Raw genomic sequence first — 72,089 nt, forward strand, 5'->3', positions numbered from 1 at the left:
TCCAGGATACTTTGGTGGGAATGTGCCCCTCCCCCTGCTTCATAACCCAGTGTCTGGAATAGTAAAATTGAGCTTTGATCAGAACCTGGTATGTCTTAGCTCCGTTCTTTCTCTCGTCCGTCTAGTTCCTTTTCTTTCAGCTCGAGTCTGCCATTTCAGCCTTACCCGTTTCTCTTGAGCCGCTGGACAGCACACAACAATTTTCTACACGCAATTTTCAAAGGACTTTATCACTATATATTCCTTCCCATATTCTCTTCTTTGACTTAATTTCTCATTCCTTCATATCATTTAAATCCTTCATACTACCTGTTTTTTTCTCGCCTCCATTGGGAGCTTACCATTTCATCCACTACTTAGGTTAATTTCTTTTTAATTCTATGGGAACTAAAATATAAACATACCTGTCTGAAGATTCAAAACTAGCATCAACATAGGAGAGGGAACATGAAGCCTTTGTCTTGATACAGAGTTGTAGAAATCAAAAGAGCATGGTACCACCACAAAACAGACATATTGATCAGTGCTATACAGCTGAAAACATAAATATAAGCCCACACACTTTCTGAACAAAGCCAACTGATTCTTAACAAAGAGGCCAAAAGAAATATTGGAATAAAGACAGCATCTTCAACAAATGGTCCTGGTCATTTGCATGATTCCAGGTAGAAGAATGAAACTAGAACATAATCTCACCCTGGCAAAAAACTCAGTCATACATGGATCAAGAACCTCAGCATAAAAGCTGTGTCCTAGTTTGGTTCTCTGTTGCTGTGATAAAACACTGATTGAAACCAACTTGAAGAGTAACCAGTTCATTTGGCTTATGATTTCTCAATACAGACCATTACTGAGCAAATTAAGAAGGACGTTAGAGGGAAGAACTGAAGCAAAGCCGTGGAGAAGTGTTGCTTATTATCTTGTTCCTCATGGCTTCCTGAGTTGGTTTCTTGTATAGTCTAGGATCACTAGTCCTGGAATGACAATAATAATAGTGGGTGGGCCCTCCTATATCCATCATTATTTAAGAAAATGCCCCATAGACAGACACCCCCAGGCAAATATGAAACAGACAATTCTCAAATTGAAATTCTTTCCTGAGTTTCCCATATGACCCTAGTTTGTGTTAAGTGAAAATATTTAATCAGCACAACCTGATAATCTGATTTCAACAGAGGAGAAAGTAGAAAATGACCTTCAACTTACATGCATAAGAAGCACATTCCGAACAATGACTGTGGTATCACAGACATTAATATCAAATCTGACAATGAGGACCTCTTGAGACTTAACAGCTTCTGGATAGAAAAGAACACCATGATGATGGAAACAAGAAAGAAGATGAAAGTTTTCATCAATTTTGCATCTGACAAAGGGTTACTGTCTAGGATATATAAAGCACTAAACCATTGCAAAATGGAGTATGGAGCTAAACACAGTTCTTAGAAGAAGAAATACAAATGACCAAAATATAGTTTAAGAAATATTCAGTATCAGAGATCAGTCTGTTCAGGAAAGCACGCAGGCTGCAGAAGCAAAATAGCCTCTTAGACAGGGTCCCTGTGGGCCTTCATATTCATCCAGGAGACAGAGCTGAGACCCAGACCTCTGTGCACTTTCCCCACCAGAAGAGAGCTTGCCTGAAGAGGGTACTCTGACCACTGAGACTCAGGAGAGAGTTGGACTCCCAGGAGTGCTGACAGAGACTAACAGAATCACAGCAGGAACAAGCTACAGCCAGACAGCTTTAACAACTAACACCAGAGATTACCAGATGGTGAAAGGCAAACATAAGAATCTTACTAACAGAAACCAACACCACTCAGCACCATCAGAACACAGCACTCCCAGCACAGCGAGTCCTGGATACCCCAACACACCAGAAAAGCAAGATTTGGATTTAAAATCATATCATATGATGCTGGTAGATGATTTTAAGAAGGGCATTAATAACTCACTTAAAGAAATACAGGAGAACCTGCTAAACAGGTAAAAGTTCTTGAAGAAGAAACACAAAAATCCCTTAAAGAATTTCAGGAAAACACAACCAAACGGGTGATGGAATTGAACAAAACCACCCAAGATCTAAAAATGAAACTAGAAACAATAAAGAAAACCCAAAGGGAGACAACTCTCCTGATAGAAACCCTAGGAAAGAAATCAGGAACCATACATGTGAGCATCAGCAACAGAATACAAGAGATGTAAACAACTATCAAAGAAAATGCAAAATGCAAAAAGATCCTAACTCAAAACATCCAGGAAATCCAAGATACAATAGGAAGACCAAACCTAAGGATAATAGGTATAGATGAGAATGAAGATTTTCAACTTAAAGGGCCAGCATATATCTTCAACAAAATTATAGAAGAAAACTTTCCTAACCTAAAGAAAGAGATGCCCATGAACATACAAGAAGACTACAGAACTCTAAATAGACTGGACCAGAAAAGAAATTCCTCCTGACACATAATAATCAGAACAAAAAATGCACTAAATAAAGACAGAATATTAAAAGCAGTAAGGGAAAAAGGTAAAGTAACATATATAGGCAAACCTATCAGAATTACACCAGACTTCTCACCAGAGATTATGTAATCCAGAACATCCTGGACAGATGTTATATAGACTCTAAGAGAACACAAATGACAGCCCAGGCTACTATACCCAGCAAAACTCTCAATTACCATAGATGGAGAAACCAACGTATTCCATGACAAAACAAAATTCACACAATATCTTTTCATGAATCCAGCCCTTCTAAGGATAATAAAGGGAAAATTCCAACACAAGGACAAAAATTATGTTCTAGAAAGATCAAGAAATTAATTCTTCAACAAATCTAAAAGAAGATAACAGAAAGAACATAATCCCTACTCTAACAACTAAAATAACAGGAAGCAACAATTACTTTTCCTTAATATCTCTTAATACCAATGGACTCAATTCCCCAATAAAAAGACATAGACAAACAGTCTGGCTACACAAACAGGACCCGACATTGTGCTGCTTACAGGAAATCCACCTCAGGGAAAAAGACAGACACTACCTCAGAGTAAAAGGTTGGAAATCAATTTTCCAAACAAATGGTCCAAAGAATCAAGCTGGAGTAGCCATTCTAATATTGAATAAAATCGACTTCCAACCCAAATTTATCAAAAAAGACAAGGAGGGGCACGTCATACTCATCAAAGGTAAAGTCTTTCAAGATGAACTCTCAATTCTGAATATCTATGCTCCAAATGCAAGGGAATTCACATTCATTAAAGAAACTTTAGTAAACCTCAAAGCACACATTGCATCTCACACAATAATAGGGAAAGACTTGAACACCCCATTGTCATCAATGGACAGATTCTGGAAACAGAAACTAAACAGAGCAAAAAGGAAGAAGTCAAAATATTAATATTTGCAGATGATATGGTAGTATATACTAATGACCCTAAAAATTCCACCAGAGAACTCCTAAACCTGATAAACAACTTCAGTGAAGTAGCAGGATATAAAATTAACTTAAACACATCAGTGGCCTTTCTCTACAGAAAGGATAAACAGGATGAGAAAGAAATTAGGGAAACAACACCCTTCACAATAGTCACAAATAATATAAAATACCTTGGTGTGCCTCTAACTATGAAAGTGAAAGATCTGTATGACAAGAACTTCAAGTCTCTGAAGAAAGAAATCACATATCTCACAAGATGGAAAGGTCTCCCATGCTCATGGACTGGCAGGATTAATATAGTAAAAATGGCTATCTGGCCAAAATCAATGTACAGATTCAATGTAATCCCCATCAAAATTCCAACTCAATTCTTCACAGTTTTAGAAATGGCAATTTGCAAATTCATCTGGAATAACAAAAAAACTAGGATAGCAAAAACTATTCTCAACAATAACTTCTGGTGGAATCACTAACCCTGACATCAAACTGTACTACAGAGCAATTGTGATAAAAACTGCATGGTGTTTGTACAGGGACACACAGGTGGATCAATGGGATAGATTTGAAGACCCAGAAATGAACCCACAATCCTATGGTCACTTGATCTTTGACAAAGGTGCTAAGGCCATCCAGTGGTCAAAAGACATCATTTTTAACTAATGGTACTGGCTCAACTGTCAGCTATCATGTAGAAGAATGAGAATTGATCCATGCTTATGTCCTTGTATAAAGCTCAAGTCTAAGTGGATCAAGGACCTCCGCATAAAACTAGAGATACTGAAACTTATAGGGGAGAAAGTGGGGAAAAGCCTCAAATATATGGGCACATTGGGAAAATTCCTGAACAGAACAGCAATGGCTTGTGCTTAAGATCAAGAATCAAAAAGTGGTACCTCATAAAATTGCAAAAATTCTGTAAGGCAAAAAGGCACTGTCAATAAGACAAAAAGGCCACCAACAGATTGGGAAAGGATCTTTATCAATCCTAAATCAGATAGGAGACTAATATCCAAGATATAAAGAACTCAAGAAGTTGGATTCCAGAAAAACAAATAACTCTATTTAAAAGTGGGGTACAGAGCTAAACAAAGAATTGTCAACTGAGGACTACCCCAGGGCTGTGAAGCACCTGAAAAAATGATCAACATCCTTAATCATCAGGGAAATGCAAATGAAAATCCTGAGATTCCATCTCACACCCTTCAGAATGGCTAAGATCAAAAATTCAGGTTACAGCAGATTCTGGCGAGGATGTGGAGAGACATATACCCAGAAGATGTTCCAAATTGTAATAATGACTCATGGTCCACTATGTTCATATCAGCCTTATTTATAATAGCCATAAGCTGGAAAGAACCCAGATGTCTTTCAACAGAAAAATGGATACAGAAAATGTGGTACATTTATTTACACAATAGAGTACTAGTCGGCAGTTAAAAACAATGAATTTATGAAATTCTTAGGCAAATGGATAGATATTATCCTGAGTGATGTAACCAAATCACAAAAGAACATATATAATATGCACTCACTAATAAGCAGATATTAGCCCAGAAACTTTTAATACCCAAGATACAATTTACAAAATATATGAAACTCAAGAAGAAGGAAGACCAAAGTGTGGATACTTTGTTCCTTCTTAGAATGGAGAACTAAATATCCATGGAAGGAGTTACAGAGACAAAGTTCAGAGTAGAGCCTGAAGGATGGGCCATCCAGAGACTGCCCCACCCGGGGATCCATCCCATATACAATCACCAAACCCAGACAATATTCCATATGCCAGAAAGATTTTGCTAACAGTACCCTGATATAGGTATCTCTTGTGAGGCTATGCCAGTCCCTGGCAAATACAGAAGTGGATGCTTACAGACATCTATTGGATGAAACACAGGGCCCCCAAGGAAGGAGCTAGAGAAAGTACCAAAGGAGTTAAAAGGGTCTGCAACCCTATAGGAGGAACAATAATATGAACTAACCAGTACCACCCAGAGCTGTGTCTCTAGTTGCATATGTAGTAGAGGATGCCTAGTCGGCCATCAATGGGTGGAGAGTCCCTTGGTCTTGGGAAGATCATATGCCCCAGTACAGGGAAACACCATGGCCAGGAAGCAGGAGTGGGTGGGTTGGGGAGCAGGAATGGGGAGGGCATAGGGGACTCTTGGGATAGCATTTGAAATGTAAGTGAAGAAAATATCTAAGAAAAAAAGAAATATTCAGTATCCTTAACTGTCAGGGAAATGTAAAATAAATCTACTTTGGTTTTCATTGTACGACATTCAGAATGGCCAAAGTCAAAAATACAAATCACATGTCATGCTGGTGTGTATTCTGGGAAAGGGAAGCGCTTCTATTTTTGGTGGGAGTGCAAACTGTTTGATTCCCTTTAAGAATCTATGTGACTCTTTCTTGAAACTGTATACTACATGTTACCAATTAGTTGAAGGTATCTGGGGCATGACCCAGATATCTGTGAAGGGGAGCCACATACAGAGTATGAAAACAGAATAAGTGAGAACTGTACATTGCAAGCAGCAGAGATGGAGGGCTGGATACAGTGAACAATACTTCGAGACTAAATATGGCCAGCGCAATCCTTATGAGAACAACATTTAATTGTGGCTGGCTTAGAGGTTCAGAGGTTCAGTCTAGTATCATCAAAGCAGGAACATAGCATTATCCAGGCAGGCATGGAGCAGCAGGAGCTGAGAGGTCTACATCTTCATCTGCTGGCCTCTAGGAGAAGACTGATTTGCTAGCTGGAAGTGGGTCTGATAGCCCACACCCACAGAGATACACCTACTCCAACAAGGCCACAGCTACTCCAATAGGGCCAAACCTTGTAACAGTGCCAATCCCTGAGCCGAGCTTATGCAAACCATCACAAACATCATAGCCCTCCCCCCACATATTTGACCCAATCACCATAACAGAAATTCAGGGATGATTCCTTTTCAGACCTATATATAACATAGGGCTTTAATTTTTATGTTCATTTTATTTTATTTGAAAACCTTTTTCTTTTTTACTCTTTCATTTGTTAAAATTTTTATTATTTTATTCATTCATATTCCAAATGTTGTCCCCATTTTTTTGCACCACATCACCAAGAACTTCATCCCACTCCCCCTCACCTTTTCCTCTGAGGGGATGGTCCCCCACTCACCCATTCACCTTCACCTCACTCCCTACCAGCATCCCCCACCTTCATATGTCATGTCTCTTCAGGATTAGGAGCATCCTCTCACACTGAGGCCAGACAACTCAGTCCTCTGCTACATGTGTGCCATTGGGCCACAGAGCAGCCCATGTAGTGGTAGCCCAGTCTCAGCAAGATCTGAGGGGTTCATATGCTATATTTTGATTACGTTTTCCCTCTCTCCCCATTCATTTCAGTTCCTCTCCATTTCCCTACCACTACAATTTTATAATTATTTTTTTATTTCAAATAAACACACAAACATACAATTAAAAAAACAAAAAATAAAAAACACATAATCTCCCAGAAGAACAAAAACAGAAAACAACCAAAATCAAAGTAAAAAAGCAAAAAAATAAGCCAAAACAATAAAACATTAACATATTTAGTACCTATGGATAAAGCAGGAGATATCAAATCAGAGAGAAATAAAATCATATTCATAGAAATCTTCAAGTCTTGCAATAGTAACTAATTTATTTTTACTTACTTAATTTATAATGCAACTAAATTGATATTACGATGTTGAAGACTAGCTATGTCAATGATCCAAGGAGGGCATGTGTGATTAGAGACAATGTAAAGTTGGCACATGCTCACACACTTGGTGGATGAAATAAACTCCAACAAGTGAGCTCTAACAATGTTATTTTTAACACCATCTAAGACAAAGTTCTCTATTTATGACAAAAATTACCTCATAGCCACAAGTTGCAAATTTTTTAAAAATGATCACCAAAATGCATTTTCTTCAAAGACAATAAAATCATCACACAAAAGGAAATTACAAGAGGAGTATCAATTATGTATTCCTCTTTTGAAACTCATAGCTAACTAAACATGTCTCATCGAACTTTCTCTCATTTTTTCTCCATAGTAACCCTAAAGCCATAATTCTTTTGTTCTTGATTAACTAAGTTTAAGCAAGCCAAGTCTACAGTAACAAGTTTTCCGTAAGCTTAGATAATGAACAATCTGTATTTACAAAGAAAAAAGCCTGTCTTACATCTTATTTTTGAAGTCTTGTTCAGCTAGACTGGCTAAACATCTATTCTCTATTCTATACTAATAATAGAATTATTAACTCCTTGTTCATTACCTTGCCTTTTTATGGTGCACACCAAAACCTGTGACTACGTCTCTAGATCACAAAATCCAGGAACTCAGACCCAACCTAGAATGAGTGTTTTGAGCATTAACTTGTCCCAAGCCTACTTTCTTCTTCTAAGCACTATTACATACTTGAAATGCATGAAAGCTCACTGTACTCCTTTTCAAACCTATGTAGCCCTCACTATACTACAAGGAAAGGGGCACATTCTGTTCTTAATTCTAACTTTATCATATCTATTTAGCAGAACAATTTAAGCCATCTCCTTAAACTTTCTATCATTTACCCCAACTCCCTAAAATGATTTAAATCAAATGAGATATTCTATAAAATCATTAATTCATCTAAACAATCTTATTTTATGAAAGTTTACCTTCATATCAATGAAGGAAAATTGCCCAATAGAGTGGGGCATCTCGAGGAAGCTCAAATGCCTACTGCAGATCCTCCTGCATGGTGTTCTCCATTAGGCTGCCTTGGCTAAAGTAAAACTTCTGTGGCCTGTCTACTGTTCTGTCTGTGGCAATTATTATTTTTTTAAGTCATTCAAGACATCTTGCTTTGTGATTTTAGTCCATGAAGCTGGAATTCTACCTTTCCCTATAAATCTTTTGCCATATGCCCCTTCTAGCTTTGATCTGAAATGACAGACAAACCATTTCCAATATGGCTGGTTGGATGAGTCTGGGGTGATGCTCCATGTGGCATAATCACCTCCTGCTTCTCGATATTTCTTGTATCTGAATTCCCGGAGGTCATCTAAAACGAAGGTAGAATCACTTGCTACATCACTAGTACAAACATCAGTGACGAAGTGGTCTGTTTTATGATAAGAAAAACCACTGACAGCCTGAGGCCGGTGGAATGGCACACTGTGGTCTTCTTCATGTTGGGGAATTGTGTTTGTACAAATTGCATTACAAAAGGGACACTGTTTCCAGCAGCCACAGAGATGTTCAGAGAGAATTTCCTCAATGTCAGGAACAATTTCACCCATGTGCATACATGAAAAATACGCTTCTACTTCCCTCATTGCAGGATCCAAAGCTTTGCTCATGGCTTCTTTGAGGAACTCAGTATCCATTAGCTCCTGGTGCTCCATGCTTACCAGGTCTCTCCTTGGGAAGATGAGATTGCTCCCTAGGTGATCACAGAACAAATCCAGCCAGCCAGATGCAGTGCTGCCTTTAGCTTTAGCTACCTTTGTGGACTTATGTATGGCAGAAAGGATGGTATTCTTGATGTCACCTAAACTTATGTTTAAAAATTTTTTTATATTTTCATTTCCTTTTTCTGAACAGTATCTTGTAATGTGCTCTCTAATGTAATCCCTGAAAAATTCTTTTGGCTTTTGAATGTATTTCCAGTATTTATCAAAATTTTCTTCTTCTGCTAGAGAGTAGAGAATATGTTTCTCCAGGTTAGCTCTGTTTCCATTGAATTCAGGGCAGGTGGCTCGCATGTCTCCAGCTATTCTTTGAACCATTATTTTCCATATGGTGTCATAGATAGCAGGCATGAGCTTGCGCCATAGGAAGTCAACAAAGGATGTGATTGAGGTTGTACCTTGGCAGGAGATCTTAAAATTTATAAAGAAATCATCTTTCTTTCTCTCCAGATAGTTCACAGGGTCATTTGCACTCTTGAATGCCTCATGCATTTTCTTGAAATACTTGGATGCTGTTTGAAATAAGTACAAGGATAAGTCAAAGACGTAGTCTCTGGTAAATGTGTAGTCTCCCTCACAGGGTTCAGATTTCAGCTCATTTTCTATGATCTTCAAGATTTCATGAAAGTAATTGTCACTGTAATCATGCTTTTGCTTCAAAATGTTTTTAAGTGTTTCTGTAAATTTTAACTGAATGTTGTTGGTTGTCTTTTTGATGGATTCAACATGACAGGTTTCTGAACTCATTCTATGAAAATGGCATTTTTTTGTCATTTGAATATGTTTGTCATACATGATTTCAAACTTTTCTCCAGACGTTATTTTTAGTCTTTCCACAATATTTTTGTCCTTCTTGAAATATTCCAGAAGGATATTTTCGGAGTCCAAATCAATGTTAGGCTCTGTGACATGAGGAACATTGGAAGATACATCATAAATCCAACTTGTCCAAAGTTGACTGAATTTCTCATGCAACTCTTCATCACTTAATTCCTTACCCTTCAAATTTAAAGCTAACTTTCTGCTCCTCTCTAACAACTGATTTTCATATTGTGACTTTCGGTTATCAAGTATTTCTTGGCTTTTTTTAAGACTGATATGTTCATTGCATTTCCTTCTGGTATCTGAAATGAGTGTGTCTTTAAGGATTTGTAGCTTGTGTTCAAAATTTGCTTTCCACTGAACCAATATTTCACTATCTGGGTCTTCTTCAAAATATTTGTTAAATTCTTGTTTGATAGTTTCATATTTCTTACCAAGTGGATCCTCCAGCAAATTAGAGGTGAGTGTCAGGATTTTACCATTTTGAATCTGATTGCCCAGCTGATTCTGTAAGTCCAGTACATGACTCCTTAGCTCCCAGGTCCAGTGGCTATACATGGTTTCCAGTTTGCTCATGGCTATGACCTCTTGTGTGTTCCTGAAACTGAAAATGAAGTTTTCACTGACAATAGCTTTCCACAAATCATGAACTCGGAATTTGAAATCTGAGATTTTTAAGATCCTTCCCCTAGATTCCTTCTGGGTAGTTGAAAGAATTGCATTTCTTAGTTCCTGGACATTGTAGCAATAGCGAGGATTGGGAGGGGCCATTGGGGGATTACCATCCCAGAGGTGAGCAAAGTAGTAGACATGCCAATTGGCATCAAACTCAATTACATCACTGAAGCTGGTTATGTTTGAGCACTCTTCCAACTCAGCAGCCAATGCAGTCATTTCATCCAGTTTCTGCTCCAGTCTCCTCCGTCCTTCCATAGTTTGGTCTTTTGCTGTGACTTCTCCCACATTTTGATGGACAAAGAGGCAACTGGGGGAGATATTTACTTGTTTCATTCTCAGAAATGCTTGAACAGATATTTGTAGAATGTCCTGAATCTCTGAGGGATTCTCCCCAAAAATATTGATCAGAGTCAAGTTTCCAAGACCAATGACTAATGTTGCCAACTCATGGTCCCAATTCTGAGATTTGTTGTTGAGTTCTGGAGCCCGAAGTCCTTCTGTGTCTATAACAAGCACATATGTAAAGCCGAGTTCTTTTGTGAATGTCTCTTCCACCTTCAGGAGCTGCATATAGGCCCCATTGGTACACCTGCCTGCACTGACTGTGAACTGCAGCCCAAACAGGGCATTCAGCAGGGTAGACTTCCCTGAGCTCTGCAGGCCAAGGGCAGAGAGAACAAACATCCTTTTGTCTTTAACTTTCTCTGAGACCTTGTCAAAAATAGCTGCTACCCACCTTAGAGGCACATATGAAGCATCCCCATCCATCAGCTCAATGGGAACACCAGCTATCATCAGGTCTGCAGCAATTTGAGGTAGGTAAAGAAAAAGGCTATCTCTAGAGGGAGAAGTTTCTTCCAGAGCTTCATAGATCTGGCCAACTTCTCGGAGAAGGTGCTCAATTCCTAAAGTACAGTCATGAATCTCTACGGAGATGGCATCCATGTGCTTCTGACAGTGTGTCAGGTAGGCACTCTTCTGTTCTCTTTGCTTTTCTGTTTGTATCCTTAACCACAAAGATCTCTGCTTTTCATGTAATTTTTCCCGGTGTTCTATTGTCAGGTTGTCAAAAAACAGAGTGAGCCACTGCAAAAAGTAGAGTTTGTTATGGGTTTCTGAGTAGTATTGGAGGAGTCCAAGAACAGAGCACATTAAATCACTGAGAGGAAAGGCTTTTTCCAACTGTTGACGTCGAATTATTCTTTTCTCTGTTTCAATCTCACTCTTGTGTAGTTCTATGCTCCGATTCCCCTTTTCTCTCAGATGATAGAATTCTTTGTCTTTTTTACACCAAAGGTGCCAAAGTTGTCCTTGAAGGGGTAGTAAATTTTCTTTTATCTGAGATAACTTGTATTCCTCCAGGAGGACCATTATACTCTGAGCCTTTTCTTTAGCTTCCTTGCAGTCTCTCTGGTCTTCATCAATAAGGAATCCTTGTTCTCGAGCTGTCTGTGAACAGTCCTCTAAACTGAGAGCAGTGTTAGAGAGCACTAGAAAATGTTTGATGGCTTTGGTGAGCTCCTCTGTTAATTCTGCCTCATTTCTATTCTTGATGCCAATTTTCATTCTTTTACCAGAAATATTTGCTATGGCCTTTTCTTTGTCATCAATCAAGCAGATCAAAGGTGTTGATGACTGACAGAGGTGTCTGACAAGCTCTTGGTTTTCTTTATTGTTATCAGAAGTTGACATGAGGATCACAATGATAGAAGAGACATCTTGGAGGAAACTGAGTTGTTGGCTATGTTCCTTGGCATCTCCATGAAGATTGGTGAACATCAGACACTTGTCAAACATGTCCTCACCTTGGCCAGCTGGACAGAACCAGCAGATTTCCACCACTCCCTGCATCAGGAGACAGTGTTTGTTGCTTCCTCTGCAGTGTCTGTGAAAAAACACATCATGTTTACGTTTACTGAGAAGAGAGTTCATGATCTGAGATTTGGAAGCAGAGAGGCCGTTTCCAACTCTAATGAAGGACACAATGGGGGTAGAGACACGACACATCTGCTGATTTCTGTGACTGTAGCTCTTGTCCTGTGGAGATTTACTTGCATCTTGCCAATTTTTCCTAATTTGTCTGAGAGACCAGAGACAAAATTCAACCTGAGAAGTGTTGGGATTTGGTACCACAAGAGGGAGTGCATATTGACAAATGGAAAGCTTGGACAAAATATATTGCCTGGTATGATCATCTGCACAGTGTAAAATGGCCATCTGGATATCCATTGGGTGAATGTGGGGCCAGGACTCAGTGTCTGAAAGATAGCCAGGACTGTCATTGTCTTTAATGACATCCTCATATGGATCAAAGTCTTCATTTTCATGATTGGAGGACCCTATGGAGATCTGTTTTTTTATGCTTTCATCATCATTTAAAGCAAGATGTCTCAACCCATAATCCAACATCAGTAGCTTTTGTAGGAAATAGAATGGAAGCTCCTTTTCAGACTTTGGCTGTGAATTGTACACAGAGGTTTTATAGATCAGATGGAAGTCAGCTCTGTGCATGCTTTTTGGATAGTAATTGTCTAGGCCTAGACGTTGGAGTAAGTCCAGGAAATGTCCATTTTCTATCATTTCTTTTGTTCTGTTTTCATTACCTTGTTGTTTATAAGTCTGTTTCTTTTCATGGCAGAGACTTTGCAATTGTTTTTTTACTTCATCCATTTGTAAGGAATGGGTGGTGGCTTTATAGTCCCCCTCAATGAGTAATCTCAAATCATTCTCCAGCCTTTCCCAGTCATGATGTTCTCCATGTTTTGTGAGGACATGTGCAACTTCTTCAGACAACAGTGACCCCATATGTTGTTGTATTAATGTCAAACGTTGTCCTTTCTCTTCTGTAGAAACATCTGTGATTTCAACTGTGGCTCTTAGGGCTGTGAGCACCAAGAATGCCTGGGCTCTGTAATTGCAAATATTTTTCAGTTCTTGGTATTTATGTTCGTTATTTTCCATTTGATCCAAGAGGAAGTTTAACTCATCACACCCCAGAAGATGCTGAAAAATACTGTTTACCAACTGATAGCCTACACCAGTAGCAATGGAGAGTAGCAACAGCTGCATGTCTGGCTGCTGTGTTTCTCTGAGGTACTTCAAGAAGGAGCTGAGAGCTGTGGTGACTTCATATGTAGCCATTCTCTTTGCTTCTTCCACTCTTTCTGGGGGCTCAGTTTTGAAACTCTCTTCCATTAGGTATTTGTGGGTTTTCTTTAAGGTGTTAATGAATTCAGAAAATGAGGTAATTTTGACTAGTTCTTCCTCTGACTCTGACTGATTGATCCACTGTATGATGGATTGTGCCTGAGGAAAGTTTGTCACTTTGTAGACATGAGGTTCTAGAAGGCTGCACAACTGAGATTTAATAAAGTGAGTTTTATAAGTGGGTGAATTTTTGCAGAAGTTGACAATGTTTATTAGAAAATTTTGCAGATCCCAATCTATGAGGCATGTGTTAATCCAAATGTCATAACTTTTTATTTTTTGACTCAATGTTTGCATAAAATCTACTAACTTCCTAAGCTGTTCTTCAGGATCAGAAACCTCCCAGCCTTTCACATTCTCTAGGAAAAGCTTAGCTTCTTTTCTAGCAGTCAGAAATTCTTCCCCTTCTTGAATCTGGGCAGCTAGTTCAGTCAGAGCAGTGTAGTGGTCTTTGAGGCAGTTAGCCAGTTGAAGAGCATTCTTAAATTCAGTTCTGTGACTGGACAGGATAATGTCCCAAATAGGTACCAACTGCAGTTCCCTATCAATAACAGACCAGGTTTGATTGCTAGCTACAAGGCCAGCTGTCCACTGGGCAATTCCATCTGCTTCTGCTGGTCCACCTATCTTGGCTACAGATAGTTGCACCTTGGTTTGCGAGTTTAGATGAGTTTTACTGTAAAATGCTGTTTTTGATTTTGAATTTGTTATATTTACACTCGCACCAACTTTAACTCCAAAGCCACTATAACTGCCCATAATGTAAATATTCAAAGACTCTTCTGCTTGCTGCTTTACATCAGCCAAGTGCTCACTTTTGAAACCTTCTGAAATGGCTTTCCAGCAGTAGATTCCCCCCAGGTGCACAGGGCCTTGGTTAGCATGAGAGCCAAACCTGTGGAAAAAGTTTTTAGCCCTGTGCCTCAGTAAGGGTAGTCCATCTCGGTGGTGTGTAGTCTGCTCCAGGATTTCTTCAATACTTTTTAGTTCCTGGAGAGCAGCCTGGGAGAGTTCAAGATCATTGATGTGAAAATGGCAGGTGGCCAATGGGATGTAGCTGAACCTGGCTGAGCAAAAATAAGTTTGCTTTGAATGGGACTGGTAGTTATCTTCAGATTCTGTCTGTTTGTTGTGACCCATACCAGCTTCTAGACTAAGTCCCCAACCTTCTCCTTTAACTAAGGGGGTTGAACTGAAACCCACCCTCTCTATAGTCTGTGTAAACATGGCTTGTTCTTGAAAAGATGAAAATTCCTTTGTTTTTATCTCTGTGCCATGTACTGGGCCAGCAAGTGAGAACTGCTTAGGGACACTGAGTAGCTCTTCTCTCTTCTGAATCAGGCTTCTTGGGTGGTTGGTCTTATAAATTCCCTGCAGGACCAGCCCTCCAGATGCCCATCTTACCAGGTCTCCATCTGAGAGCTTTTGACTGTGAGACAGGGTCCGTTCCATGTGACTGAGATGTCTCTCCATTATTTCAGTGATGTCTTTTAGGGACACTTCAGCCGTTGGCCAGCACTCCTCAGGGATCTCCATTGCTTGTCTCAGTTCTGCTCCTTTTCTCCTCACTGCCTCTTCCTGTCTGTGCTTCCCTTCTGACTGCAAGGCTCTCAGTGCCTGCAGTGCCTGTCCTGCCTGCCTCTGCCTGTTCTTTATCATCTCCCTTGGAGTCTCCTGCAGCTCTGCAACACTATTTGGCTGTGAGAGGTCCAGCAGCTTCTCCAGAGCCTTTTTCTCCCAAGCATGCTGTGTCTGGGACTTCAGATTCTGGAGGTCTCTTTTGTCTAAATATTGTAAGGCCTGGCCAGAGCTCACACCTAGGTTTTCCTGAAGCTTAGGCAGCCAGTAGTCAACAGACAGTCCCACTTCTGTCAGCATCTTCTGGAGATGGAGCCTCCTCCTGCGTCTGGACTGAGGCTCGTCAGGGATACACTTTTCTGTTGCCATGGCTCTGTGAGGAACAGATTGTAGTTAGTTTTTGTCTGTGTCCTGACCTTAGGAAGTGTCATCTATGAGGACAAAAAAAGTGAATTACTAATGATTCAACTGTTAGCCCTTTTCATTTCCTGTAATTGTTCACATGTGTATTTTAAAACAACTTTGTATGTGTGTGTGTGTGTGTGTATGTGTGTGTGTGTGTGTGTGTGTGTGTGTTAAGCCTTTCATTGTGGGTGTTCTCAGCATGACATGTTTTGTTGGATACTATGGTGAGTTGCATTTTTGCCTGATTTCATTTCTTTTCAAGACCGGGTTTCTGTGTGTGTGTGTGTGTGTGTGTGTGTGTGTGTGTGTGTGTAGCCCTGAATATTCTGGAATCCACTCTGTAGACCAGGCTAGTCATGAACTTGGACATCTACTTGCTTCTGCATCCAGAGTGCTAGGACTAAAGTTGTGTATCAACATCGCCAGACATTTTGCCTGATTTTTTTTCCACAAAATTATTATCATTTAATTTATGGATTGCTTAAAAGACACAAGTTCTTTTTGAAATCTATTTGTTTTGTTTTTGTAAAGTCTTGGCAGTTTTTTTGTCTTTGTTTTAAAGCTTATTTCCCATATCTATTCTTTCCTCAAAATTTAACTAAGTGTATAGTTATAATTTTTTTTTAAAAAAAGTAAATGCCTACATTTAAACAAATGATAACTTTAAAAAGCCTTTACATTAAAGAGTGAGGCCTGTACAATGAAGGGCAGCTGCAGGCTGCCTTTTACCCCAGCCTGGGGATTTCAGATGTCTTCTCTGCCTATAGCCTTACTTCAATGGAGCTTACAGAAGTTAACAATGTTGAATATTTAGTTTCACAAGCTCTGTAAAAATGAGCTTCTGTGACCTAAAAAAGGTATGGTCATATTTTCACATAATATAGTATCTTTTTTTTTTTTTTTTTTTTTTTTTTGAGACTGGGTTTCTCTGTATAGCCCTGGTTGTCCTGGAACTAACTCTGTAGACCAGGCTGGCCTCGAACTCAGAAATCTGCCTGCCTCTGCCTCCCGAGTGCTGGGATTAAAGGAGTGCGCCACCACGCCCAGCTCATAATATAGTATCTTAAAAGATTTTATTTGCAAAAAGAAGTGTATGCACAGAAGCACTTCTAGCTGCTGATTCAGAGTGCAGTAACTGTCCTTGGGTTTCAAAAGTTTATTTCAAATCATTATTGCTCTATGATATAGGCAAAAGGTGAAGCCAGTACTTGAAAGAAAACAACAGCAACAACAACAAAAACAAAAACAACAACAAAAACAACAACAAAAACCAATCATATTCTTGTCCTAACAGATTAGTGAAGACAAAAACCTGGAATGTGATTCACCATTCCCTCTGTGTACCTGACTGCTCCAAACTTGTAGATCTGCTTGCTTCCAACTCCTGAGTACTGGGACTAAAGTTGTGCATCGCTACTGCCTGACACTTTGCCTGATTTTTAAACTTTCTCTTGCACAGAATCAATTGCTTTGAGGGAATTAATGTGAAGGATAGTATTTGATAACATACATGACTTTGCTTGGTTGATTTTTATAAAAACAAGTGATATCATCTGTTGATTATGTTTTCTTTAAAACTTTTTGTTTAACTAGTGGTGACTGGTTCCATTCCTATTTTTCTGATACTTTTTTCTTCCTCTTCAGACAGAGTTTTACTATGCAGCTCATGATGGCTCAGAGCTTGTTATTTAGCCTAGGCTGGACTCTAACTCATGATTTTTTTTTCTTTTGGCCTCCTGACTGCTGGGATTACCAGGGGGCATCACCATGTCTGACTTTGTCATATCTTTGTAGGTCATTTCATAATATTAAATTTCTCTCCTTGCATTTAGACATACTACTAATTTGTTTTGTTTTAGTAAATTATTCATTATTCTCCTTTTGTTAATATCTTTGAATCATGTGAAGACTATTTACTAATAGCATCCACACCTGTGTATATAGACACAAATACTCCTCTGTGTCCAATACTTTATCAATTTTATGGAAATCTCACACTCATTGCATCTACAGCATTCAGTGAGACAAGAGTTCACACTTCAATTTTGTACTTATTCAAGTTTTCTTTCCTCCTATCATTTTTGCCCTACTGAATTACACTACCATATGTCCAGGCCAGCAAGTGTTCTATTTATTTTTTTTCTCTGAACATGAATTTAGTATACAGCTAATACTTAATCTGTTCTCTTAAATCTGCTTTCAGTCTCATTTCATTTTGTACTCTCCTGCTATGTCTCTTTTACATTTTGACTTCTTTATATCTTGGCTGGATTGCAATCATTGTTAACCCATTTGCCATGGTTTGAGTGTTTGTCCTCCCTCAAAGTCACATTTAGATTCATTTGCCATTGTACATTTTTTAAAAATTTTCAATATTTTATTTATTTATTTTATTCATTTTACATCCTAAGCAAAGCTCCCTTCCTCTTGCCCCAGTCTCACCCTCACAAATCCCACCCCCACCACCGATATAGCTGTCTCTTTTGAGGCTATGCCAGTGCCTGGCAAATAGAGAAGTGAATGCTCACAGTCATCTATCAGATGGAACACAGGGCCCCCCCGATGGAGGAGCTAGAGTAAGTACCCAAGGAGCTGAAGGAGTCTGTGACCCTATCAGAAAAACAGCAATATGAACTAACCAGTACCCCCTGAGCTTGTGTCTCTAGCTGCATATGTAGCCGAAGATGGCCTAGCCATTGTACAATATTAAGATGTGAGATTTACTTATTTATTTTTAAAGATATGGTCTCACTATGTAGCTCTGGCTGGTCGGTTATGTAGATCAACCTGGCTTTGAATTCTTTTTTTTTTTTTTTTAAGATATTTTCTTCATTTACATTTCAAATGTTATCCCCTTCCTAGTATTCCCTCTGAAAAATCCCCTCTCCTATCCCCACCCCTGTTCCACAACTCACCCATTACTGCTTCCTAGCCCAGGCATTCCCCTATATGGAACCTTCACAGGACCAAGAAACTCTCCTCCCATTGATGACCAACTAGGCCATCCTCTGCTACATATGTAGCTAGAACCACGAGTCTCCTGTGTTTTCTTTGATTGGTGGTTTAGTCCCAGGATTTCTGGGTTACTGGTTCATTCATATTGTTGTTCCTCATAGTGGGCTGTAAACTTCTTCAGCTCCTTGGGTACTTTCTCCAGCTCCTTCATTAGGGACCCTGTGTTCCATCCAATGGATGGCTGTGAGCATACACTTCTGTATTTGTCAGGCACTGGCAGAGCCTCTTAGGAGACAGGTATTTCAGGCTCCTGTCAGCAAGCTCTTATTGGCATCTGCCATAGTGTCTGGGTTTGGTGGTTGTTTATGGGATGGATCCCCAGGTGGGGCAGTTTCTGGATGCTCATTCCTTCAGTCTCTACTCTGAACTTTGTATCTGTAACTCCTTCCATGGGTATTTTGTTCCCCATTCTAAGGAGGATTGAAGTATCCACACTTTGGTCTTACTTCTTGAATTTCTTGTGTATTGAAAATTGTATCTTGGGTATTCTGAGCTTCTGGGCTAATATCCACTTATCAGTGAGTACATATTGTTCTTTTGTGATTGTGTTACCTCTCTCAGGATGATATCCTCCAGATCCATCTATTTGTCTAAGAATTTCATAAATTCATTGTTTTTAATAGCTGAGTAGTACTCCATTGTGTAAATGTATCACATTTTCTGTAAACATTATTCTTTTGAGGGGCATCTGGGTTCTTTCTAGCTTCTGGCTATTATAAATAAGGCTGCTATGAACATAGTGGAGCATGTGTCCTTATTACAAGTTGGAACATCTTCTGGGTATATACCCAGGAGTGGGATTGTTGGATCTTCCAGTAGAACTATGTCCAATTTTCTGAGGAACAGCCAAACTGATTTCCAGAGTGGTTGTACCAGCTTGCCATCCCACCAACAATGAAGGAGTGTTCCTCTTTCTCCACATCCTCACCAGAGTCTGCTGTTACCTGAGCTTTTAATCTTAGCTATTCTGACTGGTGTGAGGTGAAATCTCAGGGTTGTTTTGATTTGCATTTCCTTAATAATTAAGGATGTTGAAAATTTATTTAGATGCTTCACAGCCATGCCATATTCCTCTGTTGAGAATTCTTTGTTTAGATCTGTACACCATTTTTTAAATGGGTTTATTTGTTTTTATGGAGTTCAACTCTTGAGTTCTTTGTATATATTGGATATTACCCCGTATAGGATTTAGGATTCATAATGATGTTTTCCCAATCTGTTGGCTGCCGTTTTGTCCTACTGACATTGTCCTTTGCCTTACAGAATTTTGCAATTCTATGAGGTTCAATTTGTCCATTCTTGATCTTAGAGCACAAGGCATTGGTGTTCTGTTCAGGAATTTTTCCCCTTTGCCCATATCTTCGAGGTTCTTCCCTACTTTCTCCTCTATAAGTTTCAGTGTCTCTGGTTTTATGTAGATTTCCTAGATTCACGTAGACTTGAGCTATGTTAAAGGAGATAAGTATGGATCAATTCACATTCTTATACATGATAAATGCTATTTGAGCCTTCAACATTTGTTGAAAATGCTGTCTCCTTTCTTCTGAATGGTTTTAGTTTTTTGTCACAGATCAAGTGACTACAGGTGTGTGGGTTCATTTAGGTCTTCAATTCTATTCCATTGATCTACTGTCTGTCACTGAAACAGTACCATGCAGGTTTTATCACAATTGCTCTGTAGTACAGCTTGAGCTTGGGCATGGTGATTCCACCAGAGGTTCTTTTATTGTGAATAGTTTTTGCTATTCTAGGTTTTTTGTTATTCCAGATGAATTTGCAAATTGCCGTTTCCAACTCGGTGAAGAATTGAGTTGGAATTTTGATGTTTTGAGCTTTACTAAAGTTTCTTTAGTGAATGTGGATGGCCTTGCATTTGGAGCATAGTTATTCAGAATTGAGAGTTCATCTTGGTAGATTTCACCTTTGAGGAGTATGAAGCGTCCCTCCTCATCTTTTTTGATAACTTTAGGTTGAAAGTCGATTTTATTTGATATTAGAATGGCTACTTCAGCTTGTGTCTTGGGACCATTTGCTTGGAAAATTGTTTTTCAAGCTTTTACTCCAAGGTAGTGTCTGTCTTCGTCAATGAATTGGGTTTCTTGTTGGCAGAAAAATGCTGGGTCCTGTTTATGTAACCAGTCTGTTAGTCTATGTCTTTTTATTGGGGAATTGAGTCCAATGAAATAAAGAGATATCAAGGAAAAGTCATTGTTGCTTCCTGTTATTTTTGTTCTTAGCGTTGGGGTTCTGTTCTTATGGTTATCTTCCTTTTGGTTTGTTGGAAGTTTTCTTTCTTGCTTTTTCTAGACCATATTTTCCCTCCCGGTGTTGGAGTTATCCCTTTATTATCCTTTGAAGGGTGGGATTTATGAAAAGATATTGTGTAAATTTGGTTTTGTCATGGAATACCTTGGTTTCTCCATTTATGGTAATTGAGAGTTCTGCTAGGTATAGTAGCCTGGGCTGGCATTTGTGCTCTCTTCAGATCTGTATGACATCTTCCCAAGATCTTCTGACTTTTATAGTCTCCGGGGAAAAGTATTGTGTAATTCTGATAGGTCTCCCTTTATATGTTACCTGTCCTTTTTCCCTTACTGCTTTTAATATTCTTTCTTTGTTTTGTGCATTTGGTGTTTTGATTATTATGTGACAGGAGGAATTTCTTTTTTTCCAAACTATTTGGAGTTCTGTAGGCTCCTTGTATGTTCATGGGCATCTCTTTCTTTAGGCTGGGGAAGTTTTCTTCTATAACTTTGTTGAAGATATTTACTGTCCCTTTAAGTTGAAATTCTTTCTTCTTCTCTATACCAATTATTCTTAAGTTTGGTCTTCTCATTGTATCCTGGATTTCCTGGATGTTTTGGGTTAGGATCTTTTTTTATTTCACATTTTCTTTGATTGTTATGTCAATGTTCTCTATGGTATTTTCTGCACCTGAGATTCTCTCTTCTATCTCTTGAATTCTGTTTGTTATGCTTGCATCTGTGGTTCCTAACTTCTTCCCTAGGTTTTCTATCTCCAGAGTTGTCTCTCTTTGTGATTCCTTTATTATTTCCACTTCCATTTTTAGATTCTGGATGGTTTTGTTCAATGTCTCCACATGATTGGATGTGTTCTCCTTTATTACTTTTCTTCCTTTTATTTTTTTCCAACAGAATAACAAGTTCTTCAATGCTATTTTACAGGTGCTTTTCATTATCTTTTTTTTAAAAGATATTTTCTTTATTTACATTTCAAATGTTATCCCCCTTCCTAGTTTCCCCTCTGAAAATCCCCTATACCCTACTCCCTCCCCCTGCTCCCCAATCTACCCACTCACATTCCTGATCCTGACATTTCCCTATACTGGGGCATAGAGCATTCACAGGACCAAGAAACTCTCCTCCCATTGATGACTGACTAGGCCATCCTCTGCTACATATTTATGTCCTTCTCATAGTCCTCCATCATCATCATGGGAAGTGACTTTAGATCCATATCTTGCTTTTCTGGTGTGATGGTGTATCCAGGACTTGCTATGGTGGGAGAGTTGGATTCTTATGATGCCAAGTAACCTTGGTTTCTGTTGCTTCTGTTCTTATGCGTGCCTCCTGCCACTTGATAATCTCAAGTGCTCCCTGCCCTTGATATATCTGATTGGAGCCTGTCCTTCCTGTAATCCCAGTTGAGTCAGAACTTCTGAGAGTCCAGCTTTCTTTGTGATCGTGTGATTCTGGGATCCTGTGATGCTGAGTTTCTGGGTGTGTCAGAGTTCTTGGCAATCAAGCTTTCTCTGAGACCCTGAAATTCTAGTGAGACCAAGCTCCTGGGATCCTGGGATCCCGGGATCCCCGGATCCCTAGATCCTGGATGTGTTAGAGCTCCTGGAATTGGTACCTCTTCAGGGGACTGTGGGGCTGTCCACTGAGTTGGAAACCAAAATTGGCCAGTGCAGACTGCAAGGAACCTGCACCACTGGTCAGGCATGGTTCCTATGTCTGTACTCCTGCTGGCTCCAGGCACCCCTAGTTCTGTTGGAACAGATGATGTGCTCCACTCGCCAGTGATCCTAATATCCTCAGCATGCTAGGGTGCCTGTGGCATGGAGAGTCCTCTGGAGACCATGGGACTGTCTGCCGAGTTTGGCTCAAGATGGCCTGGCCGGCTTTGAATTCTGAGATTCTACCTCCTGAGCAGTAGGATTAAAGGCATGTATTATAGTGACTGGCAAGATGTCAAACTTTTGAAGTTGAGATTATTATAAAAGAGCAAGTTTATTGTTATAAAAGATCAAGTTTAGTGTCATTTGCTTTTTTGTACCCTGATGCTGGCTGCCTCCCTGATCTTGAAGTTCCTAACCTCCAGGCTGAGTTAATCTGTTATAGCAATCTTGAAAGGATGAAGACAAAATTGATACCAGAGAAGTAGAGAGTGGGATTTTGTGACAGAAATGTCAAATTTTACAGATAGCTCTGGAGCTGGACAATAGAGGCTGGAAGAGATGAGATCCATAGGCTATGAAAGTTTATATTTACATGAATAACAGTACACAGGCAATTCTGGTGATAGCCCAGAAGAAAACATTTACAAGACAATTCTGAAATTTCTTAGAGATTACCTAAATATTAGGGTCATAATGTGGTTAATTAAAGTAATTCTCATGAGGCTTTGGACAAAAACAAGAATACAATATTGGAAAGTATCATGGTGTGAATATGATTAGCCCAAGGAGTGGCACTATTTAGAGGTGTGACCTTGTTGAAGTTGGTGTGTCACTGTGGGCATGGGCTTTAAGATCCTCCTCCTAGCTACCTGAAGTCAGTATTTCATGAACAGCATTCAAATGAAGATGTAGAATGCTCAGCTCTGCCTGCATCATGCCTGCCTAAGATGCTGCCCTGCCCCCACCTTTATGATGTCGGACTGAACCTCTGAGCTTGTATCCAGCCTAATCAAATGTTGTCCACTGTAAGACTTGCCTTGGTAATGGTATCTGTTCACTGCAGTAAAACCCAAACTAAGACATAAAGCTAGAGGCAAAGATCTACTTGTTCAAACATGGCAAGGAATTTAATGAACTGTGTCCATGCTTTGGCCTTATGAAATCACAATTTAAGAGTAATGCGTTAGAATATATGGCTGAAGAGATATCTATCCAGCAATGTGCTACATGGCTCCTTCTTAACTGCATATATTAAAAAGTAAAAAGAGGAGTGATTTAAAGATACAATTTTCCAGGCAGTGGTAGCACATGAATTTAATCCCAGCACTTGGAGCACTTGGGAGGCAGAGGCAGGCAGATATCTGAGTTTGAGGCCAGCCTGGTCTACAGAGTGAGTTCCAGGACAGCCAGGGCTATACAGGAAAACCCTGACTCAAAAAACCAAAATAAATAAATAAATGAATAAATGAATAAAAAGATTCAATTTAAGGAATAGCAGAATTTAAAAATTTGAAAAAAAATTCTTAAGTCTTCCTATGTTAAAAAAAAGGAAATATATTTAGGAGAGAAAAAAAAGAAGAAAAAGAAAAAGAAAAGGAAGAAAGAAAGAAAGAGAGAGAGAGAGAGAGACAAAGAAAGAAAAAAAGAAAGAAAGAGAGGAAGAAAGAGTCCAACAGTCATTAGATAAAGAAATTAATATGATAGAAGAAGCTAAATTCTGTTTTTCAGATGAGATCAAGCAAGAAGTTCAAGGCAGTATAGCTGTAGACTCAAAATTCTATCCTACAAAGTCATAGAAAAATGTGATTTACATGTCATACTAATAGTAATAAGAAGTGGGGAGTAGAGTATGAGAACTATCCATTATGTATGGAGTTAGTCACTGTGTAACTGCGCAAGTTCAGCCTCTTCTTTTACTTCTCTAACTTCATGGGATGATGCATTAAGAAGTTCCTGTATCTTTCACTTCCCTATCTCCAGAACTGCAATCCAGTTTATTTATATTCTCACTATATTATTTTTCTCTCTTGACTTTTAGATGCATTACTAACTTGATTTTTGTCAATCCCTCTCCTCTATTTCTACAATGTAAAACAATGTGAGACCTTGTTTCAAAAAACAAACTAAATCAAACAGACCAACCAATAAATAGAAATAAAAGAGACGATGATTCAAGAAAAAGGCAGCTTAAAAATGGTTAGGGATTATTGTGGAATTGGATTACCTTCCTTTGCTCAGCAGAGGTCTTGAAGAAAGCCTGTGTTTCTATTGTGGGTCCTTGATCTCTGATTCTAGAGAGAGAAGAACAGATTTTTTCCCCTTAATTAGAGCTATCTCAAAAACAAGAAACAAAGACATAAGATAAAAATTACCATGTGGAGGACAGGTTTTAATGCATTTGAATGGAAAAGAACAACCTACTTCTACATAGAAAGAGATTATAAAGAAAACAACAGACATGCTAGAAACTAAAAAAGACAGGGGAGAAAGATTATTGTGCAGAAGTAGGATATAAAAGCCACTTGCCTACAGGAAATTAGAAAGCCACATGTAGAGTAGGATTTGTACTCAGAAAATTACCTAAGAAGCAAACTGACAATGAATAGGTTAAAAGATATTGGAAAATGATAATACCTGATAACACATTATTTAGAGTATTTAGTGAGCTAAAATAATCTCAATGATAAAAGCAAAATTTTGACTCAAAAGTAGACAATAGGAGACCTGACCTATGAGATGGCTGAGTGGCTAAGGGTCTTTGTCACTATCCCTGAGGGTCTGAATTTAATCTCTAGGATATACACTGAGAGGACTATCTTCTATGATCTGTGCTCTTACCTTTATTTACAATTGCATGCCTACCTTCTCTCTCTCACTCCCTTTATTTATAATTGCATGCCTACATATTCTCTCTCTCTCCCTCCCTCCCTGTCTCTCTCTCTCTCTCAAGGTTATTGTTGCTAAGCCTGATGACTTAAGTTCAATCCTGGTAATACCTGCCATGGCATGCAGAACACATACAGAAAACCAATCAATAAATGAATGTAACTTTTAAAAGAACACATACAGATGACTTACAGGTCTAGGAAAATCCTGACAAAATATGGTCTTGCGTTTTTATTTGTTGTCTTGTTTTCATTTAGCCCTGCAAAATGATCTAATAGTTTGTCAGAACAGTGTGAAATCTCTTTCTGGGAGGGTAGCTCATTTTATTGTCACTAGAACTTCAGAGTTTCCTTTTCCCCACCATGCACACTGAAGAAAATTTTAATTCTGGAGGAAGGAGGTGTCTGTTTTTTCAATAGTCTAGTAGCCAAAGACACAAACTCAAATTTCTTTAGAACATCTTCTCTCTTGCTAGGCTAGATGAAAAGAAATAATTGGAGCATTCCATAATAATAAATGGCAATTTCAATAAAAATATGATGCTTTAGAAAATTAATGAGGAAATAGAGGACCAAAACAACATCCATAGTCCAGTAAAAGTGAGTGTAATGTAATATAAGTCTTCCCCCTAGAACAAGGTACACATGCTTCCATAGGGCACATGGATATTTTCCATATGGTAAGCATTAGATAATATCAATAAGTATTAAAAGTCTGAAGTAATGAAGATTTCTTACTTTGATCATTATGGATTTAAACTAGAAATAACAAAAGAAAAATGAGTATACTCACAAATGTGTAAATTCAAGAACATTTTGTTTAAAAGGCATGATGTCAACATATAACATATGATGGCTATTTTTGACTATCAACTTGACTACCTCTGGAATTAACTAAAACCCAAGCAAATAGGTGCACCTTCAAGGATTTTTAAAATTAAATCAATGCATCTTTAAATATAGCTCTTTTGAAGTGAGAAGATCTACCATTAATCTGGGCCATACCTTCTGTTGGGAGCCTATATAATAGACATGGCTTAAGGAAGTTTGCTCTTTGCCTCTTTGCTCTCACTCTAGCTGGCAAGTCCATTCTTTCACTGTCATTATAGCCTTTTCTTTGGGATTCTGATACATAGTGAAGACCAGCTGAGACATCCAGCAATGTAGACTGAACAATTGCTGAATTCTTGGGCCTTCTGTTGGTTAGACAGCCACTGTTGAACTAGCTGGATCATAACCTGTAGGCCATTCTAATAAATCCACCTGAACCATCTTCTAAACCATGAACCTTATAAGGTCTCAGGTTCAGAGTTCAAGAAGGACAATAGGTAGGACTGTCCCTTTGATTAAGATATTGACTGGAAAACTTATGATATCAGAAATTTGGGGGTATTTTTGAGTTAGAGAGAACTAAGAAATAGAATTTCTCTGGGATTAGCTGGGGAAGAGATGTTAGGGTCCTGGAAAACATTATAGCCATCAAAGCCACCCTGATACAATTGCTTTTCTGCTCTTGAATTCAAATAATGACATTTATGGATAGCGGAGGGTGAGTTTTAGAGAGAAGTTATAGAATCTTAGGTCAGAACTTGAAAGCTGGGGGCAGGGGATAAACAAGAGCCCGTGAGTTAGCTCATTGGTATGAGTATTAGAACCTGACTTCAAATATCCACACTTCCTATAAATAGCTGGGCATGAATCCAACATCTATGTTTGGTCAGATCCTGTACATTCTACTCTAGGGTAGATTAGGATGAGTTCTTCTGCTCTTCTTCTCTATACATCTCATATATATAGTCTAGGTCCCAGATCCTGTGCCCTGGTTTAGTCTGGTCACTCCAATGTCACCACTGATCTCTAGGCTTCCACTAGACCCTGTTCTGCCTGTCCCTGAACACAGGCTTCTCTTACTCCACACCCAACCTCTCCACCCTTGCAATTTTTCTTCAGGGTTTTGTCAGATGAGTCTGGCAATCCATTCCTCCACACACTCTCCCCAACACTCAGTTTCTAAATAGGACTTCACTTGTCCAACATTTATGGCAGCAATTAGTAGGTGGGACTTTACAAAACTAAAATGGTTTTGCACAGCTAAAGAAATACTCAGGTGAAGAGGAAGCCCACAGAATGGGAGAGAATGTTTGTTAGCTATACATCTTATTGGCTTATAGACAATCACACTAGTTTCTTCCCAGAACCTAGCAACAACAACCTAGCACCAACTTACATCATCACATGCCTCCAGATGCAAGCCAACTTGGTGTATAAGAGAAACTGCTCAACTACTCCAACTTTCTCTCTCTCCATTGTCTATTCCCCCCCTCCCCATAAGTTCCCTGCTAGCCTCTTTCTCTCCTCCTCCTCTCTCTCTCTCTCTCTCTCTCTCTTCTCTTTCTGTACTTCCCTGAACACCCACTTCCTTTGTCACTACTCCTTTCCAGGTCTCCTTTCCTTCCCCACCAATCGGAGGTAAAGTGGGATCCCTCCCTGTCTGTATGTCTGTGTGTCTGTGTGTCTTGTTCACTTGTGTGTCCTCCATTGGACCACCTTCTGATTCTGTTTTTGGTTTGTCTGGTTTCAAGTCTGGTTTTGGTCCCAAGGAGTTGACTGATTATCTTGGTTTGGTTTTAGGCCGGTCTCAGGTTCTGGGGCCTTCCCATGGAGAGAGGTTCATTTGGGTTGGTCATAGTGACAGTAAGCTTCTCTGGAAATCGCGTGTAAGATGCCCTGTATTGGTCTTGCTTGTGTTTGTCATTTCTGTGGTACTGTGATTCTATAGTGGTTGCCTGAAAACGGTTTCTGTGTGTGTCTCTTTGTGTTCGGACTTGGACTAATGACTGACGACTGTTTTTGAGTTATGCCTTCTGGAATAAGCCTAAGAATCCTGTCAGATCCCTATGCTGACCACTTCCTTTCAGGTCCTCAGCTGCCCTGCCTCCCACTCCAACTCCAGGGAGCAGCCAGCGGGTCACAGTGGTCCTGCCCATGGACCTGGAGTCTAGGGGGAAATGAGCTCGGAAAATCCGGAGCAAATGAGGAGTGGTCCCTGAAAAGTCAGTGGCCCTGGATGTCGTGGCTGCTAAAGAGAAAAAGAGGAGGAGGCTGTGGGAGTAGCTGGCCAAGAGCTCCGCAGGTTTCCCTGATTGCTTCTCATTCCCCTGTCCCTTGCGTCTCTTGTTAACAGAAAAACTGCTTTCACTTTAAGATAAGTGCTGATGCAGCCAGCTGTGAGAGCTGCATTCCCTTCTCTGCTCTGAAGTTCCCTCTTCTCAGAAGGCAGCACCACCCTGAGTTGCTGGCAGTGAGTCTGTTCCAAGTTCCAGTGAGGGAGGCATCCGCCCACTTGGGGCTTCTGTCCAAAGGTAAGGAGCACCTGGGAATCTAACTGTCAGGCTCTGATGGGGGTCTCGTTTCTGTGGGACTAGAAAGTGCCCCAACAATCTGACCAAGGTAACAGGAAGTTACAGAAGTTAAGAGAAGGACAGGGTAAGTCAGTAAGAAAGTGCACAGGAAGAGAAACGAAGGAAAGATAGAGGTCTGCAAAGAAGTGAGCTAAGAGCAAAGCTTCAGCAGACTCAGGAGAGATAGGTTAACAGTGAAGAGAGGTAGAAATAGAGATGAAGGAGATTAGAGAGGTCTGAGATGAGAGAGATACTCTAAATGAGAAATATTTAGAGAAAGAACCAGTAAATAAGAGTCAGACAAGAAGAAGAGTTAAGGAAACATGAGGCTGACAAAGACAGAGACCAGAGTCAGAAACATAGCTGTGCTGTGAGACAAAAAGATATATATATATAGAGAGAGAAGATTAGTATGAGATCTCCATTACAGTTAGGAAACAGGAGTTAGGAGAGGTAAATGACAAAGACTAAAACCTAACAAAGTGGCACATGCTAGCACTTAGAAATGATCTGTAAGAAATAAGAAGCCAGAAAATTAAAAAAAGATAAGAGAAATGAAATGCTGGTCACAAAAGTCAGGAAAATTAGAAAACTTAGATAGTACCTGGCAACAAAAGAAAGCTTTTGGCTAAAGATCAATGTGTTTAAGAGATAGCAAAAGGGGTGCTAATACAGAAGCTGAGTCCTTAGAAGAGGCCGGTGGCCTACCTGTTGAAGCAGCTAGAAAAGAGACTGTGTTTCATACTCCTCCACCGACCAGTGCAAAACAAGCTAAAAAAGTTCCTGGGCACTGCGGGCTTTTGCAGATTGTGGATTCCAGGTTTTGCTAAATTAAAGAGATAAACAGCCCTTCGTATATAAAAAATAAAGAACAATCTTGGATGGCCTTGGATGCTATTGAGACTGCCCTAATGTTGTCCCCAACTTTGGGACTCCTAGATGTGACTGAGAACAACGGTTTTGCCAAAGAGGTTCTTACTCAGAGATTGAGACCCTGGAAAAGACCTGTGGCATACTTGTAAGAAATTAGACCTGGTGGCTGTAGGATGTCCTGCTTGTCTGCACATACTGGCTTCTGGTCAAGGACGCAGATAAATTGACTCTGAGACAAAACTTGGCACATGCCCTAAAAAGTGTGGTTCAGCCCCCCTGACCGATGGCTGACTAATGCTCTTAAAAACATTATCCAACTGTTCCCCTGACCGATGGACACATTATCAGAGCTTTTTGTTGACTGAACGAGTGACCTTCGCTCCCCCTGCTGTCCTCAATCTCACTACTGCCTGAGACTTCATCTACTCATCATTGTGCTGACATTCTGGCAGAAGGAACTCATACTCGAAATGATCTGAAGGATCAGATCAGCCTTGGCCTGAGAGTTTGAGCTGGTACACAGATGGCAGTAGCCTCAAGATTGAAGGTAAGTGGAAGGCGGGGACAGCAGTGCAGTGGTGGACAGAAAGCAAGTGATCTAGGCCAGCAGCCTCCCTAAAGGGACTTCAGCCCAGAAAGCTAAACTTGTGGCTTTAATACAAGCTCTATAAATGGTAAAAGAAAAGTCTACACTGACAGCAGGTATGCTTTTGCCACTGTACAGAGCAATATACAGACAAAGAGAGCTGTTGACATCTGCAGAAAAAGACCTAAGATGCTGTGGCTAAAAGAAATCAGATGACAATTCTAACCGCCAAACAGGCATCCTAAAGAGCAATGATCCTGACAGTCTGAAGACTATCAAGTTATAGACAAATTAAGACTGGTAAAAGAAACCCTGTATAAAATAGTAGAAACTGAAGAAAGAAAACTAGTCCTCCCATGGGAAGACAGACCTGACATCTACTGAAAAATAGACTTTACTGAAAAAAATATGTGTATGAATACCTTCTGGTGTTTGTGAACGTTCTCAAGATAGATAAAAGCTTTTCCTTGTAAAACTGAGACTGCTCAGATAGTCATCAAGAAGATTATTTTAAAAAATTTTTTCCAAGGTTCGGAGTGCCAAAAGCAATAGTGTCAGATAATGGCCCTGCCTTTGTTGCCCAGGTAAGTCAGGGTGTGGCCAAGTATTTAGAGGTCAAATGAAAATTGTATTATGTGTACAGACCTCAGAACTCAGGACAGATAGAAATAATGAATAAAACTCTAAACAGACCTTGACAAAATTAATCCTAGAGACTGGCACAGACTTACTTGGTGCTCCTTCCCCTTGCCCTATTTAGAACTGAGAATACTCCCTCTTGGTTCAGTTTTACTCTTTTTGAGATCCTTTATGGGGCTCCTATGCCCATCACTGTCTTAAATGATGTGTTTAAACCGATGTTGTTATAATAATGATCTGTATGCTAAGTTAAAAGGCTTGCAGGTGGTGCAGAAAGAAGTCTGGTCACAACTGGCTACAGTGAACGAGCCGGGTACCCCAAGGACATCTTACCAGTTCCAGCCAGAGATCTGATCTACGTACACCTGCGTCATGCTGAGACCCTCAAGCCTCACTAGAAGGGTCCCTGCCTAGTTCTGTTTACTAATCCGTCTTATTCTGTTTCTGTTCCCATGTTAAAGATAGAGTAAACGCAGTATTCTCCACATAGAGATATAGACTTCTGAAATTCTAAGATTAGAATTACTTAGTAGAAGAAGAGGGGAATGAAAGAAAGATGAAATTTCAAGACCTGTAAGTCATATAAAGTACTCAGAAATTGCTGGTTGTTTGTGAGCCTAGAGGCTGCCTGGGGCTGAGAAAAGAGAAAAACAAACCTGGGTATGCCTCGTAGTTAAAACATTCCTGGGAACATCTTGACCATAAGATAAAGGGGACTGTGAAGACATAGCAGGGCTATATTATCTAAGTCAACACCATCTGGCCGGAATCTCCCCTCTGTCTATTGCCCCTTGGCACCGGGTAAAAGTCATACATCAACTGGTTGCTATGTGAACAAAGATAAGCCCCCAGCCCACAGGAACAAAGTCCTGATGCCCTGTGTTCTTTCTGTTAATGTTTGAATAAGCCAATAGTGTGTCGCTATGCTGAATTCCACACCCCTAAGCCCCTTACCCCATAAAAGCCCCTGGCTTTCGAGCCTCGTGGCCGACATCCATTATCTCCTGTGTGGGATGCATGTCGGTCTGGAGCTCCGTAATTAAACGTCCTCATGTAATTACAGCGAGTGGGTCCTTGTGTTTCTTTGGGTGCTCTCACACTCCCGAGACTAGAGTGGGGGTCCCCAAAAGGGGGTCTTACATCTTTATATTATGTCTGTCGCACAGCTGAATTGTTCAAAGGGACACCTTTCCTTTTGCTGCAATTATACCATCATTTTTTTAAAACACAACACATCTGAATCAAGAAAAAACATGACTCATTCAAAAAATTAACTTGGGATCTGAACAGAGTTCTCGAAAGAAGAAATAAAATGACTAAGAAATATTTTTAAAAAATGTTTGTTATCTCTGACAATTGAGGAAACTCAAAACAATTTTGATTATCGTATATCTGTGTATGTATCAGCAATAATAAAGAGGCCATGAATTTTAAAAAGAGCATAGAGAGATAGATATATGGGAGGGTTTAGAGGAAGGAAAGAAAAGGAGAAAATCATGTAATTGTATTACAATCTTTTTTTTTTGATAACTTTTTTTCCATTTTTTATTAGGTATTTAGCTCATTTACATTTCCAATGCTATACCAAAAGTCCCCCATACCCACCCCCACTCCCCTACCCACCCACTCCCCCTTTTTGGCCCTGGCATTCCCCTGTACTGGGGCATATAAAGTTTGCGTGTCCTGCCTCTCTTTCCAGTGATGGCCAACTAGTATTACCATCTTAAAGATGAAAGAAACAAACAACAACAACCGACTTTGAGATTTCGTTTTACCCCAGTCAGTGTGGCAAAGATTAACAAAAGAAATTGCAACAAATGTTGGGAAGTGGGATATGGGGAGAGGAGAACTCTCATTCATTCTTTGTGGGATTTCAAACTGGTCTAGCCTTTCTGAAAAACAGTGTGGAATATCTTCAAGAAGCTAAAAATAAATCATGGAGAAAGGGGACTTTCATTTGCCGTTATTTTGATTACAAAAATAGTCCAGTCATTCTGAAAATCAGTGTGGAGAATCCTCAGAAAGCTAAAAGTGAGTCTACCATATGGCCCAGCTGTGTTTCTCCTTGTATGCTTGGAGGACTGACACCTACTCCACAGGAACTTGCTCATTCATTGCATACTACATATTCATTGCTGCTGTGTTCACAATAGCTAGGAAAGGGAAACAATCTAAATACCCTTCAACGAACAAATGGAAATGAAAATGTGGCACATACATACTATGGAATGCTTTTCGGCTATAATAAAAAATGAAATAATAAAACTTTCAAGGTATGGATGGACCTAGAAAAGATTGTACTGAGACACGATCCAGAAAGAAATGGAGCACTAGTTCTCTCTCATTTGAGGTTCCTAGATCCAACTCTTCAGATTGAGTATATAATCTAGATTAACTGCTGAAACCAGGAAAATAAAAAGGGATGTGTGTGTGTGTGTGTGTGTGTGTGTGTGTGTGTGTGTGTGTGTGTAGCCAAAGAGAAGAAATAACAAATAAGGCGCAACTGATCTGAAAGAGGAAATGGGAAAATTTGAGGGGCCTTAAATAAGGAGGGAGAGAAAGATAAATATAGAAGAATGAGAGAGGAGGACAAAATAGTATAGCTATCTGAGAAAGTCACAAGGCATCATACTATTAACTTTCTACACAACGTACCTATAATACACATAAATCAGTATATAAATATACATATTATATAGTTTAAGTGAAATTTTCTCATCTGGGATGACAGTGCTTATCCCCAAGAGCTATAGACCATCTAATAAAAACTCTAACAAAAGGCGTGAGAAGCTGAGAAGCCCTCTTTAGGTCAGAGTTGCCCAAGAGACTTCCAAAACATTATGGGTTATCTCTATTGTCTCTAGTAGCCCCCCTCCCATCCTTAGAGTTAGAAGATAAGTGCTGTTGCTGAAGATACCATGCACTTCAGACACAGGGGCCAGAAGACCTGAGCTGGATCTGACCTGAAAGCTTCCTTTTTGAGAACTAGTTTTCATGTTAGCAGAAGGAGCTATGCAAGCTTCAAATGGTAGAAGCAAGCTAAGTATGATGCCTATGGACCACCACAATAACCAGAATGTCATGAAGGCTGCAGGTGTGTCACAAATACTATGGCATAACCAATAGTTCTCTAACTCAACCTAAAAACGCTCAACAAGACAGAAATCATGCCTGGGACAGGAAACCTAACCAACTAATGAGTGCTCATGACATCATGGATTTTGGAGACCCTGCAATTGCTACTTACTAAACCAGTATACCCCATAATTACATCCTAAGTATTTGTCCTTATATTTAGGACATACCCTATATACACATCTAAGGATAGTCTTACTCCTCATCAAGAAAACTCAGTAACAGACTGAGACAATACAGAAATCCGCACCAAATTAAATAGCAGAATTGTGGAGCTCAGGCCTAACTGATCCATCTACAGTACATCTCCTATACCTAAGTCTCACTGATCATTGCAGAAGAGGGGATGGAAAAACTATAAAATTCAGATATACATGCATATAAAATATATAACACATATTATCTATATGATACAGAATATATATGTATATATATATATATACTTTAAAATACATAAGCTTATATGTGTGTGTGTTTCTACTATATATTATATATGATAACACATATATTATATATTGTGTTTTAAAAAATGCAATATAATGTGGCAGGAGGGTGTACCTTAGCAGACTCTGCCAAGGTGTTTCCCTGAGGAATAATCACTATGTGACAGGGCTAGTATTAAAGAGATTTTATTGTGGGAAGGGAGTTAGGGAGCAGAGGGGACCTGGAAAGGGGTAGAGGCAGAGAAAGAGGGAAAGAGAAGGACAGAATGAGGGAAAGGGGAAGAAAGGAAGAGGTTGGCTGGGAACATGTGAGGAAAAGATAGAGAAGATGGAGGGTGGGTGAGGGAGAGGGAGTGGAATGAATGGGGAGGAAGATGGGGGTGGGGGAGAAGGAGGAGGAGAGGGAAAAGGACAGGAAGAAAGAGAAGGGGAATGCAAGCTGAGCAGTCCTTATATGCCTGGCTCCTGGCTCTACCTGGCAGGCAGAGAAGCAAGCTGTTGCTAGGTAGGCATTTCAGGAGGAACCTAGAATAATTGATAACTAATTCTCTCTCTCTCTCTCTCTCTCTCTCTCTCTCTCTCTCTCTCTCTCTCACACACACACACACACACACACACACACATACACACACACAGATATATATGTATGTGTGTCTGTCTGTCTGTCTGTCTGTGTGTGTCTATGTATGTGGTACATGCACATATATATATACCCATATATACACCCATGTATTAGTATAATATTATAATATATAATATATATTTTAAGCACACACACAGAAACAAAGAAAAAGATGCCATGAGTTTGAAACAGAGTAAAAGCTGGATGAATGGGGGGAGGGTGTTGGGGGGAGGAAAGAGAATGAGGAAATGATGTAATTACATTATAATCTCAAAATACTTTTTCCTTTTTTGTTTTTTAATTTTAATTGATTAATTTTATACCCAACCACAGTTTCTCCTCTCTCCTCTCCTCTTCTTTCCCCCTCCCCATCCACTCCTCCTCTGTTTTTCTTCAGAAAAGGGGAGGTCTCCTGTGGATATCAATCAGCCCTGTGTATTAAGTCTAGGCACAGCCTTTCCTATTGAGGCTAGATGAGGCAGCCCAGTAGGAGGAAAGAGTCTAAAAAGCAGGCAACAAAGTCAGAGACAGCCCTTGCTCCCACTGTTAGGAGTTCTGCATGAAGACCAAGCTACTTCTCAAAATAATCTTAAAATTAGAAAAAAAATCAAAAATTAAATGAAAACAAAAATAAAAACAAATACTAACAACCACCACCACAACAACAAAAAACCCACAAAAGCTAGACATGTTTGCATTTGCCTGTAACCTCAGAATTGAAGAGCAGAAACAAGTAGATCCTAGGATCTAGCTGGCCAGCAGGCCTAGTCACAGCATCACATTTCAGTTATTTGCATGTACCATACATTAGTTTACAGACAATTCAACTAACTTCCTCCTAGGAACCTAGCAACAGCAACCTAGCAACAATTTACATCACCACCAGCAGCCAGGTAGGTCTGCTAGGTTACCCCAGCTTTGAGGGTCACCACATGGGTGAGCTACCAGAACTGACCAATTCATCTCTGTACTGTTACTCAGTTTCTGCCGTATAGGTTCTGTAGAAATTTCCTAATCTCGCAGCCCAGTGGCAGTACCCTCTTGCTAGTCAGCAGTTCTTGTTTCCTTTCTGTTAAGCTCTTAGCTGGGAACCTAAAAAGAGTTTGGAACTCTTCAAAAATCTCATCCTGCTGTTGTCTCTGAAATTTAATCTTTAAGGTTACAAATCAGATGATATAGAAGCCATTTAATCCAGGGTGGCTTTGGTGGCCATTGATGTAGCAATACAAAAACATAACACTCAACTCAAATGGGATAGGCCAAATGTTGAGACCAGAAGTGAGACTGGCTCCTGGTAGGCAGCTACATAGGGAGAGGTGATAAAGGTGGCGCATTTCTAAGAAGGCAGGATTCTTATTTATCCTCCTGACTTGAGAGGAAAGCCTGGCAGTTTAAAACAAAGTCCTTGTAGGCTTTTGACTCCCATCAGTAGGCCCCCTGCTGTGGACTGGCTCAACAAGTTCAAGGCCTACTCAGGACATGCCACACAACAGTTCTGGGCCAATCAACCACACTGGCTTCCTTCACATTGACCGACCCCAAAGTAGGGGAGAAAGACTCTACAGAGGCAAAAAACAAACAAACAAACAAACAAACAAACAAACAAAAAACCTTTAGCCCTCAAGAAGAGACTGGAGTTTTCGTCTTTCTGAGTCCCCTGCCTGGCTTTGCCGAGGGTCTTTTTTATTTTATTTTATTTTATTTTATTTTATTTTATTTTATTTTATTTATTTTATTTTTCTGTCTGCTGTGTGTATGCATTTCCCAACAACTTTCTCCAGCTGTTGACTGTTGTTGTGTTGTGCATAGCCCTGGGGCTAATTGTATTTGATGTTAATTCTGTTCTCCTGTGAGGGGTTGAGAGCAAGGAATGAGTCAGCACTTAGGTGATGTCCTGTAAACCTGCTTCCCTCCTTAATTTATAAAGGCTAGAGCCAGAGATGGGGTGGAGAAAGAGAGGTAGGAAGAGCTGAAGGTTTTTGGAGAGAAGGAGAAAGGGAGGACACAGAGGAGGAGGAGGTGGAAAGAAAGTGGAGCAGAAGCACATGACCTGGAGAAACTGCAAGTTCTAAGGGGTCTCTTATATGGGGAAGATGGTAGTGTAGTGGTAGATCTTCCCACTCTAGGCCCACAGCATGTGAGTTGTGTTTTCATTGCCCAGGTTTATTTGGGTTGGAGATTTACGGCAACATTGTTGTATAAGGTATTTGGGATTTCTCTTCTGCTAATTGTTGTGCGCAAGAATTTTCCTACCTTTTTATTCTTTAAGTGGCAGAAAATTGAACCTGATCAAGGCCCCTCAGCATACCTCACCCATTAATATCAGCAATTATGCCCTGGGAATATAGATATAGGTTACCCAAATTCATGAAGTTTTTATAATAACAGAATGAAGAAAATCATGAATAGGGGCATTTTTTCAGTGCATTGGTGGAAACATTAAATAGGTAGTTAAAACAGAATGGTGAAATCTCAGGTAAAGGCCTCAGATGCTACCTGGTAACTAACTTTTGATCCATAGAAACTAGGTTTATGTTAATATATTCCAATAAACATTTACCTGTTAGTCACAGGATGTTAGGTCTGATAAACAGGTGGGAAAGACCAATTAGGAGGTTAAAGAGAGCCTAAGGTAAATTGTAATTAGGCTGTGAACTTGAAACATCACAAACTCCCCATAATCACTGAAATACTAATCAGTGAATCAGCTTTCCAGGTTTATTCTGAGGTTAGAACTTCTTTCTAGGAAATTTTAATCAAAATTATCAGGGATTCTATTCCCCAGAATTGTTACTCATTTGAAGTAGTAATCTGCTGTTCTTAAGAAACCCTCAACCACTTTCTCCTGTATCAGTTTGACTATAGAATGGGGTAAAACATCTTAAGTTTTGCAATCAGATGCCCAGAATGTATGAGGATATTCCAAAGAAATGCTTCCTTGCTCTGGCTGTTGAAGCAGAACACTCCAAGGGATTGGAATTATTCCCAGACCACTTTGCCAGAGACACCAGAGCCTAAACAACTATGTGGCAAGGATGAGCAGGACACACCTTGACCAGGATAGGGAAAGCTGCAGGATAATGAGTTTGCAGCTTGGGTTTCTTATTGAGAATTTGTCTTAAAGCTAACAACACAAGTTAAGTAACTTGTGTCAACTCTTCCAAAAGTAACTAAAGCCAAGTGATTATAGAAAATGATTCTGTGACAGGGCAAGACAGTGCAGAGTTTCCTTCATCTTATATTCTTGGCGAGGTTATTTCACGTTTAACTAGTATTTGATCTCCTTGATGGAGAATCTCATGGAAAATTTCTCAACTCTATTCTAGGACATGAGGCCAAGATGCCCCATCTAATTTATCTTAGGTTCTGTTAAACTGCATGCTTGTGTATTACCTACCTCCTAGCTGGCTGGAATACAGATTTTCAGTGGCTATTAATTGTGTCTGGGCAGTCACCTCTTTGCAGGCTCCTGTAACAGTTGTTATGTATGGTTACTTAACAATGAATGGGCTCTGCTTGTATCTGTTTTTGATATTTATTTCAGACACAAACATATTTTTAAGTATTTCCACCCCAGCAAGCAAAGTCCCTCAACAAATGGACTGATGTATGTGTTACACATGCACCACTCCAGGGGGCAACAGAGATACTCTTATCCCCAAAGCAAATACAAATTTATCTCACACTCCGAAAAGAAATGGACCTCTCAGTGAGGCTATAGGTAGACTAAAAGTAGGTGTTGAATTCAAGGGAAACAGAGACTGTTGTCCCAAACAAAACAATAAAATAATTGTTAAAGGATATCACAATTTAATTAGTTTTAAAAGAAAAAAAAATCTACTGATATTACTATGCCTATAGAAAAAAGAATTTAAGTTAACAATGCAGTGTATTCTTTATTGTCTTGACATCCCAAGTAATTTCTTTCATATTCCTACCAAATGACGATTTTCTGATCTCTAAGTGCAAGCTCTCTCAAGTCTTCCTTAGATCAGGCATAAAATTTTATTACTCCCTTATGGGCAGGAGCAATATTCAGCCTGAATAAGCTTTAGAAAATGGATCATTGACTATCACCTATTCCTAAAATAAAAGGACCAAAGTCTCGGGAGGGGAAAAAGAAGCTAGATAAAAAAGACAAAGAAAATTAATGGCCTGAGAGAAAATAAAGAAGTCTCTTTCCTTGGGATCTAGGTTGATTTTCCTGATGACTGAGAAACTTTAATAGAGCTGAGAGAGCCAAAATCAACTCTATAGATAATCTGTTTTCCTGAAGATGCCTAAAACAGGCTAAAACATTAACAAGTGAATTATATTTACTTGAGCCAAAATCAACTGTATAATCTGTTTTCCTGAAGATGCCTAAAACAGGCTAAAACATTAACAAGTGAACTATATTTACTTAGGACAAGAACGTTTGTAATTTTTAGCTTTGTCACACTATCACTTCTCCAAATCTGAATAATGTACCTAGTAAAAACACAGTTTCATTCACAAAACTGAAAGAAAATTCTTTAAGATAAAATTAAGTAAACCAACTTATATATGTTTAACTTTTAAGCTTTTTTAAAAAGGTATGCTTAGATTAATCTTAAACCTTGATATAAATCATACCTTTTGAGGACTGTAACATAGCCACATAATGGCATGTATAGCCATTTTTAAGGCACTTTAGAGGGGCATTTTCCTTTCCCTCTCTCTCTCTCTCTCTCTCTCTCTCTCTCTCTCTCTCTCTCTCTCTGTGTGTGTGTGTGTGTGTGTGTCTGTGTGTGTAAAGAACAGGACTTAGCTCTCAGCTCGTTGCTTCAACATCTGCCTGCATGCCACCTTGCTCCCCACTATAATGATGGCCCTCTAAACTTCTGAAACTAAGCAAGCACTCAATTAAGCATTGCTTTGTAGGTGTTGCCTTGGTCATGATATCTTTTCACAGCAATAGAGCAGTGGCTAGACAGAAGAGAAGTAGCCTAGAAAGGACTTCCCTGATTTTGCCTTGTGGGGCTTTAGTCAGAAAAGGCCCGCCAAGGGAGGGCCTGCGACTGGCACCCAAAGCCTGCACTCTCAGAGTCCTGCACAGGATCCCAGAGGGCCAGATTCAACAGTGGCGCTGCTTCTGAGCAACTATGGTCCTCCTATCTGGACTTTGTAGTGGAGCCATAGTTGGAGAAGAGGTGCTTAGTCCTGCTAGGACTAGATGCCCTAGGGTGGGGTGGTACCCAAGGTGAAACTTCCCCTTTAAGGATAGGACTGGGAGGAGGAGAAGGAGGGGGAGCTGTGATTGGGATCTAATGTGAATATAAAATTAAATTGTGAAAAAACAAAACAAAAAAAAGTGGGGAGGGTTTGGAATCTAAAGAAGACAAAAACAAAACAAAACTTGATCCAGTGAGGCATAGCTGCACATGCCTTTTATTCCAGCACCTGAGAGGCCAAGAGTGGTAGATCTATGTGAGTTTGAGGCCAGCCAGTTTTTCATAGTGCATTTCAGGGCAGCCAAGGCTATGTAGAGAGTCCTGTCTTAAAAAGGAACCAACCAACCAACCAACCATAAAATCTCCAAAAACCACTTGACTAAACTAATATAGCAGAAAAGAAAAGAACAAGACTGAACAAAACAGCCAAGCTAATCAGGAGGTGATGGCACATACCTGAAATTATGGCAGGCTGAATCGTGAAGATGATCAGTTTTAGGGCAGGGATACTTAGTGCATTCCAAGTCAACCTGAGCTGCATAACAAGATGTCATCTTATAAACAAAATAAGACAACATAGAAGGAAAAACACAACAACAACCAAATAGGATTACATATTTCCTATCACATAGTACTTATTCACTGAAATCATTATTCAGAGATTTCAAACACAAATGTAAAAAGTTGCATAGTCTTAGAAAACCCGATTGTTTTAGAGCAAACTTTGTTTTTAATGTAATAAAAAAAAAAAACTCAACAAAATTAATAGGGAGTATAGGAATTATCTTGGTGAAGTAAAATATCTGTTTAACTGGCTAATTACTCAGAGATAAAGGAACTCTTTCATGATTTTCCTGTGTGAGCAACCGAGTACTCTCAGGAATACTTATTATCACAGAAATTACTGAACCTAAGCTCCAAGATGTGTTCAGTCAAACATCTTCTATTCACCAATATGACTCCTTCAGGAAATGTTAAAAATGAAAGTAATTTATTTGAAATTATTTAATTGACATTAATGCCAAACCTTTGTTTCTGAAATAATTAGTTGACATCAATTTTATGACTTTGAAATCTCTTGTCCTTTGTATTTGTCCTCATTTTAATTGCAAAAGAGTAAAATGTCACTGTCATAGCTAGGGTTTCTATTGCTGTGAAGAGGCACCGTGACTACAGCAACTCTTAGAAAGAAAAGCATTTAATTGGGCCTGGATTATAGGCAAGAGGTTTAAGTCCATTATCATCGTCGTGACATACAGACACACATGGTCTTAGAGAGGTAGTTGAAAGTTCTACAGCTTGATCTGCAGGTAGCAGAAAGAGACAGTGATATATTGGGCCTGGTTTGAGCTTTCTGAACTTTCAAAGCCCACCTTCAGTGACACACTTCCTCTGACAAGACCATGCCTACTCCAACAGACCACATCTCCTAATAGTGCCACTCCCCATGAGTCTATGGTAGCTATTTTTATCTAAACCACTATAGACACTATTAATTTTACTTGAAAATCTTCATCACCACCAAAACACTGCCATTTTTGAAAAGTGGGATTGGAATATTTTTTATAGAGGAGTATTTGTTATAAAAATTTGTTATGTACTTTTGATTGGTATATTGCATCCATACATGGTATAATGTGATTCACATATACGTTGAGTAGTGATCAATTCATAGTTATTAGTGGACCTGATACTTTAAATTGTTTCACTTTTTAATAGTTGCATTATTTAAATTTCTCTTTTTTGGTCACCAAAACATATTCCTCCCTCAAATAATAAAACATCAGAACTGATTCTGTTTATCAAAACAGTGCCCTTGGCCAAACCTTTCCTTCTTTGAGATTCCTACAAGTTGTAATTTCTATGAGGTCAATCTTTCAAGATTCCACTTAAGAGAGAGATCATGCAGGGCCTTTTCTTCTGTGCTTTGACTAATTTCACACAATAATGTTCCCTCTAGGTTTGTCTACACTGCTACAAATGAGAGGATTTTATACTTTCTTGGTGAGTAATTTTCTATTTTTTTCACAGTTGGCTGATTTTATATTTTGGCTGCTATAAATAGGACTGTCTTTAATGTGAGAGTTCATATATCTTTGTGACATGGTAATTTCATTTTGTTTGGATATATGTTCAGCAGATGTATATTTGCTCTACTGTTAGTATAATTGGGGGCTATATACTCTATCTGTAATAACTGTCTTAATTGACACTCCTACCAAATCACAAGAGACTCTTTATATCTTTTCTAGTATTTGTTAATATTATTTTTAAAACGTTTCTATTTTATGTGTGTGGGTGTTTTGTCTGGATGTCTATCTGCGCATTATGTGGGTGTGTGGTGCCTGGTGCCTATGGAAGTTAGAAGAGGGGATTGGATTTCCAGGTGCTGGAGTTATAGGCAGTTTACAAGCTGCCATGTGTGTGCTGGAATTTAAACCCAGGTTCTCTAGAAGAGCAACTAAACCCCTTCACCATGTGCTATCTCACCAGCACTTAAGAGTGTGATTTATAATTTTGTATTTTTTGGTAACAGCCATTTTCAGTAGAATGAGTTCTTACCTCACTATGATTTTTATTTGTATTACTCTGACTAATGATACTGACTACTTTCCACACATCTATGGGCCATTCATATGTTTTCATTTGAGACATTATAATCCAAATCTTTACTTCATTTTACTTTTTCAAATGAGTTTTTGGGTTCTTTCTTTACTACAAATTTACTTCTTGTCACTCCCATTTTGTTGGGTGGCTCTTTGCCCTGCTTGTTATTTCTTTTGCTGTACACAAACTATTTTTTTAAATAAATATGAGATTGACCAGTTTTCCCTCCTTTAGTTTTGTTTTGTTTTGTTTTTTGTTTTTTCCATGTGGTTACTAGGATTTGGATTGGAAGAGCAATCGGTGCTTTTAACCACTGAGCCATCTATCCAGCCCAATTTTAATTTTTGTCATACATGTTCCCAAATGGAGTAATATCATCTAAAATAATTGCCCAGACTAATGACCTGAGACATTTTATCTGTGTTTTCTTATAGTTTCAGTTTTAGGTTTTATGATTAATTCCTTGAGGCTCTTGAGTTGGTATTTGTAAATGATAAGAGACAGGTATTTAGGTTTAGTCCTCTATATACAGTCATAAAGTTTCTTCGGAATCATTTCACTGAAAAGTGTGTCCTTCTCTTGCTCTGTGCATTTTTTTTTCTCATGTTAAAAATCAGTGTTTCAGCAACATGGTTCAGTAAGTGAAGGTGCTTGTTCTCCAGCCTGAGTTCACTCCCCAGAGACGCACGCACGCACACACACACACACACACACACACACACACACACACACACACACACAATAAATAAATAAATAAATAAATAAATAAATAAATAAATAAATAGTAAACAAGCAAATAAATGTAGAAATTAAAAGGAAAAATTGGCTAGGATTTGGAATTTAGCTTAGTTTTAAACAGCATGCCCAGGAAGCTTGGTCTAATGCACCATAAAGAAAAATGAGTTGGCTGGTTCAAGTGTGGTAAATTTCAAGATTGTTCTTTCTAATTCTGCAAAGAAAGATGTTATTTTGGCATAGATTTATTCTATAGATTACCGTGGTTCGGATAGACATTTTTAAAATCATTTATTATATTTCATATATATGAGTACATTGTCGCTGTCTTCAGACACACCAGAAGAGGGTATCAATTCCTGCTAAGGATGGTTGTAAGTCACAGTGTGGTTGCTGGGAATTGAACTCAGGACCTCTGGAAGAACTGTCAGTGCTCTTAACCACTGAGCCATTTCTCTAGCTCTAGACATCTCAATAACAGTATTTCTTTCAATCTATGAACACAGGTTACCTTTCCATCTGTTTATATTCTTTTTAATGCCATTAATTGCTAGTTTATACTTTTCATTATGAAGATTTTTACATATTTGCATAAATGTATTTGTAGATAATCTTGTGATGGTTACTGTAAACAAAATTATTGCCCTGCTCCCCCGTAGATTATTCACTGTTAAGACACAGAAATGTTATAGATCTTTATTAATTTTGTGTTCTGAAAACTTACTCAAAAGTTTTTTTTTTAAAACACAACACATAAAATTTGTTTTTCATGCATACAATCCTTTTTATAGGATTTGTCTTCTACAAATTTTCTTCAGTTTTTCTGCCACTCAGGTTTTTTTTTTGTCCTTTACTTTTTGTCTTATTCATTTTGAGACAGTCATTTACTTTACAACAAATTGCCCTTTTTACATTTAGTAAAACAAAACAAAACAAAACAAAATATTCCTATAGTTTAAAGTTTCTCCTTACAAAAATCATAATTTTCTTGGAAGTTTGCATAGATATTTCTCTTATTGTCCTAATAAATTTTAATTACCTGTAATAATTAGATTAATAGTAATGTAATTTTTAAAATATTTACTTATTTTATTATTTGTGTTTTGATTGCATGAATGTGTGTGTACCACATGTATGCCTGGTACCTGTGGACATCTAAAGGGAACATCAAATCTCTTGAGATTGGAGTTACAGATGATTTTGAGCCACCATGGACGTACTGGAAATTGAACCCAGGTCTTCTAAAAGAACTACAAGTGCACTTAATCTCTGAGCCAACTCTTCAGCCCATCCTTAGTAATCTAAACTTATCATGCATAATAGGAACCAAGTAACTGTGAAGTGCCATGCCAGTACTCAGCAATCGCACAGTCTTTGAATCATAGCTTCTAGAAGCATGATTCTCTCACAGTCAGCTTGTCATTGCACAGACATGTTTCCTTGAAATTTTAAATAATTTCTGCTATTTCTTTATTAAACTAAAGAGCAAAATTTTGGGTTTTTATAGATTTAGGAGTTATGTTGTTGGTATAGAGCTCCCTAAGTCTTTTTCAAATTATATACTACATATGATATTTATTTAATCAGGGTTCTAGGTATGCTTGAAAAATATTCTACCAGTGAGTTCCATCCTTATCCCAACTCACTTGGATTGTTTATGAAGATGAGACTATAAACAGTATGTCGCCAGTTTAAATTATTTTTCTTACTGATAAATTTTATATTTCAGTGTTAATCACAGCCATGGAATGTTATGCATTTCTGTCACATTTGATGGTGAAAGCTCTTGAGACATTTCTGCCTTAATGGAATCACAAATATTTTTATTTTTTTGTAAAGACTAAGTAATTCTTGGTGAACTTGAAAACATCTGGGTTTTGTATTTTCTTCAGTACTTACTGTATGTGGCACAGATAACTTTTTAAAGGGGAGAGAGATTTGTTGACGTCATGCTTTTGTGTCTGCATCAGCTCAGTTCTGGTAAGGGCTGCATCCTGTCATGTCAGCTATGGTGGTCATAACTGACCTAATGAGGCCAAGCTTACTCCTTGTGGAGCAATCTTCACACTTGTGTTACTAAGGATTGTTGCTTGTAAGTTTTAAAACATGCTTGCTCCTTTGCCTGGGGACTTGCTCTCGGCTTAACTCCCAGATCACATTCAACCAGCCTGAGCTTGTGACTTAGCTCTGCCAACTGCCAGTTAGCTGTTCCCCCACCCACCCCCATGCCCCAGGAACAGTGATCCTCCAGTTACTCACACTTTGCCAAGCCGTCAACAACCACACTGGCTGCCCACTTTCTCCTCCTACCAACCTTAGCATCACGGATAGAAAACTCTAGACAGCTTTATTATTGTAAATCTATCCAGATAACTCAGTGGCCGGGCAAAGAATTTCCTGCCCTAATCTTATCAACTGGTTTTCTCCATCTTCTTTGGCTTCCCACTCTTAACTGAGGCTACAAACTCTAGGGCCCCCAAGACCTACATGTCTGCTGTTTCTTCCTTGCTCCAAAACCTCGTTTGAAAACTTTGTTCTGTTCCACTTCTCTTCCTCTTGGGACACAGAAGCCCCATCTTTTCCCTTCTTCCAACAATTGACACAATCAAGAACCAACTAGGAAATCAACACCTCCCTCTACAAAGGGTGACATGAAAAAAACACCTCTTAATTCTAATGACCTTAGGACCTTACAGTAGGCCCTACCCTTAAAGCTCCACTGTCCTTTGATATTGTCACTCTGGACATCATGTCTAAACACATGAATGGGGGAGGCAGGCTGTATTGTTTTGTATTGTTCTTAATTTTCTGAAGCAGCATTTCACTCACATATGTACTTGTTTTGTTTAGATCAGTAAATTAGAGCTTTTACAATTTACTTTTGACCATTTTGTATGTGGGTAAGGAATACTACTTGCATGTCATGTACCGACATACGTACACAGAGCTGAGAGCTTCCATTTAAATGTGCTGGGTATGAAACTAACTTATTAAAGGGTTTTTGGATCTCAATAATCTTTTCTGTTAAACAGAACAAGATTTTCTTCCTAGATTGCTAAATCTTTTACCTATTTGTTTAAAAGGTACCCCATTTTCTTTTCCAAGGAATTTTTGAAAGAGCAATCTTCATTTCTTTTAATATTTTGATACTTTTGCACATCAACTAAAGAATGTGCTTCATTATCCTGGTAGCACTTTATATTCTTAGAAAAATCTGTATTGTAATGCAATAATTATGGTGGATCAAAGATCATTAAAATTTAGCAGTAAAACAAAACATAAAATTACTCTAAAAAGGTGGTACTTGCTTGTCTACAAGTACCATGCCTGCATTAGATCTTTTTATTATAGCATTTTGGCCCTTCCTAAGTGATAGAAGACTAGTGCTTTGATAAAGGAAGGATTTGAAAAAATTAAAAAAAATAGTGAGAAAAATTAAAATCAGAAATGACGTTTATTTTTCTGTCTATCACACCAGACATTTTCTGAATGTTGTCGTGTATGATATGAGAGGAAGTTGTGATTATAGGTCTCTAGGCTAAAAATTACCCACCAGAAGGTATATAGAGCAATTTAATTTGTTCAGTGGCTTGAAGTTTGAATTAGATAAAAATTCTAAGAGGCAGTTATTTTCACCAGAGTAGAGAAAGCGTGCTTATCTCTTCATGTGGATTATGAGCAGGTCAGTGCTTTGTGTGCTGTGCTCAGAAGTCAAGGGGTGTCTTCCTTATGAGCATGAGCTTCTCTTCACTGTTATGTGACTGATCCTAAAGTCAGGGTTTTTTTTAACACTTTGTTTTCTAGGAATTCACCGATGTGGGCCATTTGCAGTGCTTTCTTTTTTCAGTTTTGCTGAAAAAAGATGGAACAACATAGAGTGGAATATAGACATTATTTCTCATATATAAATTTTAGAAAATATCATAAGCACTCTGTCTTTTCAAATAAGTTGGCAATTTATTCTTGGAAATAATTTAATTGACACACAGCATCACTTCAAAAATCAAGCATTATTCTAATACCTAATTGAGGCCTCTGTGTAAACATTTTCTTTAAGTTTTTAAAATTAGTCTTAAACTATATCAACTTATATCTGAAAGGTTTCAGGTTTGGACTTTAAGGGGACACTGAGATGGACTGTCTTATTTAACATTTTATCCTTAATTTTGAGGTAAGGTTTCTCTACATAGTATGGGCTGCCTCCAAGTCATAGAGATGTGCCAGCTTCTGCCTCCTGCATTCTGGAATCAAAGGTATGTACCACTGTGCTCAGCTTATGTTCTCTCTCCCTCCCTTCATTTCTTCCTCCCTTCCTTTCTTCCTTTTTGAAGAGATTTATTAGAAGAGATTAATGTCATAGCAGGACAGTAGTGTGGTAGGAGCTCTGAGAAGGATTAGGTTCCTGTACAAGGGTGGGTATTCCTTCATAGGTTGTCTTTGTCAGGGTTTCTATTGCTGATATGAAACACTATGAACAAAAGCAACTTGGGTAGCTTATTTTGCTTATTCTTCCACATCTCTATTCAGCATTAAGGCAGGGACTTGGAGGTAGGAGATGATGCAGAAGCCATGAGGAGTGCTGGTAACTGGCTTGCTCCTCATTGCACTTTCATGTTCTCCACTTACTTACGGCTTGGAGTTGAAGGGCAAGGCAGGGATGTGGGCAGAGTGGGACTTTTCTCTTTTGGTGGTGAGGAGAAGAATGGAAAACAGTAGAGCTGACCGGATTCTTGCTGACTGATGAAGCTGTCTTGAAGTCCTGGGATTGAACATAGTTTAGCTTTGAAAAAGAAAAAAGTAAATCAAGGGGCTAGCATGTAGGGTGGGCTCTAAGGAATAGTTACACGTCAGTAATGATGCTGGTGGAGAACATAGACTTAACCGTTTTTGTAGGCTGAGAATTTGGCATTTTTTTCTGATCTAGAAGTTTGTCCCGAAGGAAATGCACTTGGAGGCACAGTGGGTTTTTCCATCGGAGAAGCAGTGGCTGGTGAAGGATTGCAGCCCTTCAGGTGCCTGGTTGTGAGGAGATGAAGAATGACCAGAAGGGAGTTCACTCCATCCCTAGACCAGGGGTATTGGAGTGGGCAATTGGGGTTTTTCCAAAGAAAGAGGACTTGAGTGTCACCTGGAGAAGTTAGGCTTGATCAAAACAGGGAATTTCACTAGGAAGGAAAGCTGTGTGAAACTATTTATCTCAGAGAGAAGTTGTGTAACCAAAATGGAGGTGCTTCACAAGATGGTGGCCATGGTTAACAATATCTACAACGTTTTCATGTGCCTAGAGATTTGCCTATATGTGTCTCTTTCTTTCCTTGTATCTTCAGTTGTATTCTATTTCCATAAATGTTTTCAAGTTACAAAGTTACATTTTATTGAAAAAAACTGTGTCTGTTGTTAACTGATCCCAGTAAAGACAGGGAAATTACATATCTAGAATTCTCTAGCAATTCTCTTCTAACTAAATAAACTTAAATGTTAAATCCTATGTGACAAAAACGAACTTATTCTGCCTTTTGACAGGGGTTAATTTTTCATGGTTTTCTTATTGCTTTCTTTTTAAAAAAATCTTCTCTCTAGCCCCTATTCTTTTTCTTTTCCTTCTTCTTCTTCTTCTTCTTCTTCTTCTTCTTCTTCTTCTTCTTCTTCTTCTTCTTCTTCTTCTTCTTCTTCTTCTTCTTCTTCTTCTTCTTCTCCTTCTTCTTCTTCTTCTTCTTCTTCTTCTTCTTCTTCTTCTTCTTCTCCTTCTTCTCCTTCTTCTCCTTCTTCTCCTTCTTCTCCTTCTTCTCCTTCTTCTCCTTCTTCTCCTTCTTCTCCTTCCTTCTTCTCCTTCTTCTCCTTCTTCTCCTTCTTCTCCTTCTTCTCCTTCTTCTCCTTCTTCTCCTTCTTCTCCTTCTTCTCCTTCTTCTCCTTCTTCTCCTTCTTCTCCTTCTTCTCCTTCTTCTCCTTCTTCTCCTTCTTCTCCTTCTTCTCCTTCTTCTCCTTCTTCTCCTTCTTCTCCTTCTTCTCCTTCTTCTCCTTCTTCTCCTTCTTCTCCTTCTTCTCCTTCTTCTCCTTCTTCTCCTTCTTCTCCTTCTTCTCCTTCTTCTCCTTCTTCTCCTTCTTCTCCTTCTTCTTCTTCTTCTTCTTCTTCTTCTTCTTCTTCTTCTTCTTCTTCTTCTTCTTCTTCTTCTTCTTCTTCTTCTTCTTTTTTTAATTGAGTATTACTATGTTGGTCTGATTCCTGCACCAGGCTGGCTCAGATTTACAGAGATACTCCTCCTTTTGCCTCTTGAGTATTGGGACTGAAGACATGAGCCATTACACCTGGCTTATTTTTAGTAGTTATGTCAGCTTCCCAATCTTAAAGCCTCTGATGTTTATCCCCCTCTTTTCCTCTGTTCCTGTGTTCATTTTCCCTTTCTCTCTTTCCCTTCATTCCCCTTCCCTTTCCCTGTCTCCTGTTCTCTTCTCTTTCCTCTCTACTTTTTTCCTCTCACCCTCTCTTCCTTTTCATCCCCACTTTCTTTCCTCAGACTTCAGAAGTAAGTTAAGTCACTCAAAATTGCATTTCTCCCAAGCATGTGCTAATTCAAGGAGAAACTCCTACTCTCCAGTTTTCCTAAAGAAGACCTTATATTAGCATCTCTATAGACTTCATCAACATCTTCTCAACACTTTATCACCTTTCCAATTAAGTAACTTTAAAGGACATTTAATTTCTTCATCTCTTATAAGATCCTCCCAGGTGCAATAGTTCTCTTTCATCTTTTATTGAAACATTTCTACCTGAAAATTATTTTATGCTTGGAAATTCTCTAGATTTGACTCTGTCCTCACCTTTGACTGAAAGGCATTTTATGATGGTTCTCCCAACAAAGACCAAGATAAGCCTTTCTTCTTCTGTTCTCTATCTCTGCTAACTATCTCGATAATCATATCTTATATGTTGTTATTAGTTACTAGAGCAATTTTTATTTTTTCCTTTCAAGCAATGCTTAAACAAACCATGTGAGTCTTAGGATAGAGGAGTGTGAGGAAAAGAAATGTTCACAAGATGACAGTAGCGGAGCACACAACAGTGTTATTAATGAAACTGTCCTTTGCTCACACTAACACCCAGAAACCATGTCTTTTCTTGCTCTTTATCTTGAGCCCTGTCTAAAGCTCTGCCTCATAGTAAGGATTTAACTGAGGCTTAAGTGAAAAAGAAAAAAAAAAAAAACCTAAGTTGGGGAGTTCTATACATGCATAGTTACAAATTTTTAATTTTTAAAAAGCTTAAATATTTTTTAATTTATATTTTTCCCATTAATTTTTTAAAATTTATTCACTTTATATTCACTGGCCTGCCTCCTCCTGGTCTCCCATCACATAGCCCTTCCCCACCCCTTTCTTCTCCTCCAAGAGGGTGAAGTCGTCCCTGAATATCCCCTATCCTGGCACATGAAGTCTCTGCAGGGCTAGGCACATCCTCTCTCACCAAAAAAAAAAAATAAAATAAAATAAACCAATCAAATTTACATTCATTCACTTATTTAGTTATTTTTTGATAGAGTCTCTTTATGTAGCTCTGGCTGTCCTGGAATTTGCTAAGTAGAACAGGCTTGTGTTGAACTTAGAGAGCTGCCTGTCTCTGCCTCCTAAGTGCTGGTGTTAAAGGGGTGGACCACCACACAAGGTGTAGGATTTAATTGCTTTAGATTTTCTATTATCACTTTTTGTATGTGTATGTCCCTGTGAGGGCCAGAAGAGTGCATTGGAGCTCCTGGAGTAGAAAATACGGGTGGTTTTATGCCACCTGATATAAGTGGTAGAAACTAAATTTGGGTCTTTTTAAACCTCTGAGCCATCTCTCCCCTCTGTATATTTAACTTGAACTTTTGGTAAAATAGTAGTTTGGAGAATATATACAGGATGATTCACTAATTCTAAACTCCTTGAATAAATCCAACCCGAGTATTTAATTAGTTGGATTTAATTGAGTTACAAAATTCTCAACAAAGAAGAGAATGTAACAGATGACAAGGAAATTGACAAGGAACTGTCAAGGATTTTGAGTATTTATACTAATTCACTATACTAATGGAAGAGAAACTGCATTTGGGAAATCAGTCAATGTTAGATCAGTTTTTGTAGGATAGTTTAAAATCATTAGATATTTTCTCCTTTTGTCTCTATCTAGGAAAGGGTTATTTGCCTTTCTGAATGCAGTGTTCATCCTTTTAAAACTGTTAACTGCCTCTATACAGGAATGTAGTAACTAAAAGTAAAACTACTTTTATTCACAAAACAATATGACTTACAATGTAGAAAATCTTAAAGGGTGAACAACAAAAACTGCCTTGAACTAACATAAGTATAAGAAAATTTCCAGGTACAAGTTTAAAATAAAAAATACTTTTCCTATATCAACAAAGAATAATTGAATTGTGTTTCAAATTAAGAGCATATTACTATTTAAAGCAGTTAAATGTAAACCTAACAAACCATGTACAAGGGTTATGTGAAGGAGACTGCAAAATTCTGATGGAACAGATCGAAGAGTATGTAAACAATAAAGAAATACTCCATAATTCATGCTGTTAAAATTCTAATTGCCCTACAGATCCCTAGATGAAAGAGTCAACAGAGTGTACATACCTGCAAATTATAAAATAAAAGATTAATTATATGTGGTATGATTAGGGCAGTTGTACAGTGCTCAACTACATGCTGTGGAGGCTCAGAACTAGGTTCAAAATCCAGGAAGGATGACTTTGCACTGTCAATCTAATGTGTAAAACCTTGAAGAGTTGCTGAAATTGAGTACATGCTGAATATCTGAACATCTGGACTCTAATATCAGGAAGTGACAACAACAATAGGAACAGCCACTGGGAAAAGAACGGTAGCTTCTGTCTTGCTTCATCTCACTTCTTCAGAGGAGCAGTTTACACTGTTAATAATCTCACCCTTATTCAGGGCAGGTGCTTCCTTACTCTTCACTATCTGACATGTCATAACTATCTGAAAAAGCCTTCACAGACATTCAGTTGTGGTGTACAATTCTAGACATCTTCTACCCAGTTATATTGTCACTGCCTATCTATTATCACACTAGCACTTTACAGCTTGGTCTGTTATGGATAGCTCTGGGGCTATTTGTAATTTGATGCTAATTCTGTTCTTCTGTGAGGGGTTGTGAGCAAGGAATGAGTCAGTACTCAGTTGATTTCCTGTAAACCTGCTTCCCACCTTAATTTGTAAAATAAAGGCTAGAGGCAGTGATTGGACAGATAAAGAAAAGGTGGAGCTGAAAGTTGGGAGAGAAAAGAGGAGGAATGGGAGGGAGAGAGGATGAAGAATGAGGTGGAAGAAAAGTGGAGCAGAACCACATAGCCTGGAGAAACTAACTACAAGTTATAAGGGGTCTCTTAGATGGGGAAGATGGTCATGTAGTGGTAGATTTGCCCAATCCCTGCACACAGCTTGTATTCATATTAATTGAGTTGTGTTTTTATTTCCAGGGCATATTTGGGTTGGAGATTTACCACAACATTGAGCACCATAAATTCACTATAATCCTAACCAAACCCCTACCAAGTTATTTTCTAAATAACTAAGCAAATGAAGTTTATATGAAAGAAGAAAAGGAACAGAACAACTAGTTCAGCATTAAAAGAGAAAAGTAGATTACTGACACTTAAAGGCTTAATAAATAGGTGCATCAATCAATGACACTAAGCACTGATGAAGACTTTTAAAAATCAATGGAAAATAATAGGACCCCAAATATACCATGTAAGTAGAATTAATTAATTTTTGACCCAGGAGGAAAGACATTGTCACAGAGGAAAAGATTGCCTTTTCTCAGCATATGGCTTTGGGAATGTCCATATTCACATCCATATATATTTTAAAAACCTTGGTGTATACCTACTTCTTTAAAAAAATGAACTCAAAGAATATGAGAACAGAAAAATCACAGTTGACATCTATATATCTACTGGTAAATCTGATACATCTACTGCTTAGGTATTCTTGATGTCTCTAAGCCCAGGGAAGTGGTATTTTAAAGTCTATTTCATAAATTACTAAAATGTTTTAAGTACAACCTTACATGATATCTGATCCCCTCAACCAAACGTTTTAAAGAAAAAATTAGAAACTTATTTTAATTCATAAAATAATTTTCATAAAGCTATAAACTTAAACATTGACTACCTAAATCTTAATATTTGTAAACTTGCTTATAAGAATTAATAAATTAAATTTTATTATTTAAAACCATGATGATAAAAACTGCAAAATCAAAAAATGTCTTATGTTAGTCAAATACACTGATATACATAAAAATCCTTTGATTAGATTAGATAAAAACAATAGATTTGTTTTAAAAAATTAGCCTTTATATGCAAATGATAACTGTAAGATTTTCATGAAGACTGTGATACATACAGAATGTTAGCTATATGTACATACATATTTGTGAAATATCTTTGCATTACTTTTCCATTTCATAGTGGGAATTACAGAGCATCCTACCCCACAAACAGTAGCATTCATAATGTAGGGAAGCTCACTTCATACACTTCTTTTAAAAGGTTACTCATTTAGTATTGCTAACACAATCTTGATGATAAATTTCAACTAACAGTTGTGTCATTTATGTGTAAAAACTATTTGCTACCTGAGTGTTTTCCCCCAAACAAAACAAAACAGCTTTCTCCCTAAGTTTCTTATTTTACTAATTTAAGACCAGGAAGACAAAAACACATGAAAAGAGAAAGCAGACTCCAGGACTGATAACTTATTTCTTCTGGGTTTCAAATACAGATTCGTATGTATTGATTTGAAATATAGATATCTTGTTAAGAAGCAAGAGCTTTCTAAATTTTGTTGGCTCAAAAATATATAACAGAATAACTAATATCAAGTAAAATGAAAGATATAAAATATTGTGAATACAAATATACTTTGGTAGGAATATTAAAAGCATAATTTTTGATAAGAGGGCATATGATTTTTAGGTTTTATGGTAACTGAAAGTTTATGTGTATCACAAAATGGTTTATAAAAGTTAAAACTTGAAAAATAGTATATTGAGTCAGTGAGATAGCTCAGTGGGTAAAAGCACTGGAGAACTGAGTTTCATCCTCAGACCTTGGAACTGACCACCACAGATGTACTGTGTCACCCAAATTCCCAAGACACACACACACACACACACACACACACACACACACACAGAGAGAGAGAGAGAGAGAGAGAGAGAGAGAGAGAGAGTAAATATGAAAGATTTATAGTTTATAAAACCTTGCTTAAAGAACAAGGATTTTATGTTTTATTAAAATAGCTGTATATGTTTCTAATTAGGAAACTCTGTATTAAAGGAATAAAGGTTTGTTTAAAAATATTTGTCAAGCTTCATTTTAGTGTTATAGAACCAAATTTTATTCATTTGTCAATACTGCTGTAACTGAAGCTCTGGTTGTTCAATAATCATAGTTAGAGGCCCAAATCAATGATGATATAGAAGCTAAAAGGAATACCAGTATTTTGACCATTTCTCCCAGGTCAACAGATTACAAGGGAGCAGAGGAAAATAAGATGTCTCTAAGAGTCTTACAGCTTCAGTAAATGAGCTGCCTTCCTAATCTGAGAGGCCAGGGAGCAAGAACTCAAAGATCTGACTATAACCAGTACATCATCCACATGATAGGGACCATCACGGGAGGAAATGTTTTCAATGCTTTTAAAGAAAGCCATGTTTAACAAGCCCCTGACCCATACAAAGAAAAGACAGAACTTTTAAGAAATTAACAGAACCAACAAAAGAAGGCAGATTTTAGCATTTAGCTTTCTTTCTTTCTTTTTTTAAAAATTTAAGTATTTTTAATTGGATATTTTCTTTATTTACATTTTAAATGTTTTTCCCCTTTCCTGGTTTCTTCTCCAAATAACACCCTCCCCCTATCCTCTATCCCCTCCCCCTGCTCACCAACCCACCCACTCAACTTCCTGGCCCTGGCATTCTCCTACACTGGGGCATAGAGCCTTCACAGGACCAAGGGCCTCTCCTTGCATTGATGTCCGATTAGGCCATCCTCTGCTACATATGCAGCTCGAGCTATGCATTCCACCATGTGTACTCTTTGGTTATTGGTTTAGTCCTTGGGAGTTCTGGGGGTACTCATTAGAATGCAGAGCAGGTTAAAGATTCAATTCCTGTTTTGTTGTCAGTTTTTAGAGTTGGCATGGACCAAAGTCTGGTTTTCCTGTGAGCCTTAGGTTCTAGCAACATGAAAATGTTAAATTCTTATCTGTGGCTTTAGCATGTCACAACCCACGGATGTCTCTACTTTTCATTGTTTCTCTTCCTACTTTAGTTTTTAAGTCTATTGTACTTTTCTGTCTACCCATTCTACTCGGTTCACTTACTTGTGTGCTTGAAACCCAGTCTTCAGATTGTTGCTCTAGAGAGTAGTTGGAGGTGGACATGCACCTTCCTCCAGCCTGCCAGGCTGCTGACCATCTGCTGAGGCTTAGAAAGGGCTCTATGGGGTAAAGGACTGAAATCACACTCAGAACCAGGTACCTCCCTTTTCCTTCCTGTTCACAGGTTTCGTTTTGTTTTTGTGTCTCTTGTGTAACTTCTTGTAGCTAAATATGGTCAGAAGAAGATTTATGTGAGTTTTAGAGAGAGAGAGAGAAAAAGAAAAAACAAAATAAAACCCAAATCAGGCTAACTGGCAATCTTAGTAGCTGCCATGTGGGGGCAGGGTGAGGATAAGAGGAAAGAAGCAATACTTTCAAAATCAGAGCTTTAAAATTTATAATAGCTAGAAGCTGTAAAGAACCCAGATTTCCCTCAACCGAGGAATGGATACAGAAAATGTGGAACATTTACACAATGGAGTACTACTACTCCCACTCCAGTGAAGTCTGCCTGATGGGTCTAAAGGCCTGAAGGCAGTCACAAGGGGTTTCAAGGAAACTATGCCTCCTGGAACCTTGCCATTCTCATAGCCCATATACTCAAACCCTGTCCCTGCATTAGTCTGACATATGGATCTGTGTGCTTTCTTGTATTATAAGTGCCTTTAAGGGTTGATTTTTGACATATAGCTAAGCCTCCACCAGTGTTCCAATGTCCTAGAAAATCCTTGAAGCCCATGGTGAACTTGGAATTCAGCAAAAATATTACCTATTCAGTAACATTCAAATTCACTTCTAGTAGAGACAGTGAAACTAATTAGGCATTACAAAGAAAAGAACTAGAAAAGTTCAGGGCTGGTCTGCATGGTGATTACTTGGGACAATAGCCCAGTCTCACCCAAACAAGGGAATACACAATGGGCTAATGAATAGGTGTGTTAACCATGAAAGAGTTAGTGGAAGGGAATTCCCCTCCGACAGGTTTCTTCACTAGACCCAAAGGAATAGCATAATCAGTTATTTACTAAGAACCCCTGGTGGTAGGTTTAACAATGGACTAGCATTACATCAGAGCATTCACCTGGCTCTATTTTAAGTGGTCTCCACCATCTTTTGATGTATGCATTCCTTTTGTTTTGTATCACTGTAACTTGGCAGATGTGTCCGCCTGGCTTTTCTTGTTTTTCTTCTGTATAAAAAAGTCTGGTTTTTGTTTGGACATTACATTCATATCCAACACACTCTCTTGTGTTGTGTCTGTAATGCACTCCTTTGCTCACCTGCAACCAGATACCCATTCCCATAAGATAGGAGACCCAAAAGAGGATAGTCTGCGGCAGAGTACTACTCAGCTATTAAAAACAATGAATTTATAAAATTGTTAGGCAAATGGATGGATCTGGAGGATATCATCCTGAGTGAGGTAATCCAATCACACACACAACACACACACACACACACACACACACACACACACACACGATATGAACTCACTAATACGTGGTTATTAGCCCAGAAGCTTGAAATACCCAAGATGCAATTCATAATCCACATGAAACTCAAGAACAAGTAAGACCACAGTGTGGATACTTCGATCCTTTTTAGAAGGAAGAACAAAATACCCATGGAAGAAGTTACAGAGAAAAAGTGTGGAGCAGAGACTGAAGGAATACCATCCAGAGACTGCCCTGCCTGGGGATCCATCCCATATGCAGTTACCAAACACAGACACTATTGTGGATGCCAAAAGTGCTTGCTGACAGGAGCCTGAAATAGCTGTCTCCTGAGAGGCTCTGCCAGTGCTTGACAAATACAGAAGTGGATGCTCACAGCCATCCACTGGACTGAGCACAAGGTCCACAATGAAGGAGCTAGAAAAAGTGCCCATGGAGCTGAAGGGGTTTGCAACACCATAGGAGAAACAACATTATGAACCAACCAGTACCCTCAGAGCTCCCAGGGACTAAACCACCAAACAATGAGTACACATGGTGGGACTCATGGCTCGAGCAGCATATGTAGCAGAGGATAGCCTAGTCAGTCATCAATGGGAGGAGAAGCCCTTGGTCCTGTGAAGGCTCTATGCCCCAGTGTAGGAGAATGCCAGGGCCAGGAAGCTGGAGTAGGTGGATTGGTGAGCAGGGGAAGCTGGGAGGGGATAGGGGGTTTTCAGAGGGGAAACCAGGAAAGGGGATAACATTTGAAATACAAATAAAGAAAATATCTAGTAACAAAATAAAATAAAACAAAATAAAAAGAAAGAAAGAAACTTTGCAACCAGTTACATAGCACCCAGAGGAGGCGCCACTCCCAGGTGCTCTAGCATGCCCAGGATCTTAGGATCAGGGGTGAGTAGGATACAACATCTGTTCCAACACCACCTGGAGTAACTGGGAACAGTAGGATCCAGGGACTCAGGAACCCAGCCTAAGCAGTGGCTCGGGTTCCTTCAGGTTTACACTGGTTTACCTTGGGCATGAATATGCAGCCAGTCCCACAGCACCCAGAGAAGGCTCAAATCCCAGGTGCTCTAACACACCCAGGATCCCTGGATCCCTCCATCCCAGGAGCTTTGTCACACCAGGATCTCAGGGTCGCAGAGGCAGCTTGAATCCCAGGAACTCTGACACACCCAGAATCTCAGGATCATAGGATCCCAGAGTCACAGGATGACAGAGACAGCTGGACTATGAGGAGTTTTGACATAGCTAGGATGACAGGAAGGACAGGATCCAGTCAGATAGCGAGGGCAGGTAGCACTAGAGATATTCAGATGGCCGGAGGCAAGGGTAAGAGCATAAGCAACAGAAACCAAGGTTACTTGGCATCATCATGACCCAATTCTCCCACCATAACAAGTCCTAGATACACTATCATACAAGAAAAGCAAGACTCGGATCTAAAATCACTTCTCATGACGATGATAGAGGACTTTAAGAAGGACATAAAACTGAAGAAGAACAAAGACCAAAGTGTGGACACTTTGCTCCTCTTAGAATTGGAAACAATCACCCATGGAAGGAGTTACAGAGACAAAGTTTGGAGCTGAGATGAAAGGATGGACCATCTAGAGACTGCCATATCCAGGGATCCATCCCATAATTAGCCTCCAAACGATGACACCATGGCATACACTAGCAAGCCTTTGTTGCAAGGACCGTGATATAGCTGTCCCTTGTGAGACTAGGCCGGGGCCTAGCAAACACAGAAGTGGATGCTCACAGTCAACTATTGGATGGATCACAGGGCCCCCAATGGAGGAGCTAGAAAAAGTATCCAAGGAGCTAAAGAGATCTGCAACCCTATCGGTGGAACAACATTATGAACTAACCAGTACCCCGGAGCTCTTGACTCTAGCTGCATATGTATCAAAAGATGGCCTAGTCGGCCATCAATGGAAAGAGAGGCCCATTGGTCAGGCAAACGTTATATGCCTCAGTACAGGGGAACGCCAGGGCCAAAAAATGGGAACGGGTGGGTAGGGGAGTGGGGGGGGGGGTGTGGGGGACTTTTGGGATAGCATTGGAAATGTAATTGAGGAAAATACGTAATAAAAAAAAAAGAAGGACATAAATAACTCCCTTAAAGAAATTCAGGAGAACACAAGTAAACAGGTAGAAGCCCTTAAAGAGGAAACACAAAAATCCCTTAAAGAATTACAGGAAAACAGAACCAAACAGGCAAAGTAATTTTCACTCACTCTATTATGGGATTGGTTGGCATTCCTACCAAACCTAAAAAGACTGATCTGTTACTATGCAGATTTTTCCCATTTTTTTCCTGGTCATTCTTGGTTGTTGCCCTCCTCCCCTGCCCCTGCCCCTGCCCCCATGAAAATTTAGAAAATTCCATGACTTTATTATTTTTCCACCATAAAGCTTCCCATGAATCAACTTCCTTCCTACTATGTTGTCTTCCTGACTCATCCCCTCCCAGGGACTCTCCTACCTCTCTCCTACCATCAACTCATCCTCAGGCTCCTCCTCCCCACTGCTGTTATCCATATTCTCCAATACTAATCAATAGCAGTTCCCGTATTCCTCTGTGTTAGATTCAATATCTAATTCCTGAGAGATTTGAGGGACTTAATTATATAATTATCAGGCTACATTTTGTGGCCTACTGACTCACTCCACAACCAAGTATTATGGCAGTATAAAATCCAGATGACTTTTACCCTTAAAGGTAAGGCTTATGACTAAGTAAGGAAGCTATAATTTCTACCCAGTTGGCCATCTTCAACCTTCTATCTGATAGTCCTCTTTTTGTCTCACATTTCCTAGTCTTGAATCTCAAAAATACTTACTTTATTATTTCCCTTAGCTCATTTTGTCACAATTTCTCCACTTCTATAGTCTCTCACATCCAAAACTCTACTCCTCTGATCTTGCTAGTCCATTTGTCATCAAATTTGCAGTTCTTAACTTATGCCCTAAGCCAGGTCTGCACACCTATCATCAATGAGCCAATTAAAAGAGCAGTATTAATAGAAGAAAGAAGAAAAATGGGACTTTCCTATGCGGCCTTTGTGAGAAGAGGTATAAAGAGATCCCCCAAGTCCCTCAAGTCCATCTTCAGGATCTTGAAATGTTAAATGGACGGAAAGCAAGGATCAGCACATGTGGGTAGTTTCATCTACCATTGACCCATCATTATCTAGACTTAATTTCCAGATTGGCCTGACAATTTATTTGATCTGAGAGAAATCTCAAAGATACAAATTCTTCCTCTGGCTGACATTCCTTTTTTTTTTCCCAGCCCGAGTATGTTGGTGGAAGTTTCCATTTCTTTGGAGAACAGTCTAAATTGTTTCAGCAGTCTGATGGTAAGTCTGAGACAGAAGAATCTGTTTAGAACATCTTCATTTGTGACAGACAGGTTACACGTCCAAAGAGATTTTGAAGTGGCCCTCATTTCTTTGGCCAGGCCTTCACCTTTCACATGCTAACCCTCAATCTTACTTCCAACACTTTTCTCTAATATGCAAATGACTTCTTCTGAAGCCCTTCCCATGATCCATCTCTACAAGACTCTATTGTCTTTAATTTTCTGGCTGATAAGTATTATTAGCTGTATTAGGCAGGAACAGATCTTATAGCATGAATATTTATTGTACGGGATTTGTTGTATTGGCTTATATGACATTGCCTGGATAGTTCAAAAATGGCTGTCTCATACCAGAATGGCCAAGAATCAGGTAGTTGCTCACTCTACAATGATATATATATGTATGGTTCTGAAGGCTTAGGGCTTAGATGACTCCTAGAATCTTCAGTTTATGCTGTATGCACGAAGAAGCTCATTCTAATATCAGTGAGGGAATTGCAGAATGGCAATGGCAGAATAAATGCACTTGCCCACAAGCATGAAGATAAAGAAGCAAAAATCAAATTTCCCTTTTTCTATTTTTCTTTTATCTGTGTTGTGGTAATCATATTTTGGGTGGGGCTTCAAACTTCAAATAATCTGACCAAAAGAGTCCCACACATGTGAGCTCTGTAGCTTACATTTTAGGTGATTCTAGATGTAGTCAAGTAGACAACTAAGATTAACTATCATATCAGACATTCCCCTTATAAAGATCAGATACCTTCACCATGAAATTACCATAGCTTTACTCCACCTCTCTCCTAATCCAACATACATCAAAGCCATGAAACTACAAACCAAGACATATTTCTCCTGCTCCCAGACCAAATGCAGTCTTCGCTCCCTTTTGGGACTTAAGTTTGTACTTGGACTCAAAAAATTAGGGTCTTAGTTAAAATTATTTACCAAGATATTCATGGTCCCCTCTAGACCCCTCCCAACCTACTGAGCTTTTATGATTTAAGCTTAAAGAGGTCCCTCTATCCTCTTCTGCTTTAGAGATCCTAGACCCTAAAAAAAGAACTCCATCCAGCTGAAGTTTATGTCATTGTCATAGAAACCATCTTAGAAGCCAACATTCGAATTCACAACAGGCAGAATTCACTGACATCTCACTAGTCTAAAACCAAAAGGTTATTGCCCACACTGACCATGAACATGCATACCTTACTCTGCTCTCATGACTTAATTTGGTAAAAGTAAGGCTCTCTCATCTCAGAGCAGACTCACTTAATTAAAAGCAAATTATTGTATAAGCTCTTATAACTTGCCTTTGTCATCAGGACACCAGGGCTTTTCTGAGCAGACAGCCAAAGGCAACACTGGAGCTGATGTTATTGCTGAACTGGAAGCACTATCCTCTTCTTCATACCCTTTCAATACACAGTGTCCTCCTCTAATAATGTACATGTCCTATTCCTTGTCTCAGGTTAGCCTATTTAACCTCATCACAGGGTTCTCAACTAGAAAAAAAAAAGCCATTTTCAAAGACTCAGGGTATATTTTCAGTAACTATCATTTTCTTTTCTGCTGAAGGACAGGCTCCTACTTGCACATTATATGGTGAATTCCATGTGAGATATCTCACCTTGCTCTCTCTCTACTCTCCCTAGGCTATAGGCTCTCCAAATCACCCTCAAGCTGTCACCAAAGGGGCTGTTAAGCAACCTCCCTTTCTTATCAACCAGGCCTGAGATCATCTTCCATGACAGGACTGAAAATTTTCCTTCTATTGACTCTGCTATCTTCTCTCATTGGTAGACATACTGTCTGGTTGAATGTTAGCATTCTCTACCAGGTATGAGAGAGCACAGAAAAAGTTTTCTTACATCTTATCTTACATCCTTCTTCATTTTGGTCTGCTTCCAGCTATCTACAATCTGACAGCAGACTTGATATTGTTTCTAAGATAACTCAATATCTCACTCCCACCTTAGGTATTAACTATTCTTTTCATATGCCCACAGACCCCAGTCCTCAAGAAAAGTAAAATATACCAACACTGTTCTCAAACAACACTTTTCTAAAATAATGTGTGAACTCAAATTGTTCTAACCAACTCTTCTCCCCACTGCTCTGCTTCACTTATGAGGTCTTCTCAGGCATTCCCTTAGCCTCAGCCCCTTCAGACCCATTGCAGGGCAGGTTCTCTACACAGCCCTCTTCCTAGAACCTCTCACATTTCTTGATGTATGGCCTGTCTTACAGCTGACTAGATGCACTTACAACCTTTACCTAGCTTCTTTAAGCACTATTCTATGCCTACTCCTCATCCTGCAGTCTCATGAGCTCTACTTGGGTGGCTGAGTTTACATTTTTAAACTTCTCCTGGTCTTCTCAAACACATTAGCCAAAAGAAACATGAGTGAGTGAGGCAATGTCTGTTTTGAGCAATAGATCCTATATGATGGCACTTAAAACCTTTCAGTTGGTAGAAGTTAGGGGTTTGCCTGAGTTTTCTGAAATACCTAATAGTTACAAGATTGTTAGGTCAAGTACAGAAGTGGACACAAATGACTGTTTAGGGACTAAGACAGCCCACAGCAACTTGAGAGACATACAACATTCCAACTGTCCAAATTAGTTTGGTTCTAATCAGTCAGCCTTGTAGAAAAATTTTTAGCCTTTTCTCCCCATAAACTTCTGCTAATAACTTCCTCTTATCTTTTAGGCCAGTCCCCACCATTTGCTCAACAGTTTCATTTCCTAGTCAAAGCCCATTTCTCAGAAATGCCTATTTTTAAAACACAGGCAAAAGGGGAGTGCCAGTTAGCTGGATGTCTGTTGATTAACCTATTTCTTTTGCAAGCTCTTTTTCCTTACATTTTCTTGTTTCTTCTAATTTTTCTTTTGCTGTTACTCCCCAAATTTATACACTGCTCAAACTGTTGAAGTAAGAAGACTTGATAGCACAGTCCTTCTTTCTGTTATGTTCAGAGCACTGTGAAAGCTTAACAAGTTCTCAACACTATTGTTTGTAGATGAGGGCATCTAATGTACAGTGGAGTCAGGAGGAAAGGAGAAAACTGCTTTACCTCATTTATCTTGGGATGGGCTGAGCTCTAAAGGCCACTTTAGATAACAGTTATGCAAAAAGCCAGACCATATGCTAGTAAGAAGCAAGTGCAGTCTCCTCTGGAAACAGCCAAGTACCTTCCTTACCCCCTGCTAATCTACACATTACAAAGGTGATTATTTTTCTATAGATAAATATCTGAATTCATTTCATAAAGTAAATGTGGAGGCAAAAAAAGTTTTGCACATTTGAATCAAATGTCTTCAGCCACAAACTTCACAGGAATGTATTTTTTTTCTCCAAATAAATTATTAAGGTTTCATGGAGTATTTCAAGCTCTTATATATTGGAATTTCTTAGATTTCTTCCAATCAACTCATATTCTAAAATGGGGAACATTTAAGTTGCTTATGAACCATAGTTCATTTGCATTTCTAATCACTCAGCTAGAAGCTAATTTCTCATTCTGACTGCCTTGGAGAAAAATGTCTCCAGGCTCCCCAAATCCATCTTCCAAACCCCAGTTCTGGTTGGTGGTTTTCTTTTGGGAATATGTCATTCTGACCCTCTCAGCTCTGAGCTTCTCAACTACCTGTAGACTTCTTATATTTAGTACCCTACACTCTTATTTATTCATTCATTTATTTATTTACATCCCAAATGTTGCCCCTCATCCCAGTCTCACATTTGTCTCTGAGAGGGCAGCACCCTTTCCCTATCTCCAGACCCTGGTGCACCAAGTCTCTGCAGGATTAGACACATCCTCTTCCATAAGGCTAGAAAAGACAGCCCTCTGCTACATATGTGTCCAGGCCTCGGGCCAGCCTGTATATGCTATTTGCTTGGTGGCTCGGTCTCTGGGAGCTCCCAGGGGTCCAGGTTAGTGGACTCCATGATTTTTCTGTGGGGTTGCCATCTCCTTGTGGGCTTTTAATCTTTCCCCTAACTCTTCTACAGGGGTCCCCAACCTCCTTACAATGTTTGTCTGTGGGTACCTGCATCTGTGTCAGTCAGCTGCTGGGTGGAGTCTCTCAGAGAAGTGCTATGAGCCTCCTGTCTACAAGCACAACTTAGCATCATTAATAGTGTGAGGCATTTATACCAGCCCATGGGATGGGTCTCAAAATGGGGTGGTCTGTGTTGGCTGTTACTTCAGTCTCTGCTCCATCTTTGTCCCTGCTTTTCTTTGAGACAGGACCAATGTTGTGTCAAGTTTTGTAGGTGGGTTGGTGTCCACATCCCTCCACTAGGGGTCCTATCTGGCTACTGGAGGTAGTCTCTTCAGGTTCCATATCCCAAATGTTGGTCATTTTGCTAAGGCCACCTGCATTGACTCCTCATCCTGTGTCTCTGGGATTCCTTACAGAATCCCTCCATCCTGACTCCTGGCAGCTGCATATTTCCATTTATTCATCTGGCCCTCTAGAGATCTCTCCTGTCTTTCCCCATACCTGATTCTGCATTCTATTTCCTAGCTCTTCACCCACCCAGATCCCTCCCACTCTCTGCCTCCCATGACTATTTTGCTCCCTCTTCTAAGTGGGATTCAAGCATCCTCACTTGGGCCCCTCTTCTTATTTAACTTTTTTGGGTCTGTGGGCTCTATAATGGGTATTCTGAATTTTTGACTAATGTTCACTTATTGGTAAGTATATACCATGCATATCCTTTGGGGACTGGGTTACCTCACTCAAGATGATATTTTCTAGTTTCATTCATTTGTCTGCAAAATTCATGATGTCCTTGTTTTTAATAGCTGATTTTACATTGTGTAAATGCACCACATTTTCTGTATCCATTTTTTGGTTGAGTGACATCTGGGTTGCTTCCAGTTCCTGGCTATTATGAATAAATCTGCTATGAACATAGTGATACTCCACACTCTTGGTCCTTATACATACCACTAGAATGTCTTATCTTGCACTTCACTGAAGAATTTTAGGGTAGATGACAGAGCTCCTGATGAGCTAAAACCCATTTTCAGTGGAGTATGGAGCCAGTGCTTGGCATGAATGAAGCAGCTCAAGGGTAGGGAGCCCCAGTGATCAACTTCCTTCTTCCAGCCTCCTCCCAGGCTTGATCAATTTTATAAAAAGAGGGTCACTGAGGCATACTGTTATTTAAGAAGCAAATTTATTAGACCAATTAGTCAGGCACAGAACAGTGCTATAGGGCTTAAGGAGCCATCAGACACTCAGCCCTGGGCACTATAGACCATGTAGCCTCACCTAACACATTTGCATGGTAGAGGCTTGGTATTGGTGCTTGGCATTTCCCCTGCAGATTCAATCTATATTTAGTTAAGACATATTTTTGGAAGAGACTGACAAAAGTTTCTCACTAGTAGACAAACCCTTGGATTTTTTAAATGGGAATTTGGATGAGAGATTGAAGTAAGCTCAGATTTAGGAACATCCAAGTCACAGTTCAGTAACTAGATTGAAATTTCTTGGAACCTCTCTTTCTTATCTTCTCCCATTCATATCTTTCTCCGAGTTATCTACACTACTCATCTGGACAAGAAAGAGAAGAGAAAACGATAGCCCTGGCCTTTTCACACCTACATTGCAGAATTAATGGCAGCGTTTCAACCATACTTGCAAGTGCCGGTAATCTTTTTTTTTTAAGTAAATATTTTCTTTATTTACATTTCAAACGTTATAACCTTTCCTTGTTTCCCCTCCGAAAATCTGCTACCCCATTCCTCCAACTCCTGCTCACCAACACACCCACTCCCATTTCCCTGTCCTGACATTCCCTGACACTGGGGCATCCAGCCTTCACAGGACCAAGGGCCTCTCCTCCCATTGATGTTCAACAAGCCCCTACTCCCATGAAGTTGCTGACACAGATGCCAGAACATAGATTTGCCTACAAAAACAACTTGTTACAGACATTGGAGTGATACCTAAAACTCCAAATACTTGGGTATGTTCCCAGCTGCCTGAAATAAAGATTTTTCAATTGGCTATAAACTATATCTCATTGGTCATCACTGGTTTCAAAGGGTTTCTGGGTGGCTTCATGTCTACATTTCTTTTTTGGTAGTTTCCTGAATACCTTCCTGTGCCCAAAACACTAGAATGTAGGTTTAAAGGCTCTAGGTAGAAATCAGCCTGACTTTTCCATATTCAATGCATTGTGTAGGGGTTGTCTTCAGCAATGAGGTCTTGCTATTAGTTTGTGGAAAATAAATTATTGTCTTGGTAACAGCTTGAGTTGTTTGGGGATTCTCATGGAACCCCTTTGGCCATAACTCAATTCAGTATAATCCAATCTTGGTGCTGAAAGCTTCATTTGGTGACAAAAGATACCCAGTTGCGACTTTGTCTCCCTCATTATTTGGCAATCCCCTTTATGCCCCCTTCATATAAACATATATTTTAGGAAGAGTCTACTGTATTCAGTTTCCATACTACTCCTTAAATGGCCATTAATTTTAACAGTCTTTCCCTATATACCTTACGTTGTCTGCTTTCCCCTATGCTTTCAGATTTGATTCTCTTGTTACAGTTTGCAAGCACATCCACCCGCAAGTATCTATTCTATGTTCCTTTCCAAACAAAATCTATCTGTACCCCTTAGTCCTTTACTGTATCCTTACCCTCTGTGGCTCTATGGATTGTAGCTTGGTTATCATTAACTTAAGAGCTAACATCCACTTGTAATTGAGTATACTTTATATTTGTCTTTCTGAGCCTGGGATACTTATGATGCTTTTTTTCTAGTTCTATCTGTTTGCCTCATTATGTAATTTTTTAAACAGCTGAGTAACATTTCATTATGTAAATGTTCCACATTTTCTTTTTTCATTCTTCTGTTGAGGGATATCTAGGTTGTTTCCAGTTTTTGATTGTTTTGAATAAAGCAGTGATGACCATGGCTTAGTAAGTCTCCTTGTGCTAAGATAAAGCTCAGGTCTATACCCTAGAGTGATTTTGCTTTACATTATGCTAATGACTTAAGGACGCTGATCATTTCCTTAAGTTCTACTCAGCTATTTGGGTTTCCTTTACTGAGAATTCTCTGGTTAGATCTGTACCCCATTTTTTCTTTTAATTAATTCTTCTCTTATATATTACATCCTGACTGCAGTCTCCCCTCCCTAACCTCCTCGAGTCTCTCTTCCCTCTTTTCCTGTGTTCCACCCCCTCTTCATCTCAGAAAAGAGCAGACCTTCTGGGGACATCCAGCAACCATGGCATAATAAGACCAGGTTAATGCCATCATATCAAGACTGGATGAAGCAATTCTGTAGGCATGAGGAAAAGGGTAGCAAAGGCAGGGAAAAAGATTTAGAGACAGTCCCTGCTCCCACTATTTGGAATCACACAAGAACACAGAGCCACACACCCATGACATATATGCAGAGAACCATGACCATACAGGCTCCATGACCTCTGTGAGCTCACTTGAGCTCAGATGATTCTGTAGGCCATGTTCTTATGGTATCCTTGTCCCTTTGGAACCTCTAATCCTACTCCCCCTCCTCCACAGGACTCGACAAGCTCCACCTAATACTTGCCTGTGGGACTCTGTGTCTGTTCCTATCAGTAGCTGCACAAAGTCTCTCTGATGATAATTATATTAGGCTTTGGTCCCAGCACATCCTGTAGGCATTAAAAACTGTAGGTGGGTCGTTTTGTGCCTGTGTTGGTGTCTGTTTGAATCATTTGGTTAATAATCTCTGTTATCTCCATTATTTCTCTGTTTATTTTATGTCTGGACAAGCTGTGCAGAGGTGAGAGTGGGGTATTGAAGTCTCTCAATATCAATCTGTGTGGGTTGATGTGTGATTTAAGCTTTAGCAATGTTTCATTTACAAATGTGGGTGTCCTTTCTTGGGGCATTGATGTTGAGAATTGAACATGATCTTAGTGGGTTTTTCCTTTGACCTATCCTTCCCCTTCTTTTTGATTAATTTCGATTTGTGTTGCGGCCGCCAGCAGCTCGCAACATGAACGGTTCGACTGAGAAGGCCACTCGAGCTGTAAGAGAGGAATCTAGACGGGGCGAAAGAAGAAACGGAGCTAAGACAAATTCATTCTGATCAAAGCTCAAATTTTATTGTTGCGACACTAGTTATAAAGGAAGGGGGAGGGGACCCGACTCCCGCCGAATAATCTCTGGTCCAGTAGAAAGGTGCACGTGTGTGGCTCCGCAGGTTCTAGCAGTGGGCGTGGCAGAACGAATGAGCAGGAAGCTCCACCCCTGAGCAAGCAGGTTTCAGGCTGGGGGAGGGGAGACTACATTTCCTCCCTTTTATTAACAAAAAAAAAAAAAAAAAAAAAAAAAAAAAGAGAAAATCTGGCCTGAGGGGGAAAAATTATCTATGCTCAATAGTTCTGCCTGGAATCTAGGGCTGAAGAAAAAACTTGCTTCCCTGGGATTCTTTAACTTTTCTTATGGTAAACTGTATCTGGCTTAAGACTGTCCTTTCTTAGTAAACAACTAACTGAAAAGCCTGGAGCTGCAGGCTCTGACTTTATGATGCTAATTAGTACTTGGTAGGTAACTTTCTAGTTGACCTCCGCATTTTTGGATGATAGGTGGGAAACAGGGAGAAGGGGTTCGGCCAGCTCTGTAGTACAAGGCCAATTGGCTTTTTTATTTGGGTGGGAGGCAGTGAAGGGCTTGCCCTTTCAATAGTACGTCTCCAATCTCTCTCCCCCCTATTAATTAAGTTAAAATAAGGCAGCGCTTAACTGAGGTGATCAAATGATCTTCTCATCCGTAGATGAGTGGGCTTTTAACCTTGGCTTGGGTGGACATTGACCCGATTCCTCCCGTGGGTACTGTTAAGACCCACACCTGTGGCTCTGGTATCTTTTGGGGAGGAGAGGCAGAGCCGAAAAATATTTTTGATTTTTAGCCAAAATTTGATACCAACCTCTTTCAAACCGGGTTTATCTCACAGGAAACTCAGAAATGGTCAAGCTGGACCTTCCCCTGCAGTGCTCTCTGCACCAAGCGATGCCCATACTGAATTTGTATGATCACAAACCAGTATGCACAGTTCTGAGTGCTGTGCAGCTCCTAAAGGAGAATTATCAACCTCAGATTTAGCAAGACCTAGGCAAGAATTATGTCATTAGTAACACCACGACTTGTGGCTAAAATAGGAGCTGGAAGTCGTTCCTCCTTATCCCTGTTTTTTCCACAGCCTAAGGAGCTAAGGACACCTTGCAGTAACAGCAAGGGTGAAAAGCCAGAGGCCAGCTAAGGGACTAAGCCTGTCTATCAAAATAAAAACCAATCTTTATTAATATAGAAATATCTACTTTTCTAGCCCTCTTGGTAAACCTAATTTTTAACTCAGACTGAAGGCCACATGCTGGAATTGTCCTTGGAATGGAGATAACAGCTGCCACCTGTGTGCTCTTGGGGGGCAGGGATGCACATCCGCTGGTCCGGCTCAAGAATGTTGATTTACCTGCTTGAAAGACAAAATCTCGACAGTGAGAAAGTAGGAAAGCAGAACTTCTTTTGGGGAAGTCCAGGTACTTTATTCAAATGCAAATTGTAAAGCTGAGGCTAGTCTCTGGCCTCCTGTCCGGGAGCTGGAGTAGCTGGAGAACAGCTTTGGGAGCTTTTGCTCTCAGCTGAATTTTAAGCACAAAAGGAATTTTAGTCTTTAGAATGATACTTACCAGAAGAGTCAGAATCTGTGTTCATCTGACGAATTAATCTTTCTGGCAGCCACCGCGCTCCATCTTCATCTCGTGAAAAAACACAAACTGAGCCCCTACCCCAAATTAGAACTGGATCTGGACCCTTCCATTCATTAGTCAGGGGGTCCTTCCATTTTACCAATGCATAAGAATTAGAAGTAACTGGATGCCAGTGGCGATCCGCTGCAGACTGGCCTTTGATATCGGTGTGCAAGAAATTTAGGACAAATAAGGTGAAGGCAAGGTGGGCCTTTGGTGACCTTGGGGGATATAGCTGCCCCTCTTTTGTTTTAAAAAGCCAATTCTTTAAGGTGCGATGAGCACGTTCAACTATTCCTTGTCCCATGGGGTTGTAAGGAATTCCAGTTTTATGTTTAATACCGAATTCTTTACAGAATGAAATAAAGTTTTTACTGGAATAAGATGGCCCATTGTCTGTCTTAATAAGTTTAGGCAATCCCATGGCATTAAATGCTTGTAGGCAATGATCAATTACATTTTTTGAAGCCTCTCCTGTATGCAGAGAAGCAAAAAGAAATCCTGAACAAGTATCAATGCAAACATGTATATATTTTAGTTTTCCAAATTCTGCATAATGGGTTATATCCATTTGCCAAATATGATTAGGCATAAGGTCTCTAGGATTAACTCCTAGATGCGGCACTGGAGATAAAGTAATACATTTAGGACATTGTTTTACAATCATTCTCGCTTGCTCCTTTGTGATTTTATGTCGGAGCCTTAGGGTATGGCTAGAGAGATGAAACCTTTCATGATCACGTTGGGCCAAAGCAACCCGATCTGAAACTAAGGCTTCTCCGATTAGAGCTCTGTCAATGTGATCATTACCTTCGGCCAGAGGTCCAGGAAGACCAGAGTGAGACCGTATGTGGCCAATATAAAACAGATTTTTTCGGGTGAGAATGATGTTTTGTAATTCTGAAAATAAAGATCCTGACGGCGTATTGAAGTTAAACGTACCACAGGTTTCCAATAAGGGTACTGACTGAGCAAAATATAAACTGTCAGTAAAAATATTAAAAGCCTCATGTACAGACTGAAAAACCTTCAGTACTGCTGTTAATTCGGCATGCTGAGCCGAGAGACCAGGAGTCTCTACGATAACCTGTTGATTACTAATAAGATATCCAGCTCGCCCTTTAGAGGAGCCATCAGTAAAAATCAATAGAGCATTATTTAAAGGCTGTAAGGAAGTCATCTTAGGAAATATCATATCATGTACATTTAAGAATTTTATCAACCTATCTTGGGGGTAGTGGCTGTCTATAGCTCCTTCAAACCCTGTTTGTGCAAGCAACCAATCTGTACTATGCTGTTTCAGCCAAGTGTCCTGACTTACGCTGTAAGGCTGGACAATGATATCTGGCTCCTTTCTAAAATAAGTCAATGCCTGCCTTCTTCCAGTGATAATCATCTGAGCCACTGCTTCGTGATATGGCAAGATA

General features: G+C 39.3%; 1 protein-coding gene across 10 annotated transcripts; it reads right to left on the reverse strand.

The window, feature by feature from the left end:
• Nucleotides 1–7,090: 7,090 nt before the first annotated feature.
• Nucleotides 7,091–56,188, reverse strand: Gm1966 (predicted gene 1966). Of its 10 annotated transcripts, NM_001277183.1 has the most exons (6): nucleotides 56,071–56,187; nucleotides 48,295–48,427; nucleotides 40,783–40,861; nucleotides 38,532–38,603; nucleotides 24,775–24,841; nucleotides 7,091–15,581 (listed from the first exon to the last, which is right to left on the reverse strand). In NM_001277183.1, exon 6 carries the CDS (start codon nucleotides 15,575–15,577, stop codon nucleotides 8,285–8,287), a length of 7,293 nt encoding a protein of 2,430 aa, NP_001264112.1. In that variant the 5' UTR covers nucleotides 15,578–15,581; nucleotides 24,775–24,841; nucleotides 38,532–38,603; nucleotides 40,783–40,861; nucleotides 48,295–48,427; nucleotides 56,071–56,187; the 3' UTR covers nucleotides 7,091–8,284. The 10 variants fall into 10 exon arrangements, with proteins under 10 accessions (NP_001264112.1, NP_001264110.1, NP_001264111.1 ...); XM_017322335.1 differs by lacking the exon at nucleotides 48,295–48,427 and having other exon boundaries at nucleotides 7,101–15,581; nucleotides 56,071–56,188; XM_011241842.1 differs by lacking the exon at nucleotides 38,532–38,603 and having other exon boundaries at nucleotides 7,101–15,581; nucleotides 56,071–56,188.
• Nucleotides 56,189–72,089: the final 15,901 nt, after the last annotated feature.

This window comes from Mus musculus, chromosome 7 (assembly GCF_000001635.26).
Source record: "Mus musculus strain C57BL/6J chromosome 7, GRCm38.p6 C57BL/6J".
Lineage (NCBI taxonomy): Eukaryota > Metazoa > Chordata > Mammalia > Rodentia > Muridae > Mus > Mus musculus.

What these genes read in the sequence shown, in the direction of transcription:
- Gm1966 (NM_001277179.1), bottom strand. Translation starts at nt 15,577, where the DNA reads ATGGCAACAGAAAAGTGTATCCCTGACGAGCCTCAGTCCAGACGCAGG.